The following is a 53219-nucleotide window of genomic DNA, read 5'->3' as shown; positions in this document are numbered from 1 at the left end:
TTATTGAATATGGCTTCTTTTCCCCTGTGTATATTGTCTGCTTTGTCAAAGATAAGTTGGCTGTATGTGAATGGTTTTATATCTGAGTTTTCTGCTCTGTTCCATTGATCTATGTTTCTATTTTTGTGCCAGTATGATGCCGTTTTCGTTACTATAGCCTTGTAGTATAGTTTGAAGTCTGGTAATGTGATGTCTCCAGATTTGTTCCTTTTGTTTAAGATTGCTTTGACTATTCAGGCTCTTCTCTGGTTCCACAAAAAGTGTAAATTTTTTTTCTAGATCTGTGAAATATGACTTTGGTATTTTGATGGGGATTGCATTAAATCTGTAGATCACTTTGGGTACTATGGACATTTTAACAATGTTAATTCTACTGATCCATGAGCATGATATATTTTTCCACTTGTTTGTATCACCTGCACTTACAAACCAAAATTACAATAATACTAGCTTTTAGACTAACAATTTTCCAATTTTGTTTTTCTCTTTTCTTTCTTTCTTTCTTTCTTTCTTTCTTTCTTTCTTTCTTTCTTTCTTTCTTTCTTTCTTTCTTTCTTTCTTTCTTTCTTTCTTTCTTTCTTTCTTTCTTCCTTTCTTTCTTTCGCTTTCTCTCTTTCTCTCTTTCTCTCTTTCTCTCTTTCTTTCTTTCTTTCTTTCTTTCTTTCTTGCAACAGGGTCTCATTCTGTCACCCAGGCTGGAGAGCAGTGATGCTGTTATAGCTCCTTGTGACCTTGAATTCCTTGGCTCAAGCAACCCTGCTGCCTCAGCCTCCTGAGTAGCTGGAACTACAGGTGTGTACCACCATACCTGGCTAATGTTTTTTGTAGTAACAGGGTCTTGTTTTATCACCTAGGATGGTCTCAAACTCCTGACCTCAAGAAATATTTCTGTCTTGTCTCCCAAAGTGCTGGGATTACAGTCCTGAGCCACTTGGCCTGGCCAGGACTAATAATTTTCTGATGTGTTATTCTCTTACATCATGTAGAAAACAAAAATTGGAGTTACCTAATATTGTTACAATAATATTAGCTTTTATAATTCCCCATGTATTTACCTTTACTGAGATATTTATTTCTCCATATGGTTTTGAGTTACTACCAAGTGTCTTTATACTTCAACTTGTAGCATTCCCCTTAGCATTTCTTGCAGGGGCATGTCTAGTGATTATGAAGTTTTTCAGCTTTTATTTATCTAGGAATGTTTTATTTCTCCCCTACTTCTGAAGGACAGTTTTGCCAGATATAGAATTCTTGAGTTTTTCTTTTTCTTTCTTTTTTTTTTTCTTTTAGCACTTTAAATATATCAGCCTACTGTTTTCTGGCTTCCAAAGTTTCTGATAAGAAGTCTTTTAATATTGCTGAGGATTCCTTATATATGGTGAGTCTTTTCTCCTTTGTTGTTTTCAAAATTCTCTCTTTGGCTTTCAATGGTTTGACTGTAATATTCCTCCATTGAGTCTCTTTAAGTTCATTGTATTTAGAGTTTGTTGAGTTTCTTATATGTTTATATTCATATCTTTTATCAAAGTTGGGAAGCTTTGACCATTATTTTTTGAATATTCTCTCTGTCCCTTTCTATATTCTCCTTCTGGGGCTTCCATAATGCATGTGTCTGCTTGATGGTGTCTTGGACATTTCTTAGGCTTTGCTTCTATTCATTTTTTTCTTTCTGTTCCTCAAATTCAATAATTTCTATGGCCCTATCTTCAAATTCAATGATTCTTTCTGCTGTCTCCTCAAATCTGCCTGTGAATGCCTCTAATTAATTTTTCACTTTAATTATTTTAATTTTCAATTCCAGAAATTCTTTTTGGTTTATTTTAGATTTTCTATATTTTAATTGATATTTCTACTTTGTTAATCCATTGTTTTCTTGATTTTCTCCTTGTTTTTCCTTAGTTCTTTGAGCATCTTTAAGACAGTTGTTTTAAAGTCTTTGTCTAGTGGATCTGCTTTTATGTTGTTTTCAGGAAAGTTTGTGTTGCATTATTTTTTACCTTTTGGTCCATACTTTCCTGTTTATTTTATGCCTTGTGATTTTGTTGTTGTTGTTGAAAACTGAACATTTAAACCTAATAATGTGCTAACTCCAGAAGTCAGATTTTCTCCTTTACCCAGAGCTTGCTGTTTTTCTGTTTTTGCTTCTGATTTTTTTTTATTGTTTTTGGCCATCTCTGTGCCAAGGATTAGCATGAGGTGAAACCTATAGGTTATTTTTTCTGGTTTTTATAAGCCTGTACCTTTCCCTGAACATGTGTAGTGACTTTCTAATTTCCCTCATGTATCCAGTTGCTTTGAAATGTCCTAGCTTTTCAGGTATGGCTCCCAAATAGAGAAAAAAAGAAAATTGACTGGCTGGGGGAAAGGAAAGAGGGCTGGCCCTTTAAATCTCCCAGAAGTCATTTTAGGCAAAGGGGAGGTGCTTGCAACGATTGGAGGAGGTGCAACAACAATGCCCATGGCTCTTTTTCTTCACCTGTATGACTAGAGGTAGCTTTTAGTAATTAGAGCACAGATTTGGAGGCTGTCTTTTTTGCCTACCTTGGCTCCTGCAAGTTGTGTGCAAGTTGCTCCAGGAACTGTACATCACTGCTTGGCATGGGGATAAGGGGTGGGGAATAGGTAGCTGCTACTATGCTAAGAGCTGAAAGTAACCAAAAATAACCACAGTTCACCACACAGGCCTGCTCCCTGGAAGTTGCAAGCCTTCTATAGACTCCAGAGTTCCAAATTAGTTACATCAGACAGATTCTGACAATGCCAATTGTTGTCTAGGTAGGAAGATAGATTTCTGGTGCTTTCCAATCCACCATCTTCCCAGAATCTTAAATATCTATTCATTTTTGAGTAAACTTGGGAGAATTTTGTCTTTTAAGGCGTTATTTTATTTTGTTTGTACCACAGAATTTTTTTGGCACTAAGCTGTTTGTAGTAATTCCTAATAACTTTTTAATATTTGTGGATCTGTAATGATGTTCTCTTATCCCTTAATTTGTGGTACCTTTTTGTCATCTTCATTTGGCTAGAGTTTTTAATCAATGTTTATAAAATTTTTTCTATATAATAATTTTCTCTACTTTTTAAAATTTCAATGATTTGTTCTTTTCTTTTTTTCCTGCTTTTATCTTATTCCTTTCCTTTTGCTTATTTTGCATTCATTTCTCCCATTTTTTCTGGGTTCTTAATATTGAAGCTTAAATAACTATATTCAAATTTTTCTTTTAATCTTGTTTATGAATTTATTGGTATTAATTTTTATTTAAGCCCTGCTTTAGCTTCATCTAAGTAATTCTGATATGGCATTTTTTCACTATTGTCCAATTTGATTTTTTAAATTTTCTTTTTTATTCTTGCTTTGACTCATGGATTTATCAAAGTTGTTTATTTCAGCTATTTGGGGATTTTCTAAATGTCTTATTTTTGTTGATTTCTAGTTAAATGTTGTGATAGGAAAACATACCCTGGAAGATTCAGGTCTTTTAAAATGTATTAAAATTTTTATATGGTTCAGGAGATTATCTATTTTGGTCAACATTCTATGCACAATTTAAAATAATGTTTTTGAGAGAACACTTGTATGTGGTACTCTATACATATCAGTTAGACTAAAGTAATTGATGCTATAATTTAGACCTTCTACGTCATTTCTGAGTTTTTCCATTTGTTTTATATTTTACTAAGAGATGTATGTTATATTTCCCATCTATCATTGCAATTTTAGTTATTTTCCCATTTTTGCCTGTTCAGATTTTGTTTTATACATTTCATATTCTGTTATTAGGGTCATTTATGTTTATAATTATTGAATTTTACTGCATTATTGTGCCACTTATCATTTTGAAGGGTCTGTGTTTGTCTCTAGCAAAACAACTTGTATTGGAATGTTTTTTATCTGATATATTGTCAAACTTCCATATACTTATATTGTTCATATTTATTTTCCAACCTTTTATTTTAATATATTTGTTTCTTCAGTTAAAGTAAATACATACAACTATTATCCATAAACTGTAGGAACCTTCTAAATTGTATTTCTATCACTTTCCTCCTTTTTTGGTGCTATTGTAGTCACATGTATTACATCTGGAAATGTTGAATATTAGATTATCTGAAATTTAAAAACATTGCCTTTATTTTTACAGGATAACTTGCTATATATAGAATTTTGACTTACAGTTTTCCCCCTCTCTTTGCAATGTCTCTTGGCTTCTATAGTCTTTAAAAAAATCAACCATTAATTTGTCTTTGTTTGTAACATGTTGAGTTTTCTTTGATTTTATATGATTGCTTTAAAAAACTTTCTAAGTATTTGACTTTCAACAGTTTGATTATGTTGTGTCTAGAAGTGGATTTATTTCTGTTCATCTTGTTTCAAATTTGTTTTAGCATCTTGGATTAATAAATTCATATAATTTTTTCTAATTTGGAGGAATTTGGCCATGTTTTCTTCAAATATTTTTCCTGACTTTTTCTTTCTTTACTGTTTTTCTGATACTGTCATAATCATAAAAAGACTGAAACCTCTTTTTATAATTGTTTGATAATATTAACTAACATAAATATATATGTACCCTATGACTAAGAATTCTTTTCCTCTCCATTAAGCCAACAGAAATACATACATGTATTTTCAAAATGTATACACAGAATATTAGTAGCAGCACCATTTGTGAATGTAACTTAAATGTCCATCAAGAGTAGAATGAATACATAAATTATAGTATGTACATATAACAAAATATATCATCAATGATAATACATAATCTATAGGTGTAATAACAACATGGGTAAATTTTATACATGAATATTGAAGACAGACTTAAAAGAAAACTCAAAACTTCTTTAAATGTATGTATAATTAAAAATAAATAGCACCTTATATTATGAAGTAATAAAACAAAAGAAAATTTCTGCAAAAAGATATAAAATGATTTCTATGATACATTATTAAGTGAATAAAAGGAAGTTGAAAAAAAAGTACATAATATATATGTTTTGTAGGAATAGTACAAATAATTTTTTTTCCTATAGACCTTCCGTCCCCAACCCTCAGGCTGTGGACCAGTACTGGTCCATGGCCTGTTAGAAACTGAGCTGCACAGCAGGAGGTGGAGGTGGGTGAGTAAGAATAGCTTCATCTGTATTTATAGCCACTCCTCATTGTTCACATCTTTGCATAAGCTCTGCCTCCTGTCAGATCAGTGACTACATTAGATTCTCATAGGAATGTGAACCCTGCTATACACTGCACATGTGAGGGATCTAGGTCACATGCTCCTTATGAGAATCTAATGCCTGATGATCTGAAGTGGAACTGAGGTGGTGATGCTAGTGCTAGGGAGCAGCTGCAAATACAGATTATCATTAGCAGAGAGGTTTGACCGCACAGTAAATGTAATGTGCTTGAATTATTCTGAAGCCATCCCCCTCCTGGTCCCTGGAAAAATTGTCTTCCATGAAACCAGTTCCTGGTGCCAAAAAGTTTGGGGACTGCTGCTATATAGACAATTTAAGACATAAGCTGTGAATATAGTAACCCATATATCTTGGGGACTTCCAGCTATTCTGGGATTCCAGTACCAGAGCTGCTAGCTATCCTGCTTTAACAGAAAATCAAGTGGAGCTGGTTGTCAGTATTTACAGTGTGCCTTTCACAGGATAATTCTTTTACCTGGTGAATGGCCTAACGCCTAGTTGTCTGACCCATGCGTGACCAGGAGTCTCTTACACAGAAAACTTGCTTATACTGGCTGATGCTCCTGTGGCTCTTGTCTGACCTGTGCCCACTTTATGCCCGCCTGACTATTGCTTTGATGTTGAGAGTCTGTCTGTTCTTGTGTTCTCCCTGGTGTCCCAGGCGAAACCTGGCCTGGAGTGGAGCCTGGGTTCTTAAGATGGAAAGTGCAAATTCAATATATCACCACAATAGGAAATAAGTTCAAAAGATTTATTACTTATAAACCTTGAGCAAGAAGGGAGCAATAGTTGGGAGTTCCTTCCTCTTCTCCAAGTCATGTAAGGCAGGAATGAAGAGTCAAGGAGAGAGGAAGACAGAAAGAAGAAACTAGCGGTATGTATTGAAGAATAGGGTGTGGGTCATTTTAAATTTGAGGGCGTATGTCTAATGGTCCCTTCGAGGCAGCAGGAAAGCAGAGAGCCCGGTCTACTAGGTGGGAAAGATGCTCTAAGTTCCTATCTCTGGACACCTACCTACTCAGGCCATTTGGGCGTGTTGTACCACTTACAATGACCAGGAAGCAACCTTTGTTGTGTTGTTCCCATTACAGGTAGATATCTGGATTGACCACACTGAGGAACAAGAAGAAGATACAGAGCTAGCAACTGTGTCAATGGTGACTAAGCCCTGCTTCTGGTATAAAAAGTTCAACTTATATTCAAAATGGATGCTGAGCCTACATAAAATTATGAGAATTCACTGCACCATGACCCCTAAACACTTTGATGATTATTTTCTGGCAAAGTTCATTCTACTTAATCCTAAATACAAGCATCAGAATCAGAGAACAAATGTTATTACACGAAGTAATAAATCTAAACCTCAGACTCTATTTCAGTTGCACCAATTTTCCCAATAACATCCTTTATAGCAAAAGGGTCTGTATTAGAAGTAGATACTGCATCCAGTTGTCATGTCTCTTCATTGTCTGTCAGTTTGGAACAGTTCCTCAGTCTTTTTAATTTTCATGACGTTGACAGTTTTGAAGATCATTGACCAGGTACTTTGTAGAATATTCAGCAACTTGGATTTGTCTGACATCTTCTCATGATTAGATTCACTTTATAAGTCTTTTTCAGGAGTATCCCACAAGGGATGCTACCTTCCCATGTTATCAGAGCAGGTGGCACATGAATTCATTCTGTCACTTTCTTGATAATTTTCATTTAGTCACTTAAAGCAGATGTTTCTGCTAGGGTTCTCCTATATAAAGTTAAGCATTATTTCTTTTTAAGGAAATTAAATAAAAAAATACAGATGGAATTGATAAAATAGATCAGTATAGACTGACATCCTATATTATTCAGGTGGTTATGCTATGTTATTATCAATTTTGATACTGAAATTGTCATAAGTTTGGCCACTGGGAACCTCTCTAATTCACTTCTATGTGTAATTGATAAGTTCATAATGCTTTAAATAATTAAATAAAAAAATACATACACGTATACATTCATAAAGATAATTTTCATGAGGAATGAGGTATTTTAAGATATAAAATACATCCTCTGTTAAGTGATTGACATTATTATTACTAAAAACATTGCGAAATATAAAAATCTTATTTCAGCTTCTGAAATTTTGTTGTTATACCACTGGGAGTATATCATCTTGTTCACCATACCTTTCAGCTTTGGTACTCTGCCTTTCATCTTGAATCTAAGCTAATTGGACTAAGGGCAATTTGAGAATATATAGACTAATGAGAAATAAATAGTTCATTAATGGAGACCATAACAATTCTCTATTTTGCCATTATTATTTTCTTTCCTGAATTCAATATTTAGCTTATTTTTTATTTTTTATAAAATAAAAGTGTTTATTTAAAATTTATAGTATTTTTGATGTTGGCATATTTTCATTTTATAATTCTATACATGCAACTATATAAAACTATTTCATAATTATCTAAAATTATAGGGTTTTAATTAGCTATTAGATTTAGAAGCCCTTTAGAAGGTTTTGTTTGCTTTTGTTTTCAAATTTTTAGTTCTCTTTTCCTTTCTCCTTTTGTAATTATTTTCCCATTTTACTATAATTTTTTTCAGAAAATTGAATTTTTATCCCAAATTTTTACCTATTGTCAGTGTTACTTTTTGACAATATGTGATTAAATTAATAGCTTTCTATGGATTTTTTTGAATTGTGTTTTATTTTTATGGTAAATTACTTAATATTTAGGTAACACAAAACTTATTGGAGTTTTCTGTTTTCTGTTTTTTTCTTATTAATTTTTTTCACTTGTCCTATTGTCAATGAGAGACATATATAAATACTCCATAACACCATTTTTATTGTCATCAATTTCTTCTTATATCTTAAAGAATTAATACATATTTTACTATGCTGTTCAAAATGATATATTTTCATTACTATTTCCTTATTGTGTATTGAACCGAGAAACAGGGTGAAAAAGAAAAACATGGCAAATTAATAAATCTCATGTTTTGGTGTTTTGTTTTGTTTTCTTTAAAATATAATGGTCATTTGAGTTGAATATGGTTCAACCTGGGGAATGGAATAGAATATAGAGTATGCATTAGTTTGCATGAATTCATTAATTTAGTCTTTAAAAGATTCTGAGATATAAGGCTAGAATTCTAAAGAATTTTAAAATGAGACACAAAATATAAAATGATGAGCCCATATCTACACTTCTTATTGGTACAAATTCACCACTACAATCCAATTCCCCTTATTCCAAATTTCCTGCTTTTTTCACAACACTTTGTTCATGTTTAGATGAGATAAGATAAAAATATTTTGTAATAACTAATTTTTTTCCTTCTTTAATCCTGAGAATCCATAAAATTGGTGAGGAAATTTTCTGATTAACTTTCTTTTTTCAGAAAGAGGTCTCATCTTAATTATGGGAGTAAAGAAAATCCCTCCAAGATATCTTTTTTACTTAAATTGGAGTCAACATAAATTTACATCTTATTGCAGCAAACCCTGGAGACCAATCAGAAACTTACATAGCACTCCTTTATTGTTGCCATTAATCATCTTTGTCTTTGGAGAATATTTATACAAATATTTTTAATTAAAGATGAAGTCATTCTTAGAGTAGCAAGTTTGGAGCCAGCTCTACTCTGATGGTTTCCACATAGTATGATTCCCAATAGATGCTTAAAATAATATTTCATTTTCACAATTAAGTGTGTCAGTTAGGGGGAGACCTAAGAGAGATAGATTTGTGCCCTTGAGAAGGTTAATGTGAAGATGGGACCTCACTGGTCTCAATGTACAAATGGAGTATAAGGAAGCTAATATTTCAAACTTACAAATTGATCTGGTTTTGCCATAATTAGCTCTAGTTTGCACCAGAGCAATCAGATGATTCCCACTGGCGGAATGAAACTTTTGTATCCTGCCATGAATTACCTTAAATAAAGCCTGTATAGCATAACTCATAATTTTAATCAGTCTCATTGGGCCCTATTAAAATGTGAATTTAGTAAGGAACAAAATTAGAAATAACCTTAAGAAATCCCTTGAATAGGTGATTACAGTGCAACTCAAGCTTGATATAGTCTTAAGTGATACTTTAAATGTTAAAAAATATAGGGTCAGAGACAAGCATTTCCTTTAAGTTTTCATACTTGTCTTACACAAATGCATACACACACACACACACACACACACACACATGCATCATAAGAATTTTTGGGTGGATGTCAACATTATTAGATTAATTCCCAGAGAGTCCAAATGTTAAAAGTAACTTTAGAATATCTGCAAACACAATATTCTGATTCTTTCCTTGGAGAATTACATCTGCCCTTAACCACATCTCTTTTTTTTTTCTTTTCTAAATCTGTTTGAAAGAATAATTTATAGCTCTAGTTTATCCCATTTTACATTCCTTAATCCCTGGAAGTTAGTTTAGAACTAATTTACATTTATTATTCTTCCAGTGAAAATGTTGCTCTCATGTTATTCATTATGTTTAACTTGATGTTATGTTTAGACATAACCTAAAATAAACGGGAAAAATGAAAGCTCTTTTCCAAACTGTCTGCCTTCTTTTTTTTTTTTTTTTTTTTTTTGAGACAGATTCTCACTCTGTTGCCCGGGCTAGAGTGCCATGGCATCAGCCTAGCTCACAGTAACCTCAAACTCCTAGGCTCAAGCGATCCTCCTTCCTCAGCCTCCTGAGTAGCTGGGACTACAGGCATGCACCACCATGCCCAGCTAATTTTTTCTATATATATATATATGTTTTTAGCTGTCCGTATAATTTCTTTTCTATTTTTAGTAGAGACGGGGTCTCGCTCTTGCTCAGGCTGGTCTCGAACTCCTGACCTCAAACAATCCACCCGCCTCGACCTCCCAGAGTGCTAGGATTACAGGCGTGAGCCACCACGCCCGGCCTGTCTGTCTTTTTTGTAGACAAATTTGAATTACATTTTTTCTTCAACTAGTCCAATTAAATGTAAAACGATAATTTACCCAGTTCCTTGGTAAGGCAAATTAGTTTGAATGGCAAGATACAACTTAAATAATTTTATTGGAGTGTTTAAAGAAGATATTTGCATTAATTAGTCAGATAAACATGTTATAATCTTTATTTCACTCAGTTAATATACTTTTATTTATATTCAGTTCACATCAGATGTGTAGATACTTTACATGTATGTATCCTCATGGCTATTGTTTGGTTGATTAGATTGAATAGTTTTGTTTTGAATTACGTTAGACACTGTGGTACAATGTGCTGTTCTCAGCTAGTACTTTATTAGCAGCCATGCAACAGAATAATAAATTAATGTTACCATTAATGCTTATTACACTTGATATAAATTAAACATAAAAATCACAAGCAACTTCTAATAATTGAGTATACAGAGGATTTAAGGAATGGCTACAAAAAATATCCTTGTCCAAGTCTTCTCAAAGACATTTATTATACTGACTTGTCTTTAAAAACACGTTTTCCTCCTGCCACAAGAGGGATAACTCTGGGAAGATAATTTGAGAATTCCTTGACTGTGATGACCAAAATTTTTGGTAAATATGAATGAAAAGAGTAAAATGTTAAGGATGCTGAATCTGTTTATAATCTACCTAAAACAGTGCAATAGAACCTTTCGACATAGATCTTCAGAATAATTAAAAAGGAAAACAAGGCACTATGTTAACTGTTTTAAGTGAGAGGTAGCGTTTTAAATTGTAAAGGTATTCCCTAAAGTGGGTAGATATTCTTGTTACTATTTTTAGTTAAATAAGAGAATTTTAGTTTTTATGATTATTAGATGATTATGGAACAGATATTGATTATTCTCAAAAAAATGTTTAACGGTAGTTCTCTGTCTTTTAGCATCCATGCATATAAATATTCCACTAAAAGACTGGAAACCATATTCCACCTAAAGATAGGAGGTGAGAAACAGGGAGGAGGAAGAAAATTGACATTTTAAATTTCAATACGTTCAAAGGCAAAAGCTTTTGTGTTTTCTTACATCATAGATATATATGCCTTAAATAATTTGATCTAAAAATAATTCAAAGTAAATCCTATCTATATACTTCCTAAATAAATAACCAAGTAAGATCCACTTGAATAACTTCATCAATGGAGAATTTTATACTTTTCACAACAGTCCATTTCATTTTCAAAAAGCTCTGCTTCTTAGAAAAGTATTCCTCATACTGAGCAGAAAGGTGGTTTCCTGTGGGTTTCTTCCATGTTTCAAATTATAATCTTTGTGCCTTTGAGAATAAATCAAATTTCTTGTATATGTCCTTTAAATGTGTAATGGCAATGACATCAGTCTTCTTGTATAATATTCACCTTCCATGATGACTTCAGTCAAATCTTCTCTGTCATGGTCATATGTAACAATTCTGGCCACCCATGTGAACTTAGTCTACTATATTACCTGGGCCTTTCAAGTGTAGTAATACCTAGAATTTGACACGGTATTCATTCATTCATTTGTTTAAAAAGGTATTTATTTAGTGCTGTCCAGGTCCGCCTTTCAGGATGGGGTTATAATCCATGGACCTCTTGGATTGAATATTGTGAAAATCATTGATGGCTAATGACCGAAGCTGCTGCTCCTCTCAAGCAGTTTATAGGTTGTTGGGGAGAGAGATTCCAGGAGTTATAAATGCTACAGACAAAAATAGAGTTAGGTGACAAAAAATGAGTCATATGTGACATATTCATTTTGAATACAAATAACACAAAGTGAAGGAGCAAAGAAGAAAATAATCCTATTTCTCTTTGTAAATTTTAAATAATTTAAACAAATATAATACTTTTAATAAAATTGCATTTGTTAAACTATCTTGAGGGCTAAATGTCACAAAGTGTCAGATTTTTTCTTTAAGTTTAAAAATGTTTAGACATGACATTCTTTATAGTGAATGTATCTAACATACTTTCAGGTACAGTCACTATAAGTTCTGTCCACCAGATGGCACTGTTAGGGAGCTTTTCCTGGTCATTTAATTATCTTATCCCTAACGGTAAAATAAACTACCTTTGAATTTAACAAATTAGTAGGGTGTGACTATAGTTACATAGTTATTTCCCTTCTTATAAGGCACTTCTTTGAAAATTAGTAACTTAAATTGATTGTGTTGTTTAAATTGAAAACGTATAATTTGGTGAAAATGTGTTAAGTGCACAAAATCTTATTCTGGATAATTATCATTATTACCAGATTTACCCATGTTGCCAGATGAATCAAAATCAATAATTATGAACATGTTTGTCACCTGATTTTAAGTAGTGGCAACTGTGTATAGAAACTAAGAAGACATTATTTTTGGAATCTTACTTAAGGATTATTTAAACAATTTGAAAATTAAAACATAACAGTACATGTATCTCCACCTTAAAAAAGAGGGCAGACACTAATTATATACTTTGGTTTGTGTATGTGGGAAATTTTTCTTCAGTTCAGGGAATTTTATCACAAAGATTCCTTTTGCATTATATAATTTGTCTAACCCTTTCCTTCTGAGAAAAATAGAAAAATCTCATAAAATTAAATTAAAATCCTAAGGAATTCTGACCCAAAAGTGAATGACTCTAGATTGTTTATCTCATAATATATGATTTAGATTTGTTAAAGAAATTTGCATAATTTTTAAATTACTCTTAAGGAATATATGAATACTAGCTTTGTCTGATTAAATAATGGAATTTTAAAAATTCATTTTAATTTATGAAATTTGTAGGAAAATCACTGAACATTCCAATCATATAAAAATATGTCAGACTAGAAGAAGAATTTATAGTAATAACTAATCTTTCCTAGAAGAATAAAAAGATGGAGTAAAAATATTAACTGCCTAAATCTCTAGAACTTCAACTAAAATTGCTTTGGAATTACTATATAGCCAATTCTTAGTTACAAGAAGCACCTCAACTCAGAATGATGTAAGCAAATGACAAAAGGAGGAAGAAATTATTATCTCATGTAACAGAAAATTCCAGTGTATTACTAAAGCTGGATTCACAGGCCTCTATGTCACCATGACTCACGATGTACACAGCTCTAGGTAGTGTGTTTCTCCCACTGATATTACTATCACCTTATTCTCTGTCCTTGTGCTACAGCCCTCAGAAAGGCCAGAGTTGTATCTTCCCAAATTCAAGTCTAATGGCAAAGATAACACTTTCCTCTTGTTTGCTTAAGTGAAAACTCAAAAGTTAGTTAGACTGGACCTGACTGGGTTGTATATCAAATTTTGAGCCCATCTCTTTGTGAGCCCTTGGGCGCATGCCCACTCCTGTGTTCTATGGTGCTAATGTGTAGTTTCAGGATTGGCAAAGCGTGTTTCTCTAATGAGAAGCGAGGCAAAGGGACAATGGCTGCTAGGGAGACAAAAATCCAAAAAGTGCCTTTGACATTAGGAGTAATAAAGGATGCAAAAATAAAAGCATAGTTAAATGTAAATAGAATAAATTTATTTCCTCTAATCCATGGTAGGTGGAGTGTCAAGCAAATGTACAGCTTGTGTATTTTACATATTTTTCATTTTCCATGAAATTTCTGAAACTCGAAATACAAATTGATTAGTTGATTTTGGGTATAGAGTGGGGTTAGGTACAATAATACCATGTGACTGAATTAATATTCCGTGTCTGTGTTTTTTTTCTTAACGCTCTTTATTGATTTTTTTTGCTTTTCATGCTTGTAAAACTCTCATCACCCTAGCCAGTTTATTTTCAGAGTTTAGACTTTCTAAATCCACTGCTTCCATTATTAGTAGGAAAATTATATTTGGGACCAGACTTAAGAATCCCCTGGATATTTGTGAACAAGTTATGGAACTTCCCTGCGGAGGCCTCATTGCTACATCCATCTTAACACATTGTGGCAGATTTTCTATGAAAAATCAACTAAAAATAAAAATATCTGAACCTGTTTTACAAATGATTTTGTTCCATATCTCCAACAAGCAGGAAGTGAACTACTGCATCATTCAGTCCTGAAAGACAGTGGAGATAAGGGTATAATTTGAAGGAAAAAATAATATATATATAATAGTATAATATTTTAGAGTATGAATGCACCATTTGCAAAAGGTATACCAGTGTTTACTCGTAAGTGTCTTCACTTCTCTGTGCCTCAGTTTTCTCAATTTTATAATGGGCATAATAATACCCTCATTGTGGTATTATGAGATAGATATAAAGCAGGTACACTTTGTAAAACACTCAGCACAATGCCTGGCACATAGCATTAAATGAATATTTTATATAATTATTAATGTCCACTTACATTTTAACAACAGATGGCTTGATGTGAAGATCTACACCATTATGGTTATTAAGTATGAAATGTCCAATTTCCTTAAGCACTAAGTTTGACAGTTGATATCTCTGACATTTCATGTTGACACTTCTTGTTCTATATTTATTGTGAAGGTACATCCTCATTCTTTCAAACACAGGGTTTGGTTTGTAATTATCTTTCAAAAAATTTTTAGAGCAATTTTTGTGAAACCATGGATGAGTTAAAAATTTGTATTATTTTTGAATATGAGTTCCATCGTGGAATAAATGCATCAATGACAGCTTGAAATATCAAAACGAAGTGTTTGGATGGATGTGGCTAATGAACGCACAGTAATGGTTTGAGAAGTTCCGTTCTGGTGATTTTAATCTTCAAAATGAGCGAAGTGGGCGACCTGAGACCAAGACGGATAATGATGAGCTGAAAGCTGTAGTGGAAACGAATTCATCTCATCTATGCATGAATTAGCAGCAAGATTTAAAGCTACTATTCTGACAATATTGGACCATTTAAAACAAATGGGCAAGATAAAGAAGCTGGATAGATGGGTTCCACATAAATTAAACAAGCATCAGAAGAGAAATTGTCTTGAAGCTTGCCTTTCTTTGCTATCACAACATAAAGGCGAACCGTTTCTACACCGTATTGTTATATGGGATGAAGACGGATTCTTTCTGACAATTGCAAGTGTTCAGTACAATGGTTGGATAAAGATGAAGTGCCAAAACACAGCCCAAATCCGAATATTCATCAAAAAAAGCTAATGGTGTCTGTTTGGTGGTCCAGTGCTGGTATTATTCACTACAGCTTCATAAAACCTGGTCAATTGATCACAGCGGATGTCTACTGCAACCAATTGGACGAAATGATGAGGATGCCTGTGATTAAGCAGCTGAGATTGGTCAATGGAGACAGGCCAATCCTCTTGCAAGACAACGCTGGACCACATGTCGCACAAATAATTCTGCTTAAATTACAGAAGATGGACTTGGAAACTCTCTGTCATCCACCATATTCATTAGACCTTGCACCAACTGACTACCACTTCTTCCAGGCTTTGGACCACTTCTTGCAAGGAAAAATATTCGATTTTCAACAAGCTGTGGAAAATGCCTTTCGCTATTTCATCACCATTCGCTGTCCAGGCTTCTTCACTGCTAGCATAAACAAGCCACTGTTAAGATGGCAACGTTGTGTCAATAGTTTAAGCGCATACTTTGTTTTGTTTTGTTTTTTTTTTTTGTTTGTTTTTTGAGACAGAGTCTCACTGTGTTGCCCAGGCTAGAATGCCGTGGCGTCAAGCTCACAGCAACCTCAAACTCCTGGGCTTACCAATTCTTCTGCTTCAGCCTCCCAAGTAGCTGGGACTACAGGCATGTGCCACCATGCCTGGCTAATTTTTTCTATATATATTTTTAGTTGTCCATATAATTTCTTTCTATTTTTAGTAGAGACTGGGTCTTGCTCTTGCTCAGGATGGTCTTGAACTCCTGAGCTCAAACGAGCCTCCTGCCTCGGCCTCCCACCATGCCCAACCTAGGTGCATACTTTGATTAACTGTACTGCTTCTTGTTTGAGATATAATGAACTGAACTTTTGATTTGAAATCAGACATTTCATATTTAATGACTGAATACATTTTATAATTCTATAATCTTTCAATTATCTAACTGTGTAGTCAGATATCAGAAAAATACAAGATCTGTGGGGTGATCACAGCAGTTTGGAGAAGCAATACATACGTGAATCTCTCAAATGGACTAAAACCCTGAAAATAACTATGTCCCCATTCATTCATTTAATTAGTCAAATTTTTGCAATTAATTGAATACCTATCCTTGGTAGGCTTTGACTTAAGTTTTGGGATACAGTAATAATCCATATTCCCCCTTTTCAGGAATCTACAATTAATTGAAGTTCAGTCCAATACTAATAAAAGAAACCCAAATAAATACACAATCCAATCATAGTAAATATGGAAAAGAAACTTATGGAAAAAAGAAATTCAATGTCATAAAATATGTAATAGGAAGAAAAAATGTAGTCATGGGGACCAAAGAAAGCTTTCAAAAACCATGCTGCAATGTAATTTTCTGAACAGAAGTTTTTGGAAAAGTAAAACTGACACATCTGGCCTCACTAAACTGTTAGAATGGGTTAAACGTTAACTACAGGGAAAAAACCAAACGCTGGACTAGAAGGGAAGTCATTCCTTAGAGAACAGTGGATAATAACTCTGTAGTTGTGCCATCCAGAAGTCCATGTAATGCTCTTTAATACTGGTATATCTTATGTAGGATTTAAAATGTCTAGAGGGATTTGCTAGAAGCATTGTTTTATTCTGTTTTAAATAAGGAAGATAGATCAGAATTGATAGGGTCTTTTTTTTTCTTTTTGGCCTTAAATAAGAAGGTCCATTTTCAATATGACCAATAATCTAGTGACTGTGTTTTCTTTATTAGTAGTTAGTAATATTGTTATTATTTGCTGCATATTTTATTGTCACGATGTCTCCATACATAGCTCAATATTTCTGGGCTTCTTCAGATTCTTTCCTGTGAGCAATTTGCCTCCTTTGGATATTTTGTGGATAGTATTATATGAAAAAAATTATTAAACTACTACTATGAACAATGTACATATCTGTTGTGAATTCTACATTAAATGAGTGGAGAAGTTTATTATGAAAAAAATAAGTGATTATTGAGTTGAGATTTGAAGGAAGAACATGGATTAATTAGATAAAGGTGATACCTGCTAGAGAGGGATATTCTAGGGAGAGGAAATAGCATGTTTACTGTCTAGATGATGGGACAATATTCAAGAAACTGAAAGGAAGTCATCAAAATTAGACTAAAGAGAGCATGATACTAGATGGTATTGGTGAGAGCAAAAAGGAACCAGATTATACAGGGCCATTTTGTCCATGATGATTGTTGGCTGTTCTTCCTCTATCCTTTTTTTTTTTTTTTTTTTTTTTTGAGACAGAGTCTCACTTTGTTGCCCGGGCTAGAGTGAGTGCCGTGGCATCAGCCTAGCTCACAGCAACCTCAAACTCCTGGGCTTAAGTGATCCTCCTGCCTCAGCTTCCCGAGTAGCTGGGACTACAGGCATGCGCCACCATGCCCGGCTAATTTTTTTCTATATATACTTTTAGTTGTCCAGATAATTTATTTCTATTTTTTTAGTAGAGACGGGGTCTCGTTCAGGCTGGTCTTGAACTCCTGACCTCGAGCGATCCACCTGCCTCGACCTCCCAGAGGGCTAGGATTACAGGCGTGAGCCACCACGCCCAGCCTTCTCTATCCTTTTTGAAATGTAGCTGTTTCCTGAAGTGTGCTCTCAGAGTGGCAAACCTTCTCTTCATCAAAAAATGAAGTTTTTGTTTCATATTTTCAGTGTTCTCTAGGGATTTTCATACTACCTTGTGTAAAACATCAAAATATTTATCATTTTTATAATTATCTTTTGAACAAATACTTAGAAAGCTAATTGCATATTTCCTTTTTGTCTCATAGCACTAAGTGAAATTGACTAATTATATTTTGTTTAAGTAATGGGCCAAGAGGAATGTTACACTCATAATTTTGAAAAATAATCATGTTGAATTGCACTCTTTGTGAATATACTCTTGGAACTTGCACCTAGAGTCTTCCATTCACTGATTAATTTTAAAATGTCATATTTTTATTTGTGAAGGCCACTCTAAGAAAGAAAGTAGTTTTAGGCATCTAAAAAATAAATCATTGGCTCAAGAAAAAGGCAAGCTATGACAGGAAGGAATTGATGTAACATGACATGTTTTTCACTTGTAAAATGTGTGTCTGTGATATACAGCTCTAGTTCTGGCCTTTGGAAATTAACTTTCCACTCTCCAGAGTTAGAAAATGAAAGAGAGAAAAATAATCATTGAGACATAAATTCTTATCCTGTATTTAAACCAATGCTTTATCATATATACATATACTTCACCCTCTTTCAATATTACAAATACAAGTTCACCAAATACTCCTTAGCGTAAACTTGTGGCTTTTACTGACAGTGCTCCCTCCTTTATCCCTCCAACCTTTCTTATCATTTCAAGGTTTAATGCCAGTTGCTTTCCAGCTGCCAAACATCTGAAACACTGTACCTGAGGGCATTTCCAGAAGTCTGCAAGAGTCAGAAGCAGAGGAGAAGTGTCGGGGTTAACACTCTCTAACATAAACCTTTGAGGAATGCCTCTCTAGAAGTAGAGAACAATAAGTTTTAGGATTGCGTTTTGTACTATTTCCCTCAAAAGATTAATTTTAGTGGCCATTTATGGAACCCAATGTAATAATGGACCACTTTTTGGCTGTCTTCTTTTTTCAGTATCATTTCCCCACTTTTGAGCCCCTTTCAAATAAATGAATTACCCTTGTTTTAGGGTTTGATTCTAAGATATCAACGCTAAGATGAAATCAAAGGTTAACTTTCATGTTGGTAAAATGTCACTGAACATTTAATTTTTGTCACCTCTCTTCTCTAAGGTTGCCTTAAGAAACCAACAATTGTTTAAAAGCTATTTATTTAGTCTCTTACAGCAGTCTTGTTCTTTATTATTTAAAGAGTCATAATTGCATAGTTAATTAGCTAGAATATATGGACAGTGCTAAAAGGAAATCATATTCAAACTGATATGTTTAAACAAGGTTCACAATAGGTGTAATAAGATTGAATGTCACAGAGGGAGAGATTTCTCTAAAACTTTATTCATATCAAAAACAGACAAAGAAAAAAATAGATGGATAAGAGCAAGGGAAGAATCTAGTTTTGAATAAAGAACCAAGATCCCTCACTAGATTTACAAGATAAATATTTAAAGTTGTCTCATAGTGTACATCACTCATCATTATTTGTTAACAGTTGACCATTTAAGATGTATGATTATTAAGATGTATCAAAAGCAGAGTGACTAAAGGAGCATAGTCTACTTAGAACTTAAATTCTAACAGCTTGTATTTTATACCAAAAGTGTGCCATTTCCTATTCATTTTTTCTCAAGAAGAATATTTCATTTTCCTCAGGAAAATGGTGTGAAACATACTGACTTTATTCCTGTTACCATTGGAGAAGGAAAAAATGGTGGGCCCAACACAGGAGATGCTTAGTAAATATTGTTGAGTAAATGAATGATGACACCATTGAATGATGACACCAATGAATGATCCTATTGTATAGTGCTCTTTTGCTTATAAGTATGGAAAAATGTAGTGCAAATCTAAGTGTTTTCTGGTTGTCAGCTATAAATGGTTTAATGACAATATATACTGATAGAGGAATGATCAAGTCTTGGTTAACCTCTCTGTATAGTAGCATAAGTTTCAGCTACTATGGCTGGCTTAGGCCACTTGTCTAAGAGCGTTCCTTTGTGTTACCCTTTGCAAAGCTTCCTTCACTTCCTTGTTCCTCAAGGTATAGATAACAGGATTCAGGGCAGGTGTGACCACTGTGTACATGAGTGCAGTTGCTTTGTCCGTTTCTGGAGTGTGTGCAGTCTTAGGTTGCAGATAAGTGAATAAGGCGGTGCCATAGAACAGAGAAACAACCAGGATATGAGAAGAACAAGTGGAGAAGGCTTTGCGTCTGCCGGCTGCCGAAGGGATTCTCAAGATGGTCACAAGAATGCGCACGTAGGAGCACAGAATGAGGAAACAGGGACTCATAATGAAGATCACAGAAACAGTAAACACCACAATCTCATTTTGGGAGGTATCCACACAAGCCAGTTTCACTACAGGCATGATATCACAAAAGAAGTGTTGAATCTTTCCTGTGCCACAGAAGGGCAGAGTGAAGATCCAGGTGGTCTGGGCTGACTCTACCACCACCCCAGTGACCCAAGATGCGGCAGCCAATTTCAAACACACACGAGGGCTCATCAGGAGAGCGTAATGAAGTGGACGACAAATAGCTACAAAGCGGTCATAGGCCATGGCTGCTAGCAGGCAGCATTCTGTCAGTCCCAAGATGGTGAATATGTACATCTGGGCTGCACAGCCTGCCACGCTTATGGTCTTGGTCTCGACTAGCAGGTGCACCAGCATCTGAGGCACCACACTGGTGATATAGCACATCTCCAAAAAGGAGAGGTTCACTAGGAAGAAATACATGGGAGTGTGCAGGGAAGGGACGACCCAGATCAGGCAGATGATGATGATGTTTCCTCCCACAGTAAATACGTAGATGATTAAGAACACAATGAAGAGTACTGGTTGCAATTCTGCTAGAGAGGAAAAAGCCACAAATGTGAATTTGGTGCAGAGGGACTGGTTTACACCCATCATGGGCTCAGAGCTAGACATCTGTGAAGACAACAAAGAAGGAAGATAATACCCTGGAATCCAGCCACCTAACACAGGTCTCTATCAAAGTACAGCAAAGGAGCTCTCCTAGAATCAGTGGTCTGAGACGGGAACCTAGACACCTGGATTTCTTCTGTGAAATCTTTCTAAATAAATAATCAATTAAATTAGATACATTTTCCTTCCTCATTTTGAGTTGTGGATCTTAAACTATTTTCACAGACATTTAGAGAAAACCATGTTTTTTCAAAAACATATACTGAGTTTTTTTGTTTTTATTTTATCATCATTCTAATTACATCAACAAGCTGTTATGTATTATATAAAGACATTATAATTGTAAAGAATTCACATAAAAACTAAGTCTATAGAGTAAAATATAAAGGTGCTGTATTTTAATCTTCTAAATTCTACAATCCTCCTTAAAGCTACACTTAAGGATTTAAAAGGGAATACATTTCCAACCATTTACCTATACATTTATGTACATATTTTTACTTACTTTGACTTGAACAGAATAAGCCAATGATTAGGAAGCTAAGATACAAAGGAACCAAAACCAACAGAATCTCCTTTCCATAACCTCAATGTAATTTTGCAGGAAATTATGCACAGGAGAACATACCTAGAACCACAAGGTAAACTCTTTTCCTTCTTGGGCTCCTAGACTTCCTGTGATTCCAAGTTATAACACGGTGATAGAATAGGCAGTGTTTTTATTCTTACTAGAGACCATAGGGATTTCATCCACTGCACAGCTTAATCAGATTTGTCTCAAGAGGAATATGTTTAAAAACAAGAAAAATGAATCTTTAATGTGCAATTTGGTTTTAATTTTTTGAATTTATTTCCAGAGATATTCTATTGCTGTCATTTACAACACTTAAGTTTCAATGAATAAAGCCAAAAGTTTCTAGTTGGTACCCATTATGAAATTGGAATACTTATTAAACTTTATGGATGTTTGCCATAGTAATCTTTCTTAAGCTTCTCAAATGGATAGGGATGACTCAGATCTTTGTGATGTTGGTAGGCACAGTGCAGGGCTCATAGTTGGCTCCATAAACCCCACAGATAACATTCACTTTATTCACCATTTATAATTCAATTGTTAGAAGCATTGAAAAATAGACATGGTGAGGACAATTCCAAATTTCCAATAGAATTAATTAAAATAATTTATGAAAAATATTTTTTAAATATTTATTTTCCTCTTAGTGTCCTCAAGAAATGAAAAACTTGTTCATTCTCAATGATCCCCATTGCTTCAATCAGAACACATTTTCCTTCCCCTGCTGGGTCAAAATGGCAATTTCATTGGAGAAGGGAGAAAAGGGAGCAAAAGTGGAGGTTGACAGATCAGTTTTGAAGCTATTATGTTAGAGCTGCTTTTTCCTTCTTCCACAATTCCCTTGCCAAACCAAAAGATGGGAGTTTTAGACAGTACCTCTCTTTTCTTTTTCTTTTTTTTTTTTTTTGTCATTTTTCATCTGGCTTCTTTTATTTATAATATTTTCAAGGGTCATCCATGTTGTGGCATGTGTCGGTACATTGTTCCATTTTATTGTTGAATAATAGTGTATTATATGGATGTACCACATTTTGTTTATCAGTCATCAGCTGATGGACATTTGGGCTGTTTCCACTTTTTTTCTATTATAAATAATGCTGCTATGAACATTTGTGTACACATTTTCGTGTATTTATATATGTAATATATATAAAACCTCATTTAAGTTTTATAACTCTCTGAAAGACTTGTTATTGTTATCCTCATTATACAGACCAAGAAACAAATACAGAGTCATTAAAAAAATTTCCCAAGTTGTTATAGGTACAAAGAAGTGGAGTTGGGATCTAAAGTCAGGGTGTCTCTCATAATACCAATCTGTATTAATATAATATTTTTCCTTTCCTTTTATTGTCCTCTGTTATCTCTTCTAGATAAATTTCAGTACAACAGATGATAAAAATTGTGTTAAGAAACATTGTGAGAATATCTATGTTGCCATAAACAGATTGTTAGTAGAGATATGGAAGTTAAAGGCCCTGCTGGTGAGGGCTCAGAAGTAAATGAAGGATGTGTTATTAGAACCTGAAGGAAAAGGGATTTGTGCTATATAGTCACAGAAAGGTTAGCAGAATTGTATTCTGCAGTTGTGTGGGAAGGAAATTTTGTAAATGTTGGACGTGGATATTTCGCTGAAGAAATTTCCAAGCAAAGTGTTGAAATTTCTTACTACTTACACTAAATATGAGAAGAGAAAGATAAGTTGATGCAATAACTATTAAATGAAAAGGAATCAGGATTTGATGATTTTGGAAATTTTTAAAAATGTTATCACATTAGAGTCAATATAATTTAGCAGTTAAGAGAATGGGCTTTGGAGTCAGAATGCTTAAATGTTTACCCCAATTCTCAACTTAATAACTGTGATTTTGGGCAATAAGAAAAGTTTCTTTGTGTCCATGCCTTCATCATTAATGTGGAAATATAAATTTTATGCTTCATTAAACTTTTGTAAAAATCAAAGGTGTAGTGATATCAGGAACACCGTGGAATAGGTAGCTCCTGATGCTACCTTCACCCATGGACACACCATATAAGCATCTATCCATAAATCAGTTCCCTCTGAAAGTCCAAGACCAGTTGAGAGACCCCTATCCACTAGGTAACAGGGAAAAACATCTACTTTCAAAAAGTAGGAAAAGCAATGGGCGTTGGGCAGAGGTGTGGGGGAGGGGATGGGTGTATACCTATACCTACATAATGAGTGCAATGCAAACTGTCTGAAGAATGAACACGTTTGAAGCTCTGACTCAGGGTGGGGGGGTGGGGGGCAAGGGAAATATACATAACCTAAACTTTTGTACCCCCCATAATAAGCTGAAATTTAAAAAAAAGAAGTAGGAAAAGCTAAAGCACATTCAGGCATAGACTTCACCTCAGGCACTATATTGTAAAGTTGGGAAAGGAATCCCCAGCACTCAGTTTCTCTACCTGGAGAGGAGGGTCTTGACTTCAGTGTAGGGCCCTAATCCTGATTTTCCCCATGGATTGACTTTTAATTCACCAGCTATGGGGGCAAAAGGGATCTCTCACACACACACACACACACACACACACACACACATCTCGTCTCTCTAGACCATAAGGAAAAGAAGAAGCAGTTTCAGGACTCCATCCCCCTGGGAGCAGTGTAGAGAAGAGGCTTAAAAAAACATAGCTCTATGTTATTCTCTCCAAAAGGGGTTTACAAAACACATCCCCAGTGGCTACCTGGTGGTCTGACTTCCAACTAACTTGAATTGAGGGAGTTTAAGAGACAGTCAGTTATTAATCCATCACCAGCCTGGGGGAAATTTGCACTCACACTGAGGCCCCCAGCTTTTACAGCATCCACCTAAGGAATTGCATTCTAAATCTCCTACTTATGGGAGCAGAAGGGATTGGTGAACACATACCTCGCTAGACTGCAGGAAAAAGGGGCATATTTAAACTGAAATGCAGACATCTCCAGGGACTTCATTCCCATGGAACAATGCAGAGTAAGAGCTTAAAAAGATGCAACTTTCTGTTGTCCCAAGAAGGAGCTTAAGACACACATCAAGAGCACCAAATTTTAAAGCTACCTCTCAAAGGACTCCATCCTAAAACTAGTAGTTCTGGAAACAGAAGGGACTATGCATACATGAATCTCCTTTGATCACTGGAAAAAAATGTGGTTAAAAATGGGTGTTCACTTTTAGGGGCTACATTCCCTTGAAGCAGTGCAGAAAAGGGGAAAGAATCTGCAGCTCTCGTTAAGTTCATTTGTGTAGATGTTCCCTGGTCCCCCAGTTACCAGTGTTAAGAATGAGTACTGGTACTGAGTTGAGCCAATGATGGAGTGATCACAAACACAGAGCAACTTAATACAAACAGTTTATCACATAAAGAAAGAATGAAAGTAAAGGAAGCTATGCAAAAGGAAAATATGTTCCAGAGAGAGTGGAACGGGTCAGTCTCCAGGACTGAAGAAGGCTCACTAGTTTGTCCTGCCTTTCCCCAGGCAAGATTGGTTGCTGTTTCCTGCCTTTAGGGGGTGATTGACAGATTGCCGTTGTATAACAGATCACATGACAGGTTACATAACAGGGTAGGTTACATAACAATTTGCTTTTCTGTGCACACGTCTTTTCTGGAATTTTCCGCAAAATTCACCCATGTTATGCCAATTAGGTGGTAATGAGCTCTAAGTCAGTTAAAGGTTACTAAAACTTTTTACCATGTATGTTCCCACCAGGAAACAGTTCCTAACCACAATTTGGTTCCTATCTACAATTTGGTTCTTGCTCTCTGCCCCTAGCCACCACCTTGCCACCTTACCACCTGTTTCCGCTCCCCTCTACCAGACCTAACAGCTCTCACTTTCTCCCTGGAAGGGGTTTATGACACACACTTTCAGTGGCTACTTGATGGCCTAGTTTCTAATGGACTTTCATGATAAGAACCCTCAACAAACTAAGCATAGAAGAAACATAACTCAAAATTATAAAAGCCATATATGACAAACCCACAACCAACATCTCACTAAATGTGGTATAGTTGAAAGCATTACCCTTAAGAACTGGAACAATACAAAGGTGCCCACTGTCAGCATTTCTTTTCAACATAGTACTAGAAATCCTAACCAGAGCAATCAGGTAAGAGAAAGAAATAGAAAGTGTCTGCATCAAGAAAGAGGAAGTCAAACTATTTGCTTGCTGATGATATTATCGTGCATCTAGAAAACTCAAAAACTCCACCAAAAGAGTCGTAGAACTGATAAATAAATTTAGCAAATTTTCTCAGGCTACAAAATCAATGTACACAAATAAGTAGTAATTCTATATACTATAACAGTCAAGCTCAGAGTAAAGTCAAGGAATCAACGCCATTTATAATAGCTACAAAGAAGGCCTAAATGGTGGCTCACACCTGTAATCCTAGTACTTTGGGAGGATGATACAGGAGAATCACTTGGGGCCAGGAGTTCAAGACCAGCCTGAGCAAGACAAAGATTCCATCTCTACAAAAAATAGAAAAATTAGCTGGGCATGGTAGCACACACCTGTAGTCCCAGCAAGTTGGAAGGCTGAGGCAGGAAGATTGGTTGAGCCCAGGAGTTTGAGGTTGCAATGAACTATGATGAAGCCACTGTGCTCCAGCCTACGCAACAGAGCAAGACATCGTCTCAAAAAAAAAAAAAAGCTTAAAAAAATACCTAGGAGGCCGGGCACGGTGGCTCACGCCTGTAATCCTAGCACTCTGGGAGGCCGAGGCGGGTGGATCGTTTGAGCCCAGGAGTTCAAGACCAGCCTGAGCAAGAGCGAGACCCCGTCTCTACTAAAAATAGAAAGAAATTATCTGGCCAACTAAAATATATATAGAAAAAATTAGCTGGGCATGGTGGCACATGCCTGTAGTCCCAGCTACCTGGGAGGCTGAGGCAGTAGGATCACTTAAGCCCAGGAGTTTGAGGTTGCTGTGAGCTAGGCGGATGCCATGGTACTCACTCTAGCCCGGGCAACAAAGCGAGACTCTGTCTCAAAAAAAATAAATAAATAAAAAATACCTAGGAATATTCTAAAATACCTGGAATATTCTTAATCAAGGAGCTAGGGAGCTCTAGAAAGAGAACTACAAAATACTGATGAAAAAAATTATAGATAATACACAAAAATGGAAAAACATCCCATGCTCATGGATTGGTAGAATCAACATTGTTAAAAGGTCCACACTGCCCCAAATTATTTACAGATTCAAGGCAATCCCCATCAAAATACCAATGTCATATTTCATAGATCTAGGCAAAAATAATTCTAAGCTCCATATGGAACCAACAAAGAGCCAAAGCAATCTTAAGCAAAAAATAAAATAAAATAAAATAAAAATTTGAAGGATCTAGAGGCATCACATTACTTGACTTCAAATTATACTACCAGCCTATAGTACCAAAATAGCATGGTACTGGTATGAACGTAGAGGTAGAGACATAGACCAATTGGAACAGAATAGCAACCTAGAAACAAAACCGTGTAGCTATGACCAACTGATTTTTGGCAAAGCAGACAAAAACATACACTGAGGAAAGGACCACCTATTCAATAATGATGCTGGGAAAATTCAATAGCCACATACAGAAGAATGATACAGGGCCCCTATCTCTCTCACCATATACAGAAATTAATTCAAAATAGATAAAAGACTTAAATGTAAGGCATGAAACCATAAAAATTCTAGAAAAAAATGTAGGAAAAATTCTTCTAGGCACTGACCCAGGCAAAAAATTTATGACTCATACCCCAAAGGCAAATACAGCAACAAAAATAAATGAATGAGATTTAATTAAATTAAAAACCTCTGCACAGCAAAGGAAATAATCAACAGAATAAATAGACAACCTACAGAATGGGAGAAAATATTCACAAACTATGTATTTGATAAAAGGCTCCAGTCTCCAGGTGGTGAGTACAGGAGCTTGCTGTGGTAGGTAGGGGCAGGGTGATCTTCAGGCCCCTGGCAGAATGCTCAAGTGGGGGTGGCAGCAGCTGTGTTGCAGCCCTCCGCTGGGGAGAGTGAGGTTGCTTTCAGTGGCATTAGGTATATGCAGGCAGCTGGAGTATATGTGCTCTGTTCACACTTTGGCTTTGTGGGAAATGCGCATAGCATCAGTGGCTGTAGGACAGAATGTTTGTCCTTGGGGCATGTGAAAATGTTAGGGGCCACAGGGTCATTGCTAATGGCTGATGCTTTAGCCCTGGTAGGCAGCAGCTAGCCTCAGCAGTGGCTGTGGGTGAAGAATTTCAATTAGGCTTTAGAGGTGTGAAGACACAGGGCCTCTTGGGCTCCTGGGCTGGTTGCAGTATGGGCTCTCAATAAGGTGCCTTGTTGTAGCTACTTAGGACTTGGGGGCTGTGTGGGACCTGGCTCAAGATTCCTCTCTGGAACAATGTCTTCACATGTTCTCCAGGTAAACTTCGGGTCAGCCATCTTGAAGGCCCCAATCTTGTTTTTAAAGAAATATTCTAGCTGCTATTTTAATTCTTCAAGTTATTTTACTTCTAAAAAGTAACTTCCAGATTACTAGAGTAGCATTTTCTGGTTATTGAAAAGATATATCCCAGCTTAAAGTACACAAATACTGTTTTACATACTTTTAGTGTTTACACACTTTATGGTTTATACACCACCTTTGGATGAATTTGATTTGGGTTTTCCATTCCTGCAGGGTTGATACCTTCTAGATTAATTCATATACTTAAATTCTGAAACTAAAATCTGTGGACCAAATGCTAGACCAACGTGAGTCACATTTTGACTTTTATTTTATGAGCCACTAAACAGCCTTTCTTACTGATATTTCTTTATTCTTTATTTCCTCAAAATGAATTTTATCAAATGAGAATTATGAAGAATGTAACCTTTTTGAGAGGGGGGTCTGTGTCTATCTTACCCTTCAAACCTAGTACCTAACACAGTGTCACAACTTAGTGGGTAAATTAAACTATCATTGACTTGCTTTCCTGGACAAATTGAAAATTATAACAACATGAAAAATTTTTGGCTAAAATAATTAAGATGAACTACCCACAAGATGGCAGTAATATATAGTCGGTGAATAAATTGTATTATACAATTTGACTTTAGGAATTGCTTGATGAGGAGTTGGACTACTCTAGAGTGAAAATTTGGCGCCTATGTAGTAGTTTGTATTTTATCCATTGTTTTTTGGGGGGCTGGGGGTGGTACTCATCAGTAAATAAATAATGCAGAAATAACTCTATTGAAGTTTTACCTTGTCTTCAGATAAGGGGATTGTCATGGACCTCTTGTTGAGGTCTTACATATCTTTCATTTAAATTTTTGAAAGCAAAACGAAAGCTTGATGCATGATTCAGTAATGCATCATTTTTTATTTTTTTATTTTTATTTTTTTGCCTGATATTACAAATATTTCCTTCAGTATGGTGCATAGTTATTTAGTTGGTACAGGTATGAATAAAGATAGATCAAATACATTTTATACTCTAAATTTTTCTTGGAAATGGTTAGAGATTTGTTTTACTTGTCTTACGGGTCGATGTACCCAATGGAAGATTTTTAAAAAGATTTTAACCTATTGTACTATTGTTATTTTGTTTACTGAGAAAGTAAGTGTTGAGAAATTTTCATTTAATTTTCACAAATGTAGGACTTGAGGGGTTTGTGGGACCCTGTTATCTTTTTTCTTATCTAGAAGGAAGTAAAATTAGGAAGCGATGAGCCTTCCTATCTAGCTATTTGTTAAAGGTCCTGTTCGTGCTGTTCACGAGTAGATTGAACTGAAACTCCTAGGTCCTTTTCAAGGTTTTTGTACCCCCTGGAGATTTCATTAAAATTTTTTTGGAATTATTCCCACTGTGCTAATTTGTAACTGTTTTAAGTTTATATTTATTTATAAGAGATGTTTCTGCAACAAGTATAGCTGTAATGAAATAACTGTTTTGTTAGTTGATATAACACACATCAAAGTATAATGTTATTTCTTTAGACTCTCTAAAATAACCTCAAAAATTCCAAACACAAACAATTTCAGGGATTAAAAAAAGAAAAAACCTGCTCACTTTTTATGACAGTAACCATGTTAGACATCATAAGGTACTACTATTGTGGAATAATATAGGAATTCTGGTATTGTTTACAGTGTTCTCATAGTAAACAAACCAATGGCCAAAATATTTAAGATATAGGACGGCAATAAAATATATGCCAATTATGAGCTTAATTTGATGCATTTAATCATTTAAAAAAGATTATTATGGAAATACATGCTCAAAATAAAAATTTTAAAGATGAGTTAAAAATAAAATTTAAAAATCATATAAGTTTCAAGAGCATGGTATAAATTTTTCTTATCAATATTGAACCAAACTCTATCCCTCCAAAATACAAAAATCTTAGAGGGAAAATTAAAATTTATTCTCATCACATAATCTTGTCATATTAATTGTTGTAATCCCAAGACACTTACTTGACCAGTGTGTCTAACAGTCCCTTCACAAAATATCTATTATTTAGTAACGCATATTGAATTGCAGTCGTGACTTATAGAAAATATATGTCATTCCATGAACGTTCTATATCTTCCCCCAGGAGAAAAAAACAGTTGTATAGTTAAACTAGTCCTTTTTAATGTTCTAGGGATCATTTCCCCAAGGCCAGTCACAGTTTAAAATACTATTACTAAAATATATCAACCATTTAGTGCCAATGCAAAGCATGTTAGTCTGTTTAAAGTATTTGCTTCATTCTAAAGATTGAGCTGTTAATTGATTTCAAGATCAGTTAACACTTATCAGAAAATATTGTATATCTTAAAAAATTTATTAAACTTCTAATTAAAGAAGAAATATGCGACTTTATTTGGTAAGATATGTTCACATTTCTTTATAACTTATTTTGTTCCTCAAATTTTTAAACACCTGATTTTATTTGTGCATCTGTGTATCACAAAAGCATTCTGACAAAAGTAAATAATAGGATCTTGTTTAATAATAAAAAGATTAACTTTATGCTTTATTAAAATAAAAATAATCAAAGGTAATATGGCCCTTGTTCTGTCTGGAAAGGTATAGAATGCTAAAGAAAAGAGTATTAAGAAAACAATAGTTGTGTATTGAAGAAATGCTGTGGATTACAGTCACACAAAGCATTTTTAATTCAGATACTGAGGTTATTTATTCATTTACATTTAGAGTTGTTAGGAGTGGTATTACATTTAGACAAAATGATCTCGGCATCACATTGTATTCCAACACTGATCCATTAATCCATAATCATTTTTATGAAAAAAGATGTACTCATGAGGGAGCTAGCTAGAATGAGAGGTAAAGTCTATTTTCTAAGAAAAAGATGAAAGTTGGCCAGCTTAATGGGTCCTGAAAAAATTCTTTGGCTTTATTAAGACATAGAAACTAAATTAGCGGACTTATTAAATGACATTAAATTATCAAAATGTCATCCTACAAGTAAAATAGTATATTCTTTAGAGTTAGGTAGTAATCATGGAAACTTAACAGTTTGCAAGTTTTAATAAAAAGACATCAGAATAAATTTGCGATAGTGATTGCAACATCACAGCTGATAAATCTTGTTTAGAGAATATATGCAATGTAATCTGCAGGCTTTTTAGGATATAGAAAGACTGAGAGTGATATTTGGAGGTACATTCTGTGACACTATAAGTCTCTAGTTCTTCAAACTTTTATTAAATTTAAATGTGCTCAGGAAAAGTAGAAAATGTGCAATATTAATTATTAAAAATTCAAGAAACTGACCATTTTTTGATAGTCATATTTGACATGGATGGTATACTATGACCTTATTACTCAAAGACCAGCCATTCATCCCAGTATTGCTTTCTGCCACAGTTAATATCAGAATACTGAGAGGCAGTAGTGGTTGAAACATTTTAGGATACACTAAATATTGTAAGTGTATTATAAACTCTTGATACTTTCATCAACTCACTTATTTTCTTTTATAGAACAAATGATGGAGTATTTTTAGAGCCATGACAAATTTAGAATTGTTCCACAATGTTGGTGAACATAATGCATATGAAATTTTTCATGAATTTTGCTCTAGGAATAATGACGCTGTTGTTGCTACTCCTGATGATGATAAGGATGGTGAAGCAGTAGTGGTGAGAGTGTTTTGGTTGCAATCACTGTTACATCTGTTACCTATTATTCTGGGACTTATAGGGGCATGGACACCCTGAGATCACCAGAGTTGTTCCTGTCCTTATGCTATTGACAACATTGATTTGAGATGTATAGTGGATGGAATGGTATAAAATATACTCCATTCAGTAGAAATGTGATTTATATAATCAAAGATGAAGAAGTCAAACTAGCCCATTGTTTATCTTTATTGCACCTTGAAATCATTTAAAAATTAGTAGATGATTCTATTTTTTTAATTATTATAAGTCTAAACTCTTTCTACTTAATCCTGCAGGGGGATGCCTGTGATGAAGAATATGAGCTGCAGACTATGACTACTGATGAGAGAAAAGCTGCACCAAGGTGATAAGCAATTAGTAATATTCATGCAAAATGTTTCTTTTTCCTTATTTTTATCTTATTTTAAACATTCTCTCTCCTTCAGAGAAACAGAAGGGGTAAGACAACTGAGAACAGAGATCTATTTTATGGATGATACTATTATTTTTGAGATATCTGTATTTGTTGAATACCCTTTGATGCACATATTCTGATTTTTAGAGAGAAACTTATCTAAGATATGGTTTGTGAAAATCACACCAGTGTCACTGAATTTATTCTTCTTGGTATTACAAACAACCCCAAGATGCAAGTTTCCCTCTTCGTTTTGTTCCTGGCCATCTATATAGTCACTTTGTTGGGCAACTTTCTTATTGTCACAGTTACTGCTATGGATCCTGCTCTCCAAACACCCATGTACTTCTTTCTCCGAAACCTATCCCTTCTGGAAGTCTGTTTCACCTTGGTCATGGTACCAAAGATGCTGGTAGATCTAGTGTCCCCAAGGAAAACCATCTCTTTTGTGGGCTGTGGTACCCAGATGTACTTCTTCTTCTTCTTTGGCAGCTCTGAATGTTTTCTTCTCTCTATGATGGCTTATGATCGCTTTGTGGCCATCTGTAACCCTCTCCGTTACTCAGTCATAATGAACAGATCTCTATGCTTGTGGATGGCTGCAGGCTCTTGGATGTCTGGTGTTCCTGTGTCTATGCTACAGACAGCTTGGATGATGGCCCTTCCTTTCTGTGGACCAAACACCATAGAGCATTTTTTCTGTGATGGTCCTCCAGTGTTGAAACTAGTCACTGAAGATACAACCATGTATGAAATGCAAGCGCTTGCTTCCACACTCCTGTTTATCATGTTTCCCTTTTCCCTCATTTTGGTCTCTTATACACGCATTATTACAACCATTCTGAGGATGCCTTCTGCTTCTGGTCGCCAGAAGGCATTCTCTACTTGTTCATCACACCTCATTGTGGTATCCCTCTTCTATGGAACAGCCAGCCTGACCTACCTACGGCCCAAATCCAGCCAGTCCCCTGAAAGCAAGAAGCTAGTGTCATTGTCCTACACTGTCATCACCCCTATGTTAAACCCCATCATCTACAGCCTAAGGAATAATGAAGTAAAAGGGGCAGTCAAGAGGACAATCACTAGAAAAGTCTTGCAGAAATTAGATGCATTTTGAATCCTATTGTGTAGATGTTTTTAAACAAAGTAGGGGCAACAGAACCCACTAACAAAAGCTTAAAAGGAAGGAGTGGAAGAGAGTTGCTCATATTTCATCAGTGTCATTTACTGTGGTGGATGCATCTCAGTGTATCATTCAGGATCCTAGCAAGAAAGACATGGTACTCTCCAATTAAGATAATGGGGAAAATCTTTGTGAGAGAGATATTTTAAAACTGTGGGCAAAGTTAGGTAATTGCCACACAGGCCATACAATGGAAATGTCTTACTTCTTGGACTGAAAGATAAGGTAGAAGAGTATTAACTGAATCCTGGAGAATGCTACAACTACCAAAAAAAAAAAAAGTCACCTAACAAGATCTTTGTTCTTTTGTGAAGGCGGCCATACAAGGCTTATTTTGTTCTGGCTCTCTCCAATCTATTGCTGGCTTCTGTTCTCTGCCAAACCAAATATGACACAGGGGGCAAGAATGTCTTTGATGCAGTATATAAATGCGAGCATTCTAGGGTACAGAGCAGGATGGAGAAGAGTAAAATAAGTTATGAAGGGTAAATGAAAATGCTCACCACAAACCATTATATATTCTGCAGCTAATGTGATGCAAAGATGAATCATGTAATATGTTTTAAATGGCTTTTTAAAAAAATGGATAAATGGTGGAGTGTAGTAGATGCCAAGAATTAATGATGCAAATTCTTTATATGGGTTGCATGTTTAAATAAGTTTATTTAATATAATTACCTTAGTATTAATATTTGGTGACATGATTCTGGACCTTTTTGGTTGCTGGCTAAATCAGCCATTAATTATTTAGTAATTCCTTATTCTTAGAATTTAAACAACATAGTAAAACAAAAGAATAATAATAGGAAATATGATTAATTGAAGCATTGCCTTTAACACATGCCCTTGCAACAACTCAAGAGATAGATTTTATTCTATCTTTATTTTTCATAAAAGACAAATTATGATTAGAAAATGTAAGTAACTTGATAAGACAAAAGTTATTGGGAGATGGCCACAATAATTTGAACCCAGACTCTTTGGAATTTGAAATCCAATATATGAACCTCGTAAAAATGTCTGGTCACATTTTGTCACCTCCTACATGGGAATTTGGCTTTCAAAAGAATGGAAAAGAAAATGAGACTGAGTCAAATTTAATTTTGGACAGTATTTTGTATTTCCAGTAGCATAAGCATATGTTGGCTTTGAATATACGTGTACAATGATTTAAGTTCCTGTAAGTCTTCATTAGCCAATGTTTCTCTTAATAGTATAGTGTCGTCTTCAAGCAGTAACCAATCTCCATCATTCTTTGTCAATTTTCAGGAAAGTTTAAAAGCCACTACAAATTTGCACCTTATGGTGACTATTTTAGTTTAATTTTGATTTGCTGAAGTACATATCTATTGAATGTAATGGAAGTTTGAGGTAGAAAAAAATCTGTTCCTTTAAATATTTCTCCTTTAATAGTCTTTTAATTTTTAAGCCTAACTCAAATATTCTTGAATTAATGTTAGTGTAATGCCATCTGGCAAGACTCTTTTGCAATGTTTTTCTACTAGCTGTATGTGACTCATGAGTAGGTTGTGGGATTGTAAAATCAATTTAGTAGTGCATGTGTATGTGATTAACAAATTAGCACAGTAAACACAGAGTAAGAAATACTTGAAAAGATCTTACGAGTGTTCCTGACACACAGGAAACACTTTCTGAGTTGTTTTTTTTTTTTTTTTTTTTGAGACAGAGTTTCGCTCTGTTGTCTGGGCTAGAGTGAGTGCGGTGGCATCAGCCTAGCTCACAGCAACCTCAAACTCCTGGGCTTAAGCGATCCTCTTGCCTCAGCCTCCCGAGTAGCTGGGACTACAGGCATGAGCCACCATGTCCGGCTAATTTTTTCTATATATATATTTTAGTTGGCCAGATAATTTCTTTCTATTTTTAGTAGAGATGGGGTCTCACTCTTGCTCAGGCTGGTCTCGAACTCCTGACCTCGAGCGATCCACCCACCTCGGCCTCCCAGAGTGCTAGGATTACAGGCGTGAGCCACCGCGCCCAGCCTGAGTTTTTGATATTATTGTCAAAACAATATAGAAAATATAAAGGAGGTGCCATATATTGAATAGTATCTTTTAGTTATGCATATATTATATGCTGTTTGAAATGTAGAATTATTTCTTTCTGTAAGATGTAAACAGAAGATGTTCATGAGGTGTATACCTATTGCATATCCCGTGTGATTTATACTCCAGGACTTTTGACAGGTAATTGATAATATAATTAACTGTACTTCAAATAGTTTTATTAAAATTGATGTAAGTCACAGAGCCACAAACTCTTCATGGAACTCATTTTTTGTTTGTTTGATTTTTTTTCAGCCTCAATTTACAAGTTGATCTTTTTCTTAAAATTTCCAACAGCTAATTAATAATGTCGTTAGTATATCCAGAAAGATGATGGAAAAGATTTATTTGGTGAGTTATTATCCCAAATGAATGTCATCTAGAATTTTCATAACTAACAGTAACTCTAGAGTTTTTCTTTGGAACAAATATTTTCATCATTGTTCTTATGGTGATATGACTGACTTTTTGGTTGTAGTGAAAAAAATACTTTTCAAAATGTCCTTCCTAAGTTTAAAATTTTGTAGGCCACTTCTAAATGTATGTCCACATCTTATCATTTACAACCAATTCTGGAAATATCTCCTCTAAATGTCCTTAAGTTTGAGTGTCTAAGGATGTTTTCAAAGGTCAAATTTGTCCCAGCTAATATAAGAAATGGTTGAAGATCAGTTAGCTTACATATTATCCAATGCTGTCACATACATGGGAGCTGAAGCAAGAATAAAAAGAAATCAACATTGTTTATATTTCAGTGCAGCTTAAAAGTTCCTTTCAGTTTATTTCAGTGGCAGTCAAGTTGAATTAATGAATATAATCCAATGTGTAATGTTGTTTTATATTTATATTTTAATATGCAATAAATAAAAGTGTCCTAAAGAAGTTTTAAATTTGGTTAGGAGACAAAAATTAAGTAAAATTAGTTAGGAAAAATAAAATTATCTAATGAAGTGATAAAAGCAAAATTCTCAGTTGCCAAAATCAATGCTACAAAAATATAAAGGAATAAACGCTTATAAACTCCTATTATAAATGAATATTGACAGCATTGTGGATATTTGATAGCAGAGAGAATAAAAGTTGGGTAAAATAAGTTATAATAGGATTTAATTGTGGAATGAAACTCACAAACATGGTAGTCAGTTACTTGTTAACTTGAATTCACATTCAAGCACTCAGTGTCAATATGATAATAAGAAATTATTTCTCAGCCACAAGTAATCATTTCTGCACAAGTTTGTTGTGAAGTCCTGTGAGTGCTCGTGCTGTAACAGTTCAATCTATTCAGACAGGAGTGGGCAGTCATCATATGGGGGGCTGCTTAGCCTGTGAGCTCACTATATGAGCCTTAGTAGAAGGCAGAGACATTTCCTATGGAGAAGATGTGAAGGTCAGATATATATTTTACCAGATTTCCTTACAGCTAATTTGTGAGTAACCCAAGCTCAAATAATCACATTTTAAATTGTGATATAATGCAAGGAAATGAGGCAGTGGGGATTCACATGGAGCCAGTGATTCTCAGTGTCCAGGAGCAACAGAGATGGAAGTGGCAGTGGTGAGGCCCAATGTCCAGTGCTGGCAGGGCAAGCTTAAGCTATGCATCCAGATTTTAGATGTGCCACTACATCTAAATCTGTTTTTACACAGATTCTGGAGTATGTTTTTGGATTATCACTGTAGTTCTGGTTGTTCACCCATTTTCCTTCCCAATTTCTGTGCTGTGCCCTTCTCAATATCTTCTTAACATTTTTTTCCTAAGTCAGCAAGAGTAATTTTCAGTTCTTTGGCAGTGAAGAATTCTGATAGATACAAACCCAGACAACAGGATATATAAAGTGATCAAAATGGTTCATATGTAAGTCTTCTGGAAGGTATTCTAAGTCTACAGGAAAATAATTTATATACACACACATCATCATCATCATGGTATGTAGAGACAGGGCTCCCTCTTCATCATAAATTAGATGTGAATACTCTGTGAGTGTCTGAAGAGGGTGCAGAAACAATTTTTAAAAGAGTCTTTGGATGAAAATCTAAATATTATAATGGTATTTCCATTTTCAGATAAGTTGGATTTGTTTTCTATATAAAACCATGGGCAAATTTGTGAAAAAATAGCTGATAGAGGAAAAAATAAGATAATTTTTTTCAACTAATTTACAACCTTATGTGAATAAAAACCATATATGAAAAAAACAAAATCAAACATGGCAGAAGAAACAACAACCTTAGTTTCCTTCTTTTCTTTAAAAGTTTTTTCTTATTCTTAATTTACAAGTAAAACTTGTATACATTTATAGTGTACACCACGATGTTTTGATATATATATGTCCACACACATTGTGGAATGACTAAATCAAGCTATTTTAACATATGCGTTGCCTCACATACTTATCTTTTTTGTGTGTGGTAAGAAAACCTAGATGCCATTTCTGATTCTTTTATTCACTATCTTGCTGATCTTCGTCAAGATAGAAACTATTTGATAATCACTTTGATCACTTATAAAAGAGATGGTTCTAAAACTATAAGATATTAAATTTGACAACAGCAAATGATAAGGAATGTCTTATGTTTGACATAGGAACATGCACAGTGAAGGTTAAAAAGGATGTGAAGAAACTTAGTTACTTTGCATGTTAATTGGTATTTCCTCTTATTCTTACACACAAAGGATTGAGCTTTTATATTAATATTTTTCATAAGTTTACAGGCTGTGTTTATAGCCTATAGATATTCGTGGTATTTTATTTCTCTTAATCGTCTTCCATAAAATATACAGGATCACTGTTGCAGATTGTTTGTGTCCCCCAAAAAGCTATGTTGAAGTACTAACCTTTGGTACCTGTGAATGTGACCTTATTTAGAAATAGGGCATTTGCAATGCAGTCAATGTAAGATGAGGTTATACTAGACCAGGGTGGACTGTAAATCCAGTGGCTAGTTCCCTTATAGAAGGAGAGAAAGATTTGGAAACACAGAGACTTAAACACACATAGGGAAGATAGCCACATGAACGAGGTAGAAATTGGAATGATGTTGCTGCAAGCCGAGGAGCACTAATGATTGTTGGCCACCACTCCAAGCCAGAGAGAGGCACGGAACAGATTTTCCCTCAGTCTTCAGAAGAAACAGATGTCATGCTGCCATCTCAGTTCCAGATTCCTGGCTTCCTGAACTGTGAGAGGATAAATTACTGTTGTTTAAGCACCAGATAAGTGATTAGTAATCAGGTGATTACTCATGAGCTGTGTGGTATAACCGTGCCTTTTTAATGTGACTTTGCAGTTTCTCTCAACAAGGCGGTGTCTATCTTCCCATCCCTTGAATCTGGAAGTATATATACAAGAATGTGTTTTTGCAAAAAGAATGTGACAGAGGGAATGTTCCACCATTCAGAATGTAAGAGTCAAGAAACCATGAACACATCTACTGTCTCTCTGGCATCCACTTGATTCTCATGAGAACAAGCCGGAGCCACCCTGATGGAGCAAGAGAGGTGGTCTGAAGCAGAGCTGACTCATCCCATCTGTTGACTAATTATGTAGAATTTATAGTAATATGTAGTAGATATACTAACAGAGTGTCATGGGAAGCCATGGAACAGAAAGGGTATTGAAAATGTAGAATTTGACAGTTTATGTATAGGTAGCCATGATTACATCAAATAACCACTGAACTACCTACAATATAAGTGATGTCCCTGAGTTAGGTTGTTTGTATGTTAGTGATTTAGAAAGAAGGTAATTGAGCCATTAGTTCACTCAATCTTTATTGTTTTAAACATCATCATCAGTACATTAATCATAGTCATCTAAAACATTCTCTCATCTTATAACGATTGCTCAATTTCAGAAGAGTGATACACGGCTAAATACTTTATTAACAGAGATAATTTCTTTTAAAACACCCAAGTGTACAAACACACAAACACAAGAACATTTTAAAAGCCAATTCAGCGTAGTTTATTGAAACTCAATCCAGACTTTTTCTCGAAAAATTCTGGTAGCTAATCAAAATTGCAGAAAAGATGAATTAGAATAGCATTCTACCAACCTGAAATCTGTTTTCCAGAGAATCTGTGAGTATACAAAACAGTAATAAATCATATTTAAAATGATGTGCACGTTGCACCACCCAACATACAAAAACAAGGCAAATGTGACCCTTGTCTCAAGAGAAAAAAAATATCAGCTGATGCCAACTCTGAGATAACCCCAATGTTATATTTAAGAATAAAAGATTTTATGAAGTGATTGTAATTGTGTGAATGAATAAAAAGATAGAAAACTTCTGCAGAAAAATAGAAAGTATTCAAAAAAGAAAAAATTATAACTGAAAAATATACCATCTAAAAATCACTCGATAAACATAAAGACAGATGGAGATAATAGAGAAAGAGTTGGTGAACTTGAGAAAACTCCAATAACCTTGAGGCGTGTGGTGGGCTGAATAATTGCACCCAACGATATTTATGTCCTAATCCCTGGAAACTGGAATGTTATCTCATATGGAGAAAGAGACTTTGCAGATGTGATTAAATTAGAGGCCTTAAAATGGGGTGGTTATCTTGGATTATCCAGTTGGTCCCTAAATATAATCACATGTGCCATTATAAGAGGGAGACAGAGGATATTTGAGTACACAGAAGAGATGTGGCAGTGAAAGCAAGAAGTAGGTGTGAACCTCTTCTAGAAGCTAGAAAAGGCTATGGAACAGATTGTCCCCTGCAGCCTCCAAAAGATACAGCCCTGCCCAAAACTTGACTTTAGCCCAATAAAACAGATTCCAGACTTCTGACCTGCAGAACTATAAGAGAATAGATTTGGGTTTTTATAAGATACCAAGCATGTGGCACTTTGTTATAGCAGCAATAATAAACTAATACAGAATGGGAAGATAATGAAAAACTGAATCTCAAAATCATTATGCTAAGTGAAAGAAGTTAGACACAAAGGACTACATACTATATAATTCCATTTATATATAATTTCTAAAAGAAAGTAAAAAAATAATTCCATGGACACCAAAATCAGATGAGTTATTTCCTAGGGTAGGGCAGAGATTGATAAACCCCAAAGGGAGAGTAGGGAAAATATGAGAGTGATGAAAATATTCTTCATCAGGATTGTAGTGGTGGTTTCATGGGTATGCATTATAAAAACTTATTGAATTATATATTTTAAATGTAGTTTACATAAAATATACATCATTGATGTTAATGAAAAATATCATTCACATATGTAGCATAAATTTTCTATAAGCAGAAACAATTTAGGTTTAGTGAACAGAAATGTTTTGTATCACCATCAACAGAGAGTTGTGGTCCTGCAATTAATTCTCAGATTTGAGCTGGTTCACAGGCCCAAAACCTGGAGAGAAGGGGATCCCAGATTCCCTTGAGAAAATATCTGCTATACTGCCAAGATTTGGGGACCTAAAGCCATTAACCAGTGTAACTGTATGTTGAAGAAATAATTACAATTTTCAGAAAAACTGGACATAAGTTTTAAACTGACCTGAATTCCTAGAAATGCAAAACATCACTATGACCTACCGATTAGAGTTAGGATTATAGAGTTTAGCTGATCAATTGATTTTTACATCAGGTTCATCTCAGAGTAGCTATAGAATTTGAGTCCCTAAATGCCCTATGTGGTTATTAATATTTCCTCAGTGCTAAAAAAAATAAAAATAGACTCACTTGATAACTGGCAAAATCCCCACATTGGTTTTGTGACCCATGAAGTGATGACTATCATAGTAGAAAAATGTCAATTATAAGCCAATAGAACTACCTTTATCAAGAAAAATAGTAAATCAAATATATAGCATTCTGAGAGAATTGCCAAACATTAGTATCGCCTCAAGGACTTGAAAGATGTAGGCATGATGGTTCCCACCATTTTTCCATTCAACTTGCCAATTTGGCCTATGCAGAAGACAGATGCATCCTGGATGGTGACAATGGATTATAATAAATTTAATCAGGTGTTTGCTTCAATTGCAGCGACTGTTTCAGATTTGATTTTGTTGCTGGGACAAATCACCACATCCCCTGGAACCTGTATTTTGATACTTTTTCTCTATACCTGTTATTGAATACCATCAGAAACAGATCCATTTCACCTAGAAAGGTCAGCAGAGCAATACATCACCACACTCTACCACAGGTGTATATCAACTCCAGTCCTGTGTCATAATATAATCTTTAGGGAAATGGATTGACTTTCTCTTCTTCAGAATATCACAGTTTATGGATGCTAGTATACTGAATGGACTGGATAAGCAGGAAGTGGCAAGGAATCTAGGCACATTTGTAAGAAACTTGTGAACCAGAGGGTGGGAAATAAATTCCACAAAAATTAAGGGACCTGTCACCTCAGTGAAATTTCTAGAGGTCGCTTGGTCTGGAGAATGTTGAGATTTCTCTTCCAAAGTGAAACACAATCATTCCTAGTGGCCTATTTGGGTAGTGCTTCCCATATACACAAATCTAGGTTCTGTGAGATTCAAGGTCCTAGATCCTAGAGAAAAAAACCTTCCACCAATGTAACCAGGAGTAGTCCTATTGAACTTTATGTTATAGCTATTATCCAGTTAATCTGGTTTCCCATGATAAGTGACAAGCTACCAACGAGCCCAAGAAGTGCTTGGCTTTGAGAGGCTGAGGTACTTATCAAGTCAGGCACATAGACCAGAGAAATGAGGGAAATTTAGAGTGTTAATAGATGCCCTAGGAAGTTCGGGTTGCTATAACAAAATATCATAGACTTAAAGAACAAACATTTACTTCTCACTGTTCTAGAAGCAGGGAAGTCTAACCAAGATTAGGTGTCTGGTGTTCTGTGTCTGGTGAGAGCTCATGTGTCCTTTCATTGGTGCGTGCATTTGGAAAGAGAGAGAGAGAGAGTCTCTTCTTTTCATAAGAGCACTGATCCAATCATGAGGGCCCCACTCTTATGACCTAATTTAACCCTAATTTCCTCTGAAAATCACCCCACCTCCAAATATCATCACATCGAGGATTAGGGCTTCAACATATGAATTTTGGGGGCAGGGACACATTCAGTTCACAGCAGTAGAGGAAGTATATAATGATTATCAACTCCAACTTCTAAATCACCTGCAATATCAAGGGCTAGTATCTTTCCTCTTTTACATTTCCTCAGGAATATAGACACTGAATCCTTGGAGGAGCTGCTGTCATGACTTAAGATATGGATCAAGTGGATCTGAGTGATACAATAGTTTGACTAAATTGGATCAGTGTTGTGCCACTGAGAACACTAGCCTCTACCTTAGGACTGAAGCTCCTATCACCTCACATTATGTCTCATCTTTTCCTGGGAGAAGCCTGCATCCAATAACTGGTTGTTAAAGAGGTATAAATGTCCAGCCACTTGCCCCATTTGGAAAAATTGTCAAGGATCAACCCAGTCCAGAGCTTCCTGCAGGATCAAAGTTAAGACTTTGCTGCAAGTGTGTCTTAGTGCTTCCTCATCCCAGACATGCTTCCTTTACTCTCCCACAATAGTGGATCCTGAAATAATTTCCCAATAAATCTTCTTTATACAAATCTACATCTCAAAATTTGTGTTCCAAAGACTCCTTCCTTCAACAGTTGGCATGTGAATAGATGCAATTCCTGCTAGATTCTCAGTTAACTCAATGAAGTATTTAACACATATAGAAAGATATACATTCAGGAAGTAATTCTTATGACACAGAAAGATTTAGGTTTATATTTTGCTGTCCTGAAACCCTTTATTTCCCAGAGTACAGTTACCATATTCAGAGGTAGGCACTGTAAGATGAATATAATAAAGTCGCTGCTTGCTTTCAAGGGTTCAAAATTTAATAAATTACAGAACTATGGGCATCCATTTTTGGCCATCGTTAGGAATTACACTGAGTTGTTATCATCATCATCATCATCACTTAAAGATAGTGTTTTATTCAGAGACTGGAATTGTGTGAATTTTTATCTTGCCAATCATCACTCCATACCTCAAAATATTGAAGAATTAGCTACAAACACAATATGGGAAAATAAGAAGTTTACATACCTTTTTCTTATTAACCTTAGCAATTCATAACCTTGGTAATTATCTTATTAGGTGTTTTTTTTTTCTTTTTTTGGTAAATTATGCTATATCTTAAGCAAGGACAGTGCTCCCAATATATCTTAATATCTCTCTTATTTGGATATCCACTCATAAACCCCACTAATTTCTCTGTTTATTTGTGAAGAAAAACAAAGATGCAAAATGATTGGGTTTTGAGAGATCCTGATTTGACTTATTGACCCTAGGATTTAGAAACAATAGCAAGTGAAAGACATAAGCAAAATGCATGTATGTGACTAATTAAAAGAAAAAAATTCTACCTACTAGTAAGTACAGCCATTCAGGAATCTGGCCAATAGGATTAGTGTTCTTACATCCTAAGGAAAGATTACCGGAGCAAAGAAGAAATTAGAATACCAGCCAGATACATTCACCTAACCCAAAAGCTGAAGCCATCATTACCTGGGTACACCTATTGCCCACTCTTTGCTGCTGACTGATTGGGGAATGCTGATACTAGAAGAAATATAGTCTTTGGAATCAGGCAGCAATAAATTTGAATTCTGTCTTTCTTACAATTAGGTATGTGACCCTGGGTTATTTACTCTGATTCTTTAAAACTCTTTTTTCCCACAATATAAAATCAAGATAAATTTGTATCACTTTTTTTGTTTGTGTTTTTTGCTTTATTGAAAACTCTCATTAGTGTATACAAATACCTAGGCACAGATTAGTACCTAGTACTAAATAGCAGTTCTTATATTTTCTAGGCTACCTCACTATAGCAGGGTGAATTTAAGGATTTGGAAGGGAAGTCTTGCGCATAACTAATAAGTGTGTCAGTGAGTATTACACCTCTGTAACTATCCATAGTATCAAATGCAATAGTTGTAAAAATTGGAGTATCCAGGTTTTGAATTTTGTGGTGCCAGTTCAAATAAACATTACATGAGAAAGTAAGACTTTTCATAGATTTAATACAATTTTAGTTTTCCTTTTTTCTCTGATAATCTTAAAATAGCTGTCTTCTTTATTGATATAATATTTGAAAATGTAAGAAGGGGCAGGGACAATTTAATCAAATATGTCAAATGGAAATTAGGAGATAGTTGAAGAAAGTTGTGTAAATCATAACATTCATTATGTCACTTACCTTCAATCTAACTTGCTTAAGCTTAGTTTTTATTATGAAATATTTATTATGAAAACTTACAAATACTTTAGAGAGAATAGTGTAATCAACACCATGAACTCATCATTTAGCTGTGACTATTATAAACATTTTTATTTTTATTTAGTCTATCTCTGCCTAATACTTTTCAGCACAATTTTAAAACAAATAACTGATATGGTATCATTTTACCCCTAAATACTTCATTATTTAACTCTAACAAAGAATTTAAAAACATAACTCTAATAACATTATCACATTCTATACATTTTTAAATTATCCAAACATTTACAAAATGATACTTTGCAGTTTCTTTGGTTAAATTAGTATCAATGTGAGGTCTACATATTGTACTTGATGAATATGTCTCTTAATTTCTTTTAAATCTAGAATAATGTTCCCTAGTCTTCTTTTTTCTATGTGTTTGGTTTGTTGAAGTAATTGACTTATTTTAATATAGCATATGCCATATTCTGAATCGGATAGTTTGGATTCTTATGGCATCATTTAACATGCTTAGCTATCTCCTATATTTTCTATAAAATGGTAGTTACATATAGACACTTGATTTTTAAATAGTTTTAAAATACATAATTTCAATTTCTCCAAAAACCTTTTTGGACTAAACTTTATTAATAATCACTCTTATTACTAGTACTTGGTACAATTAAATACATTGATTCATTTTCTGGGTTTCTGTAATAAATATATTTTTTCTTTACAACTAGGTCCCATGCTTCTAGAAAAAAGGGCTTATGTGATTTATTTTGTTGTCCTTGTTTTCCCCAATAAGATATGCTAAATATATGCAATAATATAAATGAATTTATACTTAACACTACTTTTTTCCTCTAATAGTTATTTTATACTTCCAAATTAGCCTTAGAATATATCATAATACATAATTAGTTATTATACTCTTGTATTATAGATGTAGACTCTAAGGAACACAGTTAGTTACAAGATGAACAAGGAACAGATGATCAAGTATTAAATGTGATCTTTCTTGGCTGAATTTTATTCCTTACCAAATTACCTAGACTCAGTGTACACATATGATTTAATATTTATCTATAGCAAATAAAAATACCATATGATTTTTTTGTTACACTAGTACAGTATGAGCTTTTTTTAAATTCTCAAGACAAAAATTGTCATTAATATTTTAATCTCAACTTTACACTTTTAACATCTTGGAAAAGAAAAACAACTGAAAATTTGTACCAGGACAGAAAAATGTGGGCAAAAACAAAATCCCCCAAAAGTCACACCATATGATTGTTTTACATTTATTAAGATTTTATAAAAACTTAAATATAAGAACTGAATATACTCCTTATATGTGAAAATAACTAACTGTCTCAATGAACTAATACATTAATTTGATAAAGATAACATTTCAAATATTAGCTATATTTCAATTAAAAAAGAGGAGAGGAAGAAGCCAGATTTGAAAATTCTTGTAATGGAATAGAAAAAAATGTTTTATTATTTTGAAAGGGAAATCATTATTGGGGAAAGACAGTTTATGTAAAGAAGTGAAAGGACAAATATGATTTTATATTAGACAATGTATTAGAAAAATTTGGTCCCGGGCTAGACACTTTGTAATTTTCCTTAGTAATTAATTTCCCTTATAAGCCTCATGTGATTCTACTTTTTTTTATTTCAGGATATTATGGGGGTACAAACATTTTGGTTACATCTTATGTCTTTGCCTCACCCAAGCCAGGATTTGAGGTGTGCCCTTTCCCCCGTACAATGCTCACCAGGTCCATTAGTTGTGAGTTTACCCACCCCCATCCCCCCAAGCCCCAGTGAATATTACTACCGTGTGCGCACTTTAGTGTTGATCAGTTAGTGCCGATTCGATGGCGAATACATGTGGTGCTTATTCTTCCATTCCTGTGATACCTCACTTCGGAGGATGGGCTCAAGCTCAATTACAAAAAACGATGGTGACCTAGCACCTCTTATATTTTCCTGGATAGAGCTTGATTCTACTTCTTAAATAAAGACAGAACTCTTTGTAGCAAGTCCTTAAATGCTTGTTTCACCTGCTGGTTCCTTAGAGTATAAATGAAGGGGTTCAGAAGTGGGGCAACTGAGGTATTGAGCACTGAAACTCCCTTCATTAAGGATATCCTCTGTTTGGCTGAGGGTTTAATGTACATAAAGATACAGCTGCCATATGAGAGGGAGATGACAATCATGTGAGAAGAACAAGTGGAAAAAGCCTTTTTTCTCTGGTTGGCAGAAGGGATTTTTAAAATCGTTAGGGCAATATGTGTGTATGATAGAATCACTAATACCAAAGTGACCAGTAGAGTCACCAAAGCTAAGATAAAACTCATCATTTCCAACAAATGTGTATCTGTGCAGGAGATCTGCAGTAGAGGAGCAGTGTCACAGTAAAAATGATCGATGACATTGGAGTCACAGAAATCCAGCCCTAGGCCTAAGATAAGCCCTGGAAAAATGATGAGGAAACCAGCGATCCAAGAGCTAAGAACTAGCTGAATACACAATTTGGTGCTCATGATGGTCGTGTAATGCAGAGGTTTACAGATGGCAACATAACGGTCATAGGACATGACAGCCAGGAGATAAAATTCAGATGCACCCAAAAGGAAGGCAAAAAATAACTGAGCTGCACAACAGTTATAGGAGATGGTTTTGTCACCAGTTGCCATGCTAACAAGCAATTTAGGGATACAGACTGTTGTATAAGAAATTTCTAAGAAGGAAAAATTTCGAAGAAAGAAATACATAGGAGTCTTGAGATGAGAATCCAGCAGAGTGAGGGTAATGATAATCAGATTGCCTGAGACGCTTAGCATGTAGGTGAGAAGGAGGAAGATAAACAGTATTATCATCAGTGTTGGATTCTCTGTCAATCCTACTAAGACAAACACTGTCACTGTTGTACGGTTTTCCATTGCTGCTTCTGCTCTGGTAAAAATGCTGAGAAAAATTATACAGAGGTACCAATGGTAAAATGTAAAGATAACAATGTTGAAATACTGTAATTGCTATTGATTATATATAGTAATGAGACACTTTTTTGAAATGATTTATGTAAGATAAACTCTAACAAAATCTATTATGTTGCACACAGTGAGAAAAATAATTATTTTGTGCAAATCTGCAGAAATAAAAAGATTATCTTATAAATCATCTTTAAATTCTGCTTTAGTTATACTTATGGGGATGAACTAAAAAGTTGAACATGCATGCAAAAAAAATAGATTTTTTTCCTAATATGTAAGGGCTGAAATGTCACATTGCTTACACAGACTGATGGACAATTTGAAAGTAATTGCTTCAAGGAGCTGACCTTAAATGAAAGAGAGAGGCATAAATGTCCATGACAACTGACAACAGAAATCCATCTTTAGGCTTAAGATGAAAATTGGAAGAAATTCAGTATAATAATTTAGTTGTTCGGTCTCTGGCATGTCTACTTAACTAACAACAATCTTAAATTTGTTTTTCTTTCAATAGATTTAGGGGCAACAAGCTGAATCCCATTACATGTATATACCGTATAGTGGTGAAGTCAGGGCTTTTGGTGTACCCACAACCCAAATAGTGTGCATTGTACCCCATAGTCTTTTCTGATTTTTTACACCAATAATTCATTGTATTGTGCCTATTTCTATCTCTTCATTTTTTTCTGCCACTTTTCACTTTTACAATCTCCTATTCCAATACTGAATCCCTCTGATTGCATAGTAAAACTGACACAAACAGAATTAACAGATTCAGTGTTTCTGCTGGTCATAGTTCTGAAAATGGAAAGAGAATAATAAAGTGAAATGCAAGATACAGTGAACAAGGGATCAGAGAGGAAGAAAAATGAAATAGGGAAGAAGAAGAAACAGAAGACAAAGGAAGAAGAAAAGAGATAAGACAGTAACGGAAGAAAATAAAGAGAAAATCTACCGTTAAGACTGGATTTTTCTTCAGATAACACAGTGACTGTTAATTAGCTCTTTGCTTCTTGGCTGATATAGAGGCTTAGTCACAACAGAACTGCAATTTGCTTCTACCTACGAGAAAACAGAGGAGAAATTTTTACTCTGATGATCAGTCATTGAGCAAGTGTTTAGACACATGTTGCTATCACCAACTGCCCTAATATGATATGATCAGTCAAAAGCCAATCAACTCCAAATGGAGTTGATTATGTGGTTGAGAATTTATAAGTATTATTATGCTAAATACCATGAAACCTCTAGGTATGAAGAGTTTTATCCCTTGAGGGCAAATTTTTTCTTTGATGACTTCATTATCAATAACGAACATTTATTAAACAATTTTTGTAGGTCCATGGAGTATGCAACACTCAGGATATTCACTGAGGAATCAAAGAAGTATGAGACAACATCCCTGACAATTGCAATTTACCAATATATGTAGGAGACAAGATGAATACACGAGGATTTATATAAATGTGTGATAAGCTTAAAGGTAAATGGGGTTCATTTTTACTGTGTGTTATAGGAGACTAGTAGAGAAGATCTTTATGGTGCTTGGAGCACTTGAGAAAGATAATAAGAGAGGATGGATCCATACCTAAGCATTGGAGACAGAATAGGAAGTAGAACAAAGCATGTTCAGGTAGATAAAACAGTGTGAACAAAGATACATAAGAATTAAAACTCATTAATTGATTAAAATTTATGAGAGAATATGAAGAGTAAGTGAATGAATAAATAAACAAACAGTTTTCTCCAGGGACTATCTAAAGCTCTGGAGATTCTGATTATTAACACCAAAGCATAGTAACATCTTCCTAATATTTGAATACCTTCTCTCTTACCTTAGGGACAATCTGTGAGGAAACTAATTGTATTAAAATGACTACAGTCACTTGAGTCAGAAACAGAGTCCTGTCATTCCCACAAGGCAGAATTTTATCAAATCAGACCAAACTTTCCTCCTTTTCCCCAACTCCCTGGATATACACTGTAACAGTGTATTATGCTATGTATAATAAGCCTATCACTTTTATTTATATTTCCATTAAAAACTAAAAGAAATGTTGCCCTCCTTTTAAAATAATGAACAAATTTTTATTAATAAAATCAAATTCTGGTCTTCCATCATTAAACATAATATATAATGTAACATAAGCCTAATCAGAGTAATTAAAATCAAGTAAGAGTAATTAAATTTAAATCTATTAAAATAAATGAAATGTTCCTAAGAGTTTTAGAGAGGTTTATCTTCAGTAACCTGTGGATTTATAAATCAGTCTAAAAAATACATTAAAACTTACAAACTGTTGTCCTTAAAGGTATGTAAATGGAATTATTCAGGCAAAAGATTTTGTTCATTGATGTTCACATTCCTTATATTCCTGCTACAGGATAAAACATTCAGATTTTTTTTTCTCCTTCCCCGGAATCACACTGAAATGTGTAATTTTTGAATAGGTTTTAACGTCTGTGGACATCTTGTGATTCTAGCTCATATTGGCAGTTTAAAATATCTAAATTTATCTTTTGTTCCTCATATTCAGTAAGTTTTTAAGTTAATACAAACAGTACTAAAATGAACCAACTTTTTTTATCCTATCAAGTGAGTATGGTTTGTTTACTTTCAGAGAATGCCCTAAAGGAGATTTTTAAACTAAATATCATACTATATTTAAGTCATCATGCATTCCTTTTATTTGTTCATTTATTCACCAATTCATTCATTTCTTCTTTGAATATATATTCACTGTGTACTTGCAACATGCCAAGCACACTTCTATATTCTAGGCATAAAACTGCAATCAAGATGCATGAATATAAATGTGAAACTGAGAATATGAAGGGTTAGGAAGCAGGTTCAGGGCACTTGGGGAGAATTTCCAGTTTCAGCTCCAAGATGTGAAGATCTCAGAGGTAATCACTCTAGTCCCTACAACAAGGAAAAGCAGAACAAACTGAAAATCAATGACTTACCAATCAGAGAACTTGTACTCATACATAAGACAACCAATCTCACAAGGCATTCCACCACCCCCAAATCTCCAAAGACAGGTTCATCCAGAGAGATACCGTCAAGATCTACTTACCTGGAACAGAACCTGGTAGGAGCACTTCAATGGCAACTGTAGGGACCGTCCCTGGGCAAGAATTGGCTTGAGCCCAGAGTCAGCTAAGCTGGACGTGCTTCTTGGGTCCAAAGGTCAATAGGTCCAGACCGCTCCTTGAGGCCAGAAGTCAATAGGTCCGGATGGCCTATTGACTGCTGAATGCTTCCTGGAGCTAGAGGTCAATGGCCTATTGAACAGACAAACTGTTCCCTACGGCAAATAGCCAAGGGCCTTAGGTCTTGCATACAAGCCAAGGCGTGTCTCATTGTCCTGTACACGGATAATGAGGTCCAAAGGTTAAGATGCAAATGTCTGCCTTCCTTGAGCAATTTCCATAAGAAATGGAACATGTCACCTCAGGGCTCTAAAGATAGTCACGTACCAGGAAGTAGCTGCTGGACAAAAGGAGTATAAAAATAAAGCAACTGGTGCTTTTGGCACTGCAGTCTTGTACCGTCTTTGTGTGTCTGTGTGTTTCTTTATGTGTCTGTATGTTTCTTTCTATGTTCATCCCCCGTTCTGTAATCGGGGGATTACAGCAACTATGACTGATTGCTGGAGGCTGAGTGTGGAGTAGTATGAGTGAGAAAGCAGTCTTAGAGGAGGTCCCCACACTTTCATAGGTTTTGCTTTTAGAATCCCACTAAGTTCTCAGGGCAAGAAGTCAGGAAAGATCTCCTTATGGCTCTGGAAGGGAGAGAAGAGAAGAGTAATCATGAAATATGACCAGATAATTCCCTATGATAAAGGCCTACTCTCCAGGGGATAAAATTTAGAATTTTGTAGAAGAATCAAGAGAGGAAAGAAAAAAGGTAAAGAAACGACATGTAATAATCAATGTCGATTGTGTTCAGAAGAATAAAAGCCTGAGATAAGGACTTAAAAGAAGGGAAGTGTCTCCTTACATATGGTCTCCTCAAACTGACGTTTTTGTGGAGGTAATATTTAATCTGAGGATTGGAATTTGGAGGTGGAACAAGGGTGCAGGTAGGGAGAGAGGTGACAAAGAGCTTGAGGAATGGAAAGAAAGTCTGTATTACAATGGACAACATAGTAAATGAGGAAAGAGTGGAAGGACATGAAGTTAGGATCGGTGGTGTGGAGCTATATACCATGGGACGTTTTACTGGCTAATCATAGTTTGCATTTCAAATAGGTTTCATGACTAATTTTAGTACAGAAGTGGCATAATCTGAATTAAAATTTAGAAAACATAATTTTAGATTCTCTACAGAAGATAGATTGAATAATGTAAGAAGGCAAAAAAATATTTGTAAGGCTATTAAATCCAAGTGGAAGGTAATGGTAGATTGGATTAGAATGATGGCAGTTGTAGCAGACACTGGTCATCTAGTCACAAAACTTTTCCTGCTGGACCCAACTAGACTAAGTATCCTGACTTCTTTGCATCTAAGTGTAGTTGTATAACTGAATTCTTGTTAGTGGAATATTAATGGCCATTATGGAAATCACCTCCAGGCCTGGAAATACACATCTCCCTCCTGATTCTCCACTCTTGCCTTCCTTCATCTGCTATCTGGTAGATGTGCATCCAAGGTGGCATAATGTTAATTAGGTAGACTCTCTGAATGACTGCATAGAGTACAACACCCCCTCCCACCCCTCTAAACAAACAGACACACCCCACCATCCATGCTGCACATTTGACTTTAAATTTCAAGGAAATAACGTTCTACCTTCTTAAAAGTGGCAAAACTAGTCTGATCTGTTGAAATTCAGATAGTTATTAGCCTCAAAGGAATAATGACCAGAAAGAAACAGGAGCAAGCCTTCTGGATTACTGGCAACTTTCTATTTCTTCATCTGAGTGCTGCTCACATGGGTACGTTCAGTTTGTGAAAAATGACCAGACTGTATAATTATGATAATTTCATTTTTTTGTATGTGTTTTATTCTTCACTAAAATATTTTAAATTTCTAGTGTTTCAATGATTTTTAAAATTTATCTGCTATGGCAGCTCATATTAGTTTAAGTATTTAGTAGTGGAAATGTACAAAGGTAAACATATTTGAAATATAATTTCTACATAGAATCAGCAAAAAAATGTCTATAAATTGGATATGGACACTTAGCAGGTGCAAACACATTTGACTCTCATGCATCTGTCCTGAGAAACTCCATATTGGCCTTATTTCCCTTCAATTCAAATCTTTATGATTCTTACCCTGAAATGGGACTATCATCCCATATACTATTTTCTTTGTCAATGATGACATATCTTGTCTTTCTGAATTCTAAATCTGATTAAGTCTCTAAGTCTGCCACTCAGAATGATAGATTTCAGAGTCTTAACCTAGGAAAGTACAATATTAGCACCTTATTGAATAAATCTGAATTCAAAATTTCAGTAATTCCCTTGAGTGTTTCTATACAATAGATTGAAGAGTTTAATTTTTCTTGTCTAAAGTGTTTATTTTCATGGACATATAAACTGACTTAGGTTTCCTTAAAACTACTTTACATTTTATAACATAACTACTCTGAAAAGTAGTTTCTGTCTTGTTTTTAAACTTGAATTTATGGATTATAGAATTTTCTTCACTCAATAAAATAATTTTAATATACTTTAAATATCCTAGTACAAATGGTCTCCAAGGAAATGTGTCCTTATTTTTAAAAATTAGTAAGTAGGTTAATCCTCTTGAGACAAGTG

General features: G+C 34.8%; 3 protein-coding genes across 3 annotated transcripts; 1 reads left to right on the top strand and 2 right to left on the bottom strand.

Annotated features, from left to right (window-relative positions):
* Positions 1–19856: 19856 nt before the first annotated feature.
* Positions 19857–20798, bottom strand: LOC123640547 (olfactory receptor 10C1-like). Its single transcript, XM_045555158.1, has one exon. The coding sequence runs from the start codon at positions 20796–20798 to the stop codon at positions 19857–19859; it is 942 nt and encodes a 313-aa protein (XP_045411114.1).
* An 11332-nt stretch (positions 20799–32130) lies between these two features.
* Positions 32131–33081, top strand: LOC123639692 (olfactory receptor 10A7). The gene has a single exon (XM_045553748.1). The coding sequence runs from the start codon at positions 32131–32133 to the stop codon at positions 33079–33081; it is 951 nt and encodes a 316-aa protein (XP_045409704.1).
* Positions 33082–46453: 13372 nt separating this feature from the next.
* On the bottom strand, positions 46454–47392 carry LOC123639714 (olfactory receptor 6C76-like). The gene has a single exon (XM_045553774.1). It carries the CDS (start codon positions 47390–47392, stop codon positions 46454–46456), a length of 939 nt encoding a protein of 312 aa, XP_045409730.1.
* Positions 47393–53219: the final 5827 nt, after the last annotated feature.

The sequence above is a fragment of the Lemur catta genome, chromosome 6 (assembly GCF_020740605.2).
Source record: "Lemur catta isolate mLemCat1 chromosome 6, mLemCat1.pri, whole genome shotgun sequence".
In the NCBI taxonomy this organism is placed as follows: Eukaryota; Metazoa; Chordata; class Mammalia; order Primates; family Lemuridae; genus Lemur; species Lemur catta.
This window is presented reverse-complemented; position numbering and strand designations above follow the sequence as displayed.

Coding starts and splice junctions, on each gene's coding strand:
- LOC123640547 (XM_045555158.1), bottom strand. CDS start 20,798: ATGGGTGTAAACCAGTCCCTCTGCACCAAATTCACATTTGTGGCTTTT.
- LOC123639692 (XM_045553748.1), top strand. CDS start 32,131: ATGGTTTGTGAAAATCACACCAGTGTCACTGAATTTATTCTTCTTGGT.
- LOC123639714 (XM_045553774.1), bottom strand. CDS start 47,392: ATGGAAAACCGTACAACAGTGACAGTGTTTGTCTTAGTAGGATTGACA.